Below are 51,843 nucleotides of genomic sequence, written 5' to 3' on the forward strand. Positions count from 1 at the left end.
TTTCTTAGCCTGGTTTAGCCAAGGAGCTCTCCACCTTTATTACTAATTTTAAAACTTTTTGATAAATGGAATATAATAGCATCATAGAATGTACAATAACAGCTAGCTGGCGTCAGTTACTTGTAAAATGCATAGATAATGTTTAACTGTAAAATCTCAATTTAGCTTGCACCTAAGTTAAAACATATTTGAGTGTGCTAACATTAGCAATAACGTCAGCTAGTTTGCGGTGTATGCAGGCTAACCTTTAAATTAGCAGCACATTTCCCGTATTTAACCATGATTAAACATGGACTTACCTGAAAGTGACGCACGGGCACCATCAGTTGATACCATGTGTGGAAGTAGTAGCCTAAGCTACTCTTTTTCTTGTAACAAGCTAACCACTGACATTGACAAATGCGTGCTCATGTTTTGTTAACTGTATATTTATGACTGAATAAAGGCCATTCTTTTTACAGTGTGATGAAAATGACTGAAAATGATTTTTGCCTACACATTTCTATTCATATTCTCATACGATAATACTCCAATTTAGGTTTATTTGGTGGTCGTCAGAAACCATTATAACAAAACATAGTTTTAAAACATAAAGCTCTTCCTGTCTCCATTTGGCTATCAAGATTTCAAAACAGTTACTGCTTCCTCCTTTGAATTGTGATTCAAAGGGTTTGGTCATAAATATGGAGACATTTAAGATGATTGTTTTGTAGGAGACATTCAAGATGTACATTTCCACAAAACAACTTTTTAACAAAGCTTCACTTCCTGCTACAGGAACATTCCCTAACTGGAGTGTTGCAAACGAAGATTATGCAATCCCAAACTGTCCAATCAGAACCATTTGGTCACATGACTACAGTTTTGAAATCCGTTCCTAGGGTTATTTTTCCCCGCAATGTCCTTAACATGTGGACTGTGGGAAGCGGTGTGTTTCTGCTACTCCTCTACTCCCCTCTGTGTGTGTCGGGGGGGGAAGATCTTGATCTGGCCAGGAGAGCACAGCCACTGGATCAACATGAAGAACATCGTGGAGGAGCTGTCTCGGAGAGGACACGCAATCACAGTCATCCCCAACTCAGCCTCACCGACCGTAGCGGACATCAGCACCACTGCTAGGTACTGTTTTGAAATTCTCCAGGTGCCCCACCGCAAAGAACAGTTTAATGAAATGATAGATGAGATACTAAGGTACTGGACGACATGCCAAATGATAACATCATCCAGGCAATACTGAAGATGAAGACCTTAATGGAAACTAGTATGGAATTCAACATGGCTACAGCCAGAACTTTGTTCTCTAATATAGACTTGCTGGAGAGACTAAAGAGAGAAGAGGGTGAAGAACACACTGTTCTATCTGTCTCAAGACATAATGGTCACTCTTGGAACAAAGATGACATTTGATGCCTTCTACAGTGAACTTAGTGCTAAGTAAAAGCCCTGTGAATCAAACGTCTCGAGTGTGATTTGATAGTATTTTTACATACTTTCAAACTTAACTGTAGGGGAACTTTAATGGGAAAACTGTACGTTCGTTCATAAGCAAACTTTAGTGTTCGATGGTGTAGAGGGATTATTCAACTGAAAACTTTGTACACTGCCCATAGACTTTGACTCAGAGCACACCCTCTTTGTTGTGATCTCTACTTACGGGACTTCAGACGCTCGACTGGCACACTGCAACTTCTTCGCTCCTCTCAGTCTCTACTTTTTGCACTCCTAGGATGGGACCTCTGAAGGTTCTGCTCTGTGTTCCCCTCCTCATGCTCTGTTGCGTGCTCTGTTTTGCCAAAAAGATACTCTGTCTTATGATAGTGCTTGTTGCCTGGACAGTACACCGACACAAAAAAATCCTGTTCTCTAGTCTTTAAATTAATGTGTTGTTTTACTAACATACAAACTATCTTATGACACAGTTAATATTTATCGACAAGCTCACCTCCAGTTGTACAACCGAGCTAAAATACAAGGATTATGCTTGTTATTGCTTTTGTACACACAAAAGTACTTTGTTCTTTGCAGAAACATTTATCACATGCCCTGTACTGGTCTACCTGTGTGTGGACCAATGTTACGTACAACAAGGAGTTAGTAGCTACGTTTTTAAAATTATGCTGTTCTTACATGTTTATCAGGAAAACCTACATTGTTGTGTGAGATGGTGGGGAAGGCAGACATTTGGTTGATTCGAACCTACTGGGACTTTGAGTACCCTCGACCGTTCCTCCCAAACTTTAAGTTTGTTGGAGGCCTTCACTGCAAACCTGCCAAGCCCTTCCTAATGTAAGACTTTCATTCAATTCAAATTTTAAGTATGAACATTACTTGACAGACAATAGTTGTGATACCAATTTAAATGAAATATCCTGTGTTCTATGGCCCATTTCTTTATATCAATCTTAATTATTCAAATGAAATGCTGATGGACTTTGTTTCGGGATATCGAGGAGTTTGTGCAGAGTTCTGGAGATGATGGCATTGTGGTGTTTTCTTTGGGATCCATGACCAAGAACCTTACCAAAGAAAGAGCAAACACAATTGCCACTGCTTTAGGACAAATACCATAGAAGGTTAATTGATATGTTTCCTATCAAAGCTTTCTGGCGTAGGTCATTCTACATCCCAGATCTTTACCATTCTGTTTTCTCTATTTAAGGTACTTTGGAGATACAGTGACGAGAACCCAGACACTATTGCTCCAAACACAAGACTTTATGACTGGATTCCACAAAATGACTTAGTGGGTACAAAACAGCATTTTTCTCTCCTTTTCTACAGCAAACAACTTTTCTGTCCCCCACAATTCTTAAACACTCATTCGATTCTGATTGTTGTGTCATTCAGGCCATACAAAGACCAAAGCCTTCATCACCCATGGTGGGACCAATGGCCTTTATGAAACTATTTACCACAGCATCCCAATGGTGGGGATCCCCTTGTTTGCTGACCGACCTGACAACATGATGCACATGAAAACCAAGGGAGCCGCAGTTGTTATAGACTTCAACAACATGCAATCCAAAGACTTGGTGGAACGTCTCAATTCAGTCATTAATGACTAGTTGTAAGTTTTGTTAGTTCGAGAAAATCAATGCTGTTAATCAACATTTCAAGTTTTGAAATGGATAAACTTGTTTAATTGACCATGCCACAACAAACTTCCATTTGCAATGCAGTCATATTACTATTTCATCTTCTCACCAGGTACAAAGAAAACATAATGAAACTCTCAAGAATCCATCATGACCAACCAATGACACCTCTGGACACAGCTGTGTTCTGGATTGAGTTTGTGATGCGCAACAAGGGGGCCAAGCATCTAAGGGTTCAAGCACACAACCTGACCTGGTACCAGTACTACTGTTTAGATGTAGCATCTTTCTTGCTTTCTGTAGTGGGACTCACCCTTGTACTACTGATAAAAACTTGTTGTTTCTGCATTTGCAAGTGCTGTGGGAAAAGCAAACCAAGAGTAAAGACAGATTGATGCAGTTTTTAACAGATGCTGTAGAGCTCCTTGGAAACTATAGATGCATACAAATCTCATTTCACAACCTAAAAGGGTATTGTTGCTCTTGTTGGTTAGTTATAACTGATTTAACTATTTGTAATCGCTGTGAATTATATTATTGTTGCTTGCTTTAATGGAAATCTGGAGTGTATTACTCCTTTGGTGTGGTTCATATTGATAGGTGAGTACAGAATTACATCCCACTCCCATCATGCCTGGTGGATTTTGTGGGATTTTCTTTTGCTTAAAAGTCTTGCAAATACATTATTTCTCATAGTATAAGAGATGTATTTTTTATTGCATATAACTGGGTGAATAATATAATTCATGTTCAGATAACTTTCCAATCAGATGCACTGACAGTCAGACTAACTCATTCTTTCATTCAGTTCAATAAAACAGAGAGTGCTTGAAAATCACAGTGTTAATGTCATGTATTCATGTAAGATACTGTATTTGTTGTTGGCTTTCCATATATGGAAAAGGCTCCTACCCCTGTGCTGCTCGTGAGTGGGAACCCCTTTCACCCCTTGTGAAATTTGTCTTCACATGGATGGAAAGGACATTGCGAAGGTAAAGGACATCTCAGTGGGAGTTGGTGCCCTACTGGGAATCTGTTTCATCTTTGGAGTTAAATGTGCAGAGAATGTAAAGAAGACCCATTTTTATGCAGCGCATGGTTGGTAACAAGTCAAATTAAGTACCTATAAGGGTATTAAAATGGCAAACGTCTTGCTCTAAATGTATAATGTGTGCACATATGTTGTATTCATTGAGATTTCTATGTATTTATTTTTGCAAATTAGAAATGATCAACCCAGAATCCTTACTGTTGTATACTGTAAAAGTCTGACGCTTGTAAATAAAAACATGCTTTAAAACATCTGTTTCACCATTATTATTGTTTTTATTGTTCCTACTACTACTACTACTACTACTACTACTACTACTACTACTACTACTACTACTACTACTACTACTACTACTACTACTGCTATTATTAATACTACTACTACTACTACTACTACTACTACTACTACTACTATTACTACTACTACTACTATTACTACTACTACTACTACTACTACTATTACTACTACTATTACTGTTACTACTAGTAGTACTACTGCTACTACTACTACTACTACTACTACAACACAACTTCTATAAATGTTCTTCAAGGTTCTCCACAGTTGCTTGTTGAAAGTTGATAAGTGTGCCAGTGATCCAAATGACTGAGCAAAGGTGTAGACGTTTAACTTTCTTGTTTGGAAGGGTCAGCAACACAAAAACCCTTGCTTACATGGTGATAACAGAAAAGAGGGCAGTCCTTGATGTTTGTCACGGTTGGTGTTACCGTAGATGAAAGTCTCTCTTATCAGTGGAAATGAAAGGCCCTCTTGAACTTCTCGAAGAAGCCACATTTTGGCAAAGACCTCATTTCCACTTTTCCTTTTTGTGCCTTTTTCTCTTCCTTTTCTTTCTTCTCAATGTCCTTCCTCTGCTCTTCTGCTAACCTTTGCATCTCTTTCCTTTCTAGATCTTTCATTTTGCGTCTCTCACTCTCAAGCTTTTTTTGAATCTCCATGTTTCTTTTTTCTGCCTGCTCCAGCTGCTTCCTCTGTTTCTTCTCCATCTTCTCCTGTGCCAGCTTTTCTGCTTTCTTCTGCCTTTCTATGGATTCCCTCTCTGTCTTTGCTGCTTTCCCCTCCTCAGCCTTTATCTCATTCTCAATTTTCAATATGTCACTGTTGGAACTCTCCTCAACAGATGCCTCCAGTACTTGCATCCTCGCCAGTTCACTCTCTAATTCTTCCTCCTGGTTGGCCAAGGGGTGGGTGTAGATTTGAGTGTCCTTAGGAAGAGGTGTGCAGGTGGGATGCTTGACCCTGTGGGGGTGCCTGGCCTGAGCTTCCAGGGGTTTGGTGGTGGTGAGGCCCAAGTATGCTCCATCTTTACTCAGTGGGAGGGGTGTGGGGGTTAGGGAGACTGGCTGATGGATGGGGGACATTGATGGAACTTTGATATCCGCTGTCTGTGTTGGAGACAAGAAATTGTTAACACTGTAATGCAATACCCAACACAAAGGACACTTTTCTGAAGTAAAAAAAACTAAAGACATGGCTATAGTCTTACCTCCTCAAGCAGTTCATCCAACAACTTCAACTCCTCCATGATGGTAAGAGACTTAACCACCGGTGTGTTAGGTGTCTTGGTCTCCTGCAGACCTTCAAGTTTCTTCTCGGAGGAGTTGAGCTCCTGCTCTTTCCGTCTCTGCTCTGCGTCCCACAGCTCTCGCTCCTTCTGCATCCACTCTCTCCACCTCTCCTGCCTCTGCATGTCCAGCCTGTCTTCTGCCAGCCTTTTCTCTGCCTCCCTGAGCTCTGCCAGCTTCTGTTCACGCGGCTTCTGTATGATCTTTTTTAGGTCTAGCCACCTTTGAATTTTACGCCTCGTTTCTGCATCCTTCTTTGCTTTCTGCATCTCTCGGACCCATCTTTGTTCAGCCAGTATCTGTGGCCCGCTTTTTACCACCCGTGTCCGTTCTTTCTTCTTCTTCTCCATCCGCTTCTTTTCTGGAAATCCGCTCATGTTGTCTGTTCTATTGGAAAAGAGAGTGACTGCAGTGTTGTGTTGACACAGACTTTTATAGTTATTTGTATCATTACGACCAACACACAGGCCTATGACACATTAGAAATGACACATTGCTTTGTGACATCATAGCCAAAATTCTGAGTCGCCCGCTGGACATTTCATTCTCCGATGTTTTTCTAAGATAGGCTATTTCATGGCAAAAACACAAAACATGTATCCCCGCCCCTCACCCCCCCCCCCCCCCCCCCCCCCCCCGTTTATTTAAAATAAAGAAAAATTGTTTTTTGAGCTTTGTGAAACATAAACATTTTACAAGCCGTTTATCAATTGGTAAAATCTTGTCTAGAAAAGGTCATGTCTTTTTCAGTGGCGATTTCTTTAAGACTGCAAGGGAAGCTCAGCTTCCCCTGCAATAAAAAAAAGATAAATATTTACTATTGTGTTAACATTTTAAATGCGTTAGAACACGTTCATATCGAAGACGAATCCTTTCAGAATCAGCTAACGCTACATATATTAACAGGTCGACTGACTGATTTCCTTCTCATACATTCCCATAGCGTCCCGTTTTTTTCAGTGCTTCGAAACTATACGGTCATTGGATGAATGCTGAGATTATGTTCCGCCTCGGACGCTCAGCGTCTCTGGGGGTGAATGGAGAAGTGGGCTGGCCTGGACGCTGAGCTTCCGCGTGATGATTGTAGGGTCTGTGCATCTCCTTTTGCTTGACAGTAATTTTGTACTACAAAAAGTCACCGAAGGTAACTCAGTAAGTCCCATCGCGGATTTTGCAACTGTCGTTGGAAGACAGACTGCAGTAACTTATTCCTTGGTATTTGCTTGGCGAAATTGCAATTGTCATCATACATTTCAGATAACTATACACCACGTTCCTTGTTTCAGTTTAACGTAATGTCCACATTTCCTCCTTGATTAATTTTGTTTTGATAGATCGTAGGCTAGGCTTGTCGTAGGGGTGAACTAGCCAGTGAACTAGCCAAATAAATAAAACATTTTTAGGATGTAGGCCGAAAATGAGCTTCCCCTCTTTGAAAGACCAGCAGCCCCACGTACCTTGCGTTTCTTAGCCTGGTTTAGCCAAGGAGCTCTCCACCTTTATTACTAATTTTAAAACTTTTTGATAAATGGAATATAATAGCATCATAGAATGTACAATAACAGCTAGCTGGCGTCAGTTACTTGTAAAATGCATAGATAATGTTTAACTGTAAAATCTCAATTTAGCTTGCACCTAAGTTAAAACATATTTGAGTGTGCTAACATTAGCAATAACGTCAGCTAGTTTGCGGTGTATGCAGGCTAACCTTTAAATTAGCAGCACATTTCCCGTATTTAACCATGATTAAACATGGACTTACCTGAAAGTGACGCACGGGCACCATCAGTTGATACCATGTGTGGAAGTAGTAGCCTAAGCTACTCTTTTTCTTGTAACAAGCTAACCACTGACATTGACAAATGCGTGCTCATGTTTTGTTAACTGTATATTTATGACTGAATAAAGGCCATTCTTTTTACAGTGTGATGAAAATGACTGAAAATGATTTTTGCCTACACATTTCTATTCATATTCTCATACGATAATACTCCAATTTAGGTTTATTTGGTGGTCGTCAGAAACCATTATAACAAAACATAGTTTTAAAACATAAAGCTCTTCCTGTCTCCATTTGGCTATCAAGATTTCAAAACAGTTACTGCTTCCTCCTTTGAATTGTGATTCAAAGGGTTTGGTCATAAATATGGAGACATTTAAGATGATTGTTTTGTAGGAGACATTCAAGATGTACATTTCCACAAAACAACTTTTTAACAAAGCTTCACTTCCTGCTACATGAACATTCCCCTATCTGGAGTGTTGCAAAAGAAGATTATGCAATCCCAAACTGTCCAATCAGAACCATTTGGTCACATGACTACAGTTTTGAAATCCGTTCCTAGGGTTATTTTTCCCCGCAATGTCCTTAACATGTGGACTGTGGGAAGCGGTGTGTTTCTGCTACTCCTCTACTCCCCTCTGTGTGTGTCGGGGGGGGAAGATCTTGATCTGGCCAGGAGAGCACAGCCACTGGATCAACATGAAGAACATCGTGGAGGAGCTGTCTCGGAGAGGACACGCAATCACAGTCATCCCCAACTCAGCCTCACCGACCGTAGCGGACATCAGCACCACTGCTAGGTACCGTTTTGAAATTCTCCAGGTGCCCCACAGCAAACAACAGTTTAATGAAATGATAGATGAGATACTAAGGTACTGGACGACATGCCAAATGATAACATCATCCAGGCAATACTGAAGATGAAGACCTTAATGGAAACTAGTATGGAATTCAACATGGCTACAGCCAGAACTTTGTTCTCTAATATAGACTTGCTGGAGAGACTAAAGAGAGAAGAGGGTGAAGAACACACTGTTCTATCTGTCTCAAGACATAATGGTCACTCTTGGAACAAAAATGACATTTGATGCCTTCTACAGTGAACTTAGTGGTAAGTAAAAGCCCTGTGAATCAAACGTCTCGAGTGTGATTTGATAGTATTTTTACATACTTTCAAACTTAACTGTAGGGGAACTTTAATGGGAAAACTGTACGTTCGTTCATAAGCAAACTTTAGTGTTCGATGGTGTAGAGGGATTATTCAACTGAAAACTTTGTACACTGCCCATAGACTTTGACTCAGAGCACACCCTCTTTGTTGTGATCTCTACTTACGGAACTTCAGACGCTCGACTGGCACACTGCAACTTCTTCGCTCCTCTCAGTCTATAAGCGCAGCTAGTTCTGGCAGGGCAATCGGGCAGCGCGCGTCAGCCAGTTATAGGGGACGTAAGGCGTCTTACTCCACCTTCCTTACTCCACCCACTACCACACCCATGTAGCAGCGCATATCCATTGGGCCACATCCGATAAGGCGTCTTTAAAAGACGCGCGGATATGCACACACTCACCCCGGTCGTTGTATGATCAGTGCTGCTGCCAATGTGTTTGTATTCCTGCGTTGTCGGTTGTTGCTTTCGCCTGTGTTGCTGTGTCCGGCTCTTGCAATCCGGGGGTGGCCTGTTGTTGTTGGGGGTGTTTGCGGGAGGTTTCGGGCATTCGCCTGGATTCGCAGCCTCTGAGAACCGCCCCGACGGCGGTTGCGACGATACAGGTAGCCAGGCCCGGCGTAACTCGCGTCGGCTCAAAGATCGCCTACTACCAGGATTGGCGGGTCAACGCATCCTGGACTCTACTATGTCTTGGTCGTGTCTCTTTCCTTGAGTGTATCATGATGAACTGCACGTTCGTGGAGTGCTGCAAGGCCGCTCTTTCTCCTTCCTTCTCTTCCCGACCGGTGCCCGCTGAGAATGCTCTGGTCCAGGGAGGAAGACCCGGTCCTGTTGGCCCCTCTGGACGTCGAGGTCTCTGGCGGAAACGAGTGCTCGGGTCGTCGCGCTGGAGGAGGGGTCGACGACAGCGGTGGATCCGCCGATCCCCGGTACTGCTTCGGAGGCGCTCCCGTGGCCTTCGATTTCGCATTGACTGTAGGGGAGGAATGACGTGGTACCGTGTCTTAGGACACCACCGGCTGGTAATCAGGAATGGCGTACCCGAATGAAAGGGTTTGTGTATCTGCGGTTCTTTAACTCGATTGTATTGTTTGATTGCCATGGCATTCAGTAGGCTTAGTATACCCTGTGCAAACGGAATACTCGGATTTCGGGAATGTATTAGCCGGTGCTTACGTAACAGCTTGTCAATATTGTTCATTGTAATATTCTTTATTTCAGGGGTGCGCGCTGATCAATAGAAAGTGTAAATGAGCAGTCAGCCAGAGACGCTAATTTCGTCTGCTGTCTCCGGGCAGATGTTAGGGCAGCCAAATTAATTCAGACGTCAAATACATCCTTAAGTGAAATATGGTATCCCTATATTATCGGTTAACCAGTTGAGTAGCGTCACAGTATCTGTCTGTCGTCGTGTGAGGGCCCACAGCGTAGACTACCATCTCGGATGTGTGACTTCGGACATTTCAGATGAACGTCCAATAGACATACGGTTATCTAGCTCTATGCACTACGCTGGTGTGGCAAAACATGTACTGGCAGGAGGGTGCCGTAACGGTAAACACCAGCGTCTAGCGTTGCTAGCTACGAGTGTCATGCTAGGTACTTGACGGAAGGAACAAGCTAGCAAGCTGTGGGCCCCAACCGTACTCATGCTGTGGGAGCGTGGGGATAATTGGACTCACGCATCTAAGTGTGCGGAGTGTGGCTATGCAAATCGTTGCGGGTGTAATTGACGTGTGATGGGCCGTCAGAGTGCCCCTACCCTGTGGCTAGTATAGGCTAGTGGGTCGATGGGCACTCGCATGAAGGTACGTTTATCTGCATACATGCTTCGAAACTTTCAATACAGACATTCCACGTCTCCCGGGAGTTCCGGGTGGGAGAAGCCAATATTTAAATCCACCGCGTGTACAAATGCACTACTATATTGAATTGTATTTGATTTAAAAAACTGAATGAGATTAACCCCACCTTCCTGAGGTAGTTTGGGAAGAACCCTTGGACCAAGTGTTGATTTAGTGTTACTAGTGGTAGTGCTGAAAATAATACGCAAATACCTTGTATAATTCTGGGATTTTTTGGGGGGTAAAACATACATACTGTACATTTAAATTTACAAACTAAGTCGAACCATCTTTTTAGGTGTCTGAATCCAATAGTACTCAATATATTTAGGCAATTCCGATACATAGGGCCTACATTCCACGTCTCCCGGGAGTTCCGGGTGGGAGAAGCACCACCCGGAAATGGGTCTCTGCAGGTTGGGATGACTGACACCATCAGTGTTAATGTGACTGCGTTACATTGGTCATTTAGCAGACGCTTTATTCTGAGTGCCAATATTTAGATTCACCGCAAGTACATAGGTTATCAGTTACGAGAAGCCAAACGATTGCAACGGTCCCTCTTGTCGTCTGTTCTGAGGGACTGGATTTAACTCTGGCATTCACATCTCAAGTAGACAGCTTTCTCAGGCTGCCTGCATGTCAACGACCGGTGGTCCGCGCATTTTGCTGCATGCCTCTCAGTGGCACCTAATTGGCGTCGGTGGGCAGCAGCTGTAGCCTACTCTCGGTGGTATCGGCCGCCGCAGCGGCCCGCACACATCGACACACTGTCGGTGGCTCCATGTTGGATCCTGGTAATGAGCACCAGTCGGCATCGTGCACCTGCTGGACGATTTGTCGGGATGTTCCGTGATCTCCACCCGCGCTGCCTCTAGGTGTTCGGACGCGTCTGATTGCATGCACATTTCTCTCCTTGAGTTGACCGTAGGCCCGTCACCTTGGTTCTCTGCATTTCCTGATAGTGTTTAATGCGGGCGTCGTTACCCTCGGAGTGTGTCCTCTGCGTCGTGGTGGCCGCTCGGGCACCACTTCTATGCATGCATCGTGCCCCAGAGTTCGTGTCCCGTCTGTTGGACTTCTCAATGCGTGCTAGTTTTCGTGATGGCGTACACGACTGGTGCGGTCGGATATACGTTCTGGGTGGGCTGTGCGGCCTTTGGCGCGGCGTCAGTTCTTCTATCACGGTTCCGTGGAGTCGTCCTCCGCCTCGATTTTCGTACCGACGCGGCTGCCTCTTTAGGTTGGGGGGTTATCGAGCTCTCCGGACAAGGCCCTGTGGCCACGGGGCTGCTTCCTGGCTCTTGAGACGTATCTCACGGCTTTACACGAATTGCATTCCATCGTGATGCTTGTTATTGCGTAGGGAAAAGTTTACTGTTGTAATATCGAAGCAAGGTCCACATCATAAGGAGGTCTGTGCATATTAATCTAGTCAGACTGCTCACTTGGACCAGAGTGTGGGAATCTCATTGCGCACCGCAGTCTTTCAGGCTATAGAGACGGTGTGGCGCACTGTCTTGTTCATTTCAGGAGTTCTGATAGGCAAGCATGCCGCCATTTCTCGACGGTGCTAGACCATAGGCCCGGGTGCGTGCGCGGTGCACATGTAGGCCTATGTTTGTCTGCCGGCGAATACATGAGGATGGTTTTCAATCCACATTGGTGGATGAAGGATGCAACTTTGTGGTCTTAGCAGAGGCAATGAGAGCACAGCGCAGACGTGTTAAACACGGGTTCGGGGTATTCAATTAAGGTGTTTGGAGCCCTCAGCAAGCTGCTGAACGGGCCAAGAGAGCAGAATTCAGATCAAGATTACGTCTACTATCATCTACCCATCTTGCACATAGGCCACTGAGGGTTAGGTTGGTTGAGGGCCACTTATGTGAGCCCTCTGTGACATTGCTTGTCAAAGGGCTATGCTCTTCAAATTACTGGTGTCCAACTGAACAAGGGTACTCGGGCCTATACAGCGATAATACTCGAGTCAGTGTTTTCACAACCTTTTAATGTTTCACGGTGTGGGGAATTCACCACCATTGTGCAGTGAACGTTTAGTGTCCTGAACATTCCAACCTGATACTTTGCAAGGTGCCTCTATTGTGATTTCTCGATCTAACTGCGTTTTGTCCACTCTCCTATGTCACGCCGTGTCGCCCGGGGTGACGCCTTCCGAGTCCCGCCTTCCGAGTCCCTGTTGTCACCAATGCCGGCAAGGCCATGACGAAATCCTGGTTTGCTCAACGATTCGCTGTGGGCTGTCCCAGGATTGGTATACATCGCAAAGCTTCCGGATTGGGGCTGCCACCTGGGCATCTTCAAGTGCCTAGCCACGCTGGAATGATGGGGACTGGTCGTCCTCGGCTTACGAGCACCATGTACGCCCCAATGCCCTGGACATCGTTAGAGTCCAGAGATCTATGAGCTTGACGTGAACAAGCTTGCGGCCATGTGGTCAAAGGACTAATTGCTGTGTGTCAATACACAAGCCTGCATTACAGATGGTGGCTGGGTCGGCTTGTTAACCCATAACAGTAGAATATCTCTTTAGATCTCGGTTTAGGCGTGGTGATCCGCAGACGTGCTCTGATCTGGTAGCTATCAATCAGAATCCATAGTCTGAATCGAGATATCTCTGGAGATGCCCTGGACTCCAGGGAACGGCGGGTGCTCTGCCGACACATTTGTTTCTCATTCTCACATAGGGACATTGATGGTACACCATGCGCCTCGCGTACATCTTTGGGGTTGCCGACGGGCGCTAGAGGAATGGGTCTCTAGAGACAGCTGTAACTCTGCCCTGTATGGATGAGAGGTTACCGGATCACAAGCATTGTAGAATGTCTCCGTAGATCTTGTCTCAGCACTGGTGATCCGCAGACGTGCTCTGATTCGGTAGCAATCGATCAGAATCCAGCGTCCGAGTCAAGATATCTGCGGAGACACCCTGGATACCGGCCAGGGAACGGCAGGTGCTCTGCTGACACTAGTTATTCTCACTAGATAAGCATATCTTCGTGTTCCGGCGTACATGCTGCCTTTGTGTACATCCTGATGAGTTCGCTGACGGGCGCAAAGAGGGGCAGCTCTCTGGAGGTAGCTATCTGCCCGATGTCGGATGAGAAGGGTACCGGGGAGATGGTCGGTGTATTTGGCTTGTCGCGGGTTCACCTTCCGTCCAGCACTGGGTCTGGACGGGATGTGCGCGTGGGACGGCTCGGTAAACCGCACATCAGATGGTATGTAACACGATGGATATGCACACATAGTCTTAGTCATCGTTAATGCTAGCATGACCCCCGCATCCAGAAAACGCTTGTTTTCGCCACTAGTACGTACGTAGTGGGATGTAAGGGGGTCCTCCTGTGGCTCAGGAGCAGCGGCGCTCCGCTCTACACATAGTCTGCATGGCGGAGTGGTGGCGTGTGTTGGGGGATTATATCTCTATTGCTCCCTGCCTCATATGTCATGTATGTATGTGTTGCATCGAGGAGGCAGGGAGTGCTTCCCTTAGATCATCCACTCCGCCAAAGTTAATCTACATGTCCATGTCATGTAACAATAAATGCTCAAATCTAATACGTGATTGTCTTGACTGAAATAAGCGCAGCTAGTTCTGGCAGGGCAATCGGGCAGCGCGCGTCAGCCAGTTATAGGGGACGTAAGGCGTCTTACTCCACCTTCCTTACTCCACCCACTACCACACCCATGTAGCAGCGCATATCCATTGGGCCACATCCGATAAGGCGTCTTTAAAAGACGCGCGGATATGCACACACTCACCCCGGTCGTTGTATGATCAGTGCTGCTGCCACCCTCCACCGTCCCCTTCTCCCCCATGCTGTCTGTATCTGTCCAACAGGGGGATTATATCTCTATTGCTCCCTGCCTCATATGTCATGTATGTATGTGTTGCATCGAGGAGGCAGGGAGTGCTTCCCTTAGATCATCCACTCCGCCAAAGTTAATCTACATGTCCATGTCATGTAACAATAAATGCTCAAATCTAATACGTGATTGTCTTGACTGAACTACTTTTGCACGCCTAGGATGGGACCTCTGAAGGTTCTGCTCTGTGTTCCCCTCCTCATGCTCTGTTGCGTGCTCTGTTTTGCCAAAAAGATACTCTGTCTTATGATAGCGCTTGTTGCCTGGACAGTACACAGACACAAAAAAATCCTGTTCTCTAGTCTTTAAAAAAAAAAATAATGTGTTGTTTTACTAACATACAAACTATCTTATGACACAGTTAATATTCATCGACAAGCTCACCTCCAGTTGTACAACCGAGCTATAATACAAGGATTATGCTTGTTATTGCTTTTGTACACACAAAAGTACTTTGTTCTTTGCAGAAACATTTATCACATGCCCTGTACTGGTCTACCTCTGTGTGTAGACCAGTGTTACGTACAACAAGGAGTTAGTAGCTACGTTTTTAAAATTATGCTGTTCTTACATGTTTATCAGGAAAACCTACATCGTTGTGTGAGATGGTGGGGAAGGCAGACATTTGGTTGATTCGAACCTACTGGGACTTTGAGTACCCTCGACCGTTCTTCCCAAACTTTAAGTTTGTTGGAGGCCTTCACTGCAAACCTGCCAAGCCCTTCCTAATGTAAGACTTTCATTCAATTCAAATTTTAAGTATGAACATTACTTGACAGACAATAGTTGTGATACCAATTTAAATGAAATATCCTGTGTTCAATGGCCCATTTCTTTATATCAATCTTAATTATTCAAATGAAATGCTGATGGTCTTTGTTTCGGGATATCGAGGAGTTTGTGCAGAGTTCTGGAGATGATGGCATTGTGGTGTTTTCTTTGGGATCCATGATCAAGAACCTTAACAAAGAAGGAGCAAACACAATTGCCACTGCTTTAGGACAAATACCATAGAAGGTTAATTGATATGTTTCCTATCAAAGCTTTCTGGCGTAGGTCATTCTACATCCCAGATCTTTACCATTCTGTTTTCTCTATTTAAGGTACTTTGGAGATACAGTGACGAGAACCCAGACACTATTGCTCCAAACACAAGACTTTATGACTGGATTCCACAAAATGACTTAGTGGGTACAAAACAGCAATTTTTCTCTCCTTTTCTACAGCAAACAACTTTTCTGTCCCCCACAATTCTTAAACACTCATTCGATTCTGATTGTTGTGTCATTCAGGCCATACAAAGACCAAAGCCTTCATCACCCATGGTGGGACCAATGGTCTTTATGAAGCTATTTACCACGGCATCCCAATGGTGGGGATCCCCTTGTTTGCTGACCGACCTGACAACATGATGCACATGAAAACCAAGGGAGCCGCAGTTGTTATAGACTTCAACAACATGCAATCCAAAGACTTGGTGGAAGGTCTCAATTCAGTCATTAATGACTAGTTGTAAGTCTTGTTAGTTCGAGAAAATCGAAGCTGTTAATCAACATTTCAAGTTTTGAAATGGATAAACTTGTTTAAAAGTCTTGAAAATACATTATTTCTCATAGTATAAGAGATGTATTTTTTATTGCATATAATTGGGTGAATAATATTGTAGGCTGTGAATCGAAAGGCCAGAGACGCGCTTGGTGTTTGTCCCTGGCTTGGGAACCACAAGTCACCTTTAGTTAGATTCTCAGGGAGATAATTGACTCGTTAATATCTGACTCCAATTTTTGACAATGTGCACAAGTGCGTTACCTGTAACCTTGAGCGCTAAACAGTTAATGACATGAAACTCTGACGTAGGTAAAAATCGTCTGCTTGATCAGAGCACCGACCCTAAAGTATGCGTGTTCACTAAACAGTCGTTTATCTCTACTATAATATGGATTTTAACCATAGTAGACCTAGTAGGATATGTAATCGATCACTCAGAGGCTCCGGTAAATTCCTTCGGAGCGTGGAGATCCACTGTAAGTGACTCAGAGGCCTTAAGTTAAAACCTACTCCAAAAGTCTATGTTTATAATCAGTTAGCCGCATCAACCAGACTAGATCAAAGTTTTCACCGCCGTAGCTTGATAGATACGTTTCAAGGAGAACAAGTAACTTTAAAATGCACACATTAATAGTTTATTATCTAAATAGCAAGATAATCAATACAATGATAATGAAATATCATCAAGTACAAAACATACCTTCAGAGCAATGGTTAACAAAGGTATTCACAATGAGGACTAGGCGCCTAACGCACCGGAGCTGTATCGTAAACAGAACTCGAAGTGATTGGTAAAAACTTCTTCCTATATACACCCAAACCTGACTAAAATGGGGACACCGGTCATGTGACAGAAAAGTTGTCGAACGCATACAAATTCAAATTGGATCATTAATCAAGACTGCAGTAGACCAAGTGGTGCCCTTGCAAGACAAGGGAATATGTTAAACATATGTTGGTCTGCTGCAGGCACAAACTCTGTAAACCCTGTACATGTACATGTTACAGTGTTAAAATTATTACTAGAATGTAACACACAAAATAAGAAACAAAAGCATATCAAACATGACATTTAAAGCTGTTTAGAACCTTATTTTCAAGAACACAACTTTTAATGATAATTTCAGAGTCTTCCTCTGTCCACCTTCCTCTTCAACTGTTGAGACCACCTCTCCAGAGGTGTGTCATCAAGGTGTGATTGTCATTTTAGCATTCATGCAAATCAACAACTGTCCCAGACGAGTGTCTGGGTGACCAGTGACAAAGGGGCTGCCAAAACAGCCCTACAATATAATTCATGTTCAGATAACTTTCCAATCAGATGCACTGACAGTCAGACTAACTCATTCTTTCCTTCAGTTCAATAAAACAGAGAGTGCTTGAAAATCACAGTGTAAATGTCATGTATTCATGTAAGATACTGTATTTGTTGTTGGCTTTTCATATATGGAAAAGGCTCCTACCCCTGTGCTGCTTGTGAGTGGGAGCCCCTTTCACCCCTTGTGAAATTTGTCTTCACATGGATGGAAAGGACATTGCGAAGGTAAAGGACATCTCAGTGGGAGTTGGTGCCCTACTGGATTCTGTTTCATCTTTGGAGTTAAATGTGCAGAGAATGTAAAGAAGACCAATTTTTATGCAGCGCATGGTTGGTAACAAGTCAAATTAAGTACCTATAAGGGTAATTAAAATGGCAAACGTCTTGCTCTAAATGTATAATGTAGTATGTTGTATTCATTGAGATTTCTATGTATTTATTTTTGCAAATTAGAAATGATCAACCCAGAATACATACTGTTGTATACTTTTCAAAAGTCTGACACTTGTAAATAAAAACATGCTTTAAAACATCTGTTTCACCATTATTATTGTTTTTATTGTTCCTACTACTACTACTACTACTACTACTACTACTACTACTACTACTACTACTACTACTACTACTACTATTACTACTATTACTACTACTACTACTACTACTACTACTACTACTACTACTGTTACTACTACTAGTACTACTGCAACTACTACTACTACTACAACACAACTTCTATAAATGTTCTTCAAGGTTCTCCACAGTTGCTTGTTGAAAGTTGATAAGTGTGTCAGTGATCCAAATGACTGAGCAAAGGTGTAGACGTTTAACTTTCTTGTTTGGAAGGGTCAGCAACACAAAAACCCTTGCTTACATGGTGATAACAGAAAAGAGGGCAGTCCTTGATGTTGGTCACGGTTGGTGTTACCGTAGATGAAAGTCTCTCTTATCAGTGGAAATGAAAGGCCCTCTTGAACTTCTCGAAGAAGCCACATTTTGGCAAAGACCTCATTTCCACTTTTCCTTTTTGTGCCTTTTTCTCTGCCTTTTCTTTCTTCTCAATGTCCTTCCTCTGCTCTTCTGCTAACCTTTGCATCTCTTTCCTTTCTAGATCTTTCATTTTGCGTCTCTCATTCTCAAGCTTTTTTTGAATCTCCATGTTTCTTTTTTCTGCCTGCTCCAGCTGCTTCCTCTGTTTCTTCTCCATCTTCTCCTGCGCCAGCTTTTCTGCTTTCTTCTGCCTTTCTATGGACTCCGTCTCTTTCTTTGCTGCTTTCCCCTCCTCAGCCTTTATCTCATTCTCAATTTTCAATATGTCACTGTTGGAACTCTCCTCAACAGATGCCTCCAGAACTTGCATCCTCGCCAGTTCACTCTCTAATTCTTCCTCCTGGTTGGCCAAGGGGTGGGTGTAGATTTGAGAGTCCTCAGAAAAAGGTGTGCAGGTGGGATGCTTGACCCCGTGGGGGTGCCTGGCCTGAGCTTCCAGGGGTTTGGTGGTGGTGAGGCCCAAGTGTGCTCCATCTTTACTCAGTGGGAGGGGTGTGGGGGTTAGGGAGACTGGCTGATGGATGGGGGACATTGATGGAACTTTGATATCCGCTGTCTGTGTTGGAGACAAGAAAATTGTCAGCACTGTAATGGAATACCCAACACAAAGGACACTTTTCTGAAGTAAAAAAAACAAATGACATGGCTTTAGTCTTACCTCCTCAAGCAGTTCATCCAACATCTGCAACTCCTCCATGATGGTAAGAGACTTAACCACCGGTGTGTTAGGTGTCTTGGTCTCCTGCAGACCTTCAAGTTTCTTCTTGGAGGAGTTGAGCTCCTGCTCTTTCCGTCTCTGCTCTGCGTCCCACAGCTCTCGCTCCTTCTGCATCCATTCTCTCCACCTCTCCTGCCTCTGCATGTCCAGCCTGTCTTCTGCCAGCCTTTTCTCTGCCTCCCTGAGCTCTGCCAGCTTCTGTTCACGCGGCTTCTGTATTATCTTTTTTAGGTCTAGCCACCTTTGAATTTTACGCCTCGTTTCTGCATCCTTCTTTGCTTTCTGCATCTCTCGGACCCATCTTTGTTCAGCCAGTATCTGTGGCCCGCTTTTTACCACCCGTGTCCGTTCTTTCTTCTTCTTCTCCATCCGCTTCTTTTCTGGAAATCCGCTCATGTTGTCTGTTCTATTGGAAAAGAGAGTGACTGCAGTGTTGTGTTGACACAGACTTTTATAGTTATTTGTATCATTACGACCAACACACAGGCCTATGACACATTAGAAATGACACATTGCTTTGTGACATCATAGCCAAAATTCTGAGTCGCCCGCTGGACATTTCATTCTCAAGATAGGCTATTTCATGGCAAAAACACGGCACATGTATCCCCCCCCCCCCCCCCCCTTTATTTTAAAATAAAGAAAAATAGTTTTTTGAGCTTTGTGAAACATAAACATTTTACAAGCCGTTTATCAATTGGTAAAATCTTGTCTAGAAAAGGTCATGTCTTTTTCAGTGGCGATTTCTTTAAGACTGCAAGGGAAGCTCAGCTTCCCCTGCAATAAAAAAGAGAAATATTTACTATTGTGTTAACATTTTAAATGCGTTAGAACACGTTCATATCGAAGACGAGTCCTTTCAGAATCAGCTAACGCTACATATATTAACAGGTTGACTGACTGATTTCCTTCTCATACATTCCCGTAGCGTCCCGTTTTTTTCAGTGCTTCGAAACTATACGGTCATTGGATGAATGCTGAGATTATGTTCCGCCTCGGACGCTCAGCGTCTCTGGGGGTGAATGGAGAAGTGGGCTGGCCTGGACGCTGGGCTTCCGCGTGATGATTGTAGGGTCTGTGCATCTCCTTTTGCTTGACAGTAATTTTGTACTACAAAAAGTCACCGAAGGTAACTCAGTAAGTCCCATCGCGGATTTTGCAACTGTCGTTGGAAGACAGACTGCAGTAACTTATTCCTTGGTATTTGCTTGGCGAAATTGCTAACCAATTGTCATCATACATTTCATACAATTATACACCACGTTCCTTGTTTCAGTTGAACCTAATGTCCACATTTCCTCCTTGATTAATATTGTTTTGATAGATCGTAGGCTAGGCTTGTCGTAGGGGTGAACTAGCCAGTGAACTAGCCAAATAAATAAAACATTTTTAGGATGTAGGCCGAAAATGAGCTTCCCCTCTTTGAAAGACCAGCAGCCCCACGTACCTTGCGTTTCTTAGCCTGGTTTAGCCAAGGAGCTCTCCACCTTTATTACTAATTTTAAAACTTTTTGATAAATGGAATATAAAAGCATCATAGAATGTAAAGTAACAGCTAGCTGGCGTCAGTTACTTGTAAAATGCATAGATAATGTTTAACAGTAAAATCTCAATTTAGCTTGCACCTAAGTTAAAACATATTTGAGTGTGCTAACATTAGCAATAACGTCGGCTAGTTTGCGGTGTATGCAGGCTAACCTTTAAATTAGCAGCACATTTCCCGTATTTAACCATGATTAAACATGGACTTACCTGAAAGTGACGCACGGGCACCATCAGTTGATACCATGTGTGGAAGTAGTAGCCTAAGCTACTCTTTTTCTTGTAACAAGCTAACCACTGACATTGACAAATGCGTGCTCATGTTTTGTTAACTGTATATTTATGACTGAATAAAGGCCATTCTTTTTACAGTGTGATGAAAATGACTGAAAATGATTTTTGCCTACACATTTCTATTCATATTCTCATACGATAATACTCCAATTTAGGTTTATTTGGTGGTCGTCAGAAACCATTATAACAAAACATAGTTTTAAAACATAAAGCTCTTCCTGTCTCCATTTGGCTATCAAGATTTCAAAACAGTTACTGCTTCCTCCTTTGAATTGTGATTCAAAGGGTTTGGTCATAAATATGGAGACATTTAAGATGATTGTTTTGTAGGAGACATTCAAGATGTACATTTCCACAAAACAACTTTTTAACAAAGCTTCACTTCCTGCTACAGGAACATTCCCTAACTGGAGTGTTGCAAACGAAGATTATGCAATCCCAAACTGTCCAATCAGAACCATTTGGTCACATGACTACAGTTTTTAAATCCGTTTCTAGGGTTATTTTTCCCCGCAATGTCCTTAACATGTGGACTGTGGGAAGCGGTGTGTTTCTGCTACTCCTCTACTCCCCTCTGTGTGTGTCGGGGGGGGGAAGATCTTGATCTGGCCAGGAGAGCACAGCCACTGGATCAACATGAAGAACATCGTGGAGGAGCTGTCTCGGAGAGGACACGCAATCACAGTCATCCCCAACTCAGCCTCACCGACCGTAGCGGACATAAGCACCACTGCTAGGTACTGTTTTGAAATTCTCCAGGTGCCCCACAGCAAACAACAGTTTAATGAAATGATAGATGAGATACTAAGGTACTGGACGACATGCCAAATGATAACATCATCCAGGCAATACTGAAGATGAAGACCTTAATGGAAACTAGTATGGAATTCAACATGGCTACAGCCAGAACTTTGTTCTCTAATATAGACTTGCTGGAGAGACTAAAGAGAGAAGAGGGTGAAGAACACACTGTTCTATCTGTCTCAAGACATAATGGTCACTCTTGGAACAAAGATGACATTTGATGCCTTCTACAGTGAACTTAGTGCTAAGTAAAAGCCCTGTGAATCAAACGTCTCGAGTGTGATTTGATAGTATTTTTACATACTTTCAAACTTAACTGTAGGGGAACTTTAATGGGAAAACTGTACGTTGGTTCATAAGCAAACTTTGATGTTCGATGGTGTAGAGGGATTATTCAACTGAAAACTTTGTACACTGCCCATAGACTTTGACTCAGAGCACACCCTCTTTGTTGTGATCTCTACTTACGGGACTTCAGACGCTCGACTGGCACACTGCAACTTCTTCGCTCCTCTCAGTCTCTACTTTTGCACGCCTAGGATGGGACCTCTGAAGGTTCTGCTCTGTGTTCCCCTCCTCATGCTCTGTTGCGTGCTCTGTTTTGCCAAAAAGATACTCTGTCTTATGATAGCGCTTGTTGCCTGGACAGTACACAGACACAAAAAAATCCTGTTCTCTAGTCTTAAAAAAAAAAAATAATGTGTTGTTTTACTAACATACAAACTATCTTATGACACAGTTAATATTCATCGACAAGCTCACCTCCAGTTGTACAACCGAGCTATAATACAAGGATTATGCTTGTTATTGCTTTTGTACACACAAAAGTACTTTGTTTTTTGCAGAAACATTTATCACATGCCCTGTACTGGTCTACCTCTGTGTGTAGACCAGTGTTACGTACAACAAGGAGTTAGTAGCTACGTTTTTAAAATTATGCTGTTCTTACATGTTTATCAGGAAAACCTACATCGTTGTGTGAGATGGTGGGGAAGGCAGACATTTGGTTGATTCGAACCTACTGGGACTTTGAGTACCCTCGACCGTTCCTCCCAAACTTTAAGTTTGTTGGAGGCCTTCACTGCAAACCTGCCAAGCCCTTCCTAATGTAAGACTTTCATTCAATTCAAATTTTAAGTATGAACATTACTTGACAGACAATAGTTGTGATACCAATTTAAATGAAATATCCTGTGTTCAATGGCCCATTTCTTTATATCAATCTTAATTATTCAAATGAAATGCTGATGGACTTTGTTTCGGGATATCGAGGAGTTTGTGCAGAGTTCTGGAGATGATGGCATTGTGGTGTTTTCTTTGGGATCCATGATCAAGAACCTTACCAAAGAAGGAGCAAACACAATTGCCACTGCTTTAGGACAAATACCATAGAAGGTTAATTGATATGTTTCCTATCAAAGCTTTCTGGCGTAGGTCATTCTACATCCCAGATCTTTACCATTCTGTTTTCTCTATTTAAGGTACTTTGGAGATACAGTGACGAGAACCCAGACACTATTGCTCCAAACACAAGACTTTATGACTGGATTCCACAAAATGACTTAGTGGGTACAAAACAGCAATTTTTCTCTCCTTTTCTACAGCAAACAACTTTTCTGTCCCCCACAATTCTTAAACACTCATTCGATTCTGATTGTTGTGTCATTCAGGCCATACAAAGACCAAAGCCTTCATCACCCATGGTGGGACCAATGGTCTTTATGAAGCTATTTACCACGGCATCCCAATGGTGGGGATCCCCTTGTTTGCTGACCGACCTGACAACATGATGCACATGAAAACCAAGGGAGCCGCAGTTGTTATAGACTTCAACAACATGCAATCCAAAGACTTGGTGGAAGGTCTCAATTCAGTCATTAATGACTAGTTGTAAGTCTTGTTAGTTCGAGAAAATCGATGCTGTTAATCAACATTTCAAGTTTTGAAATGGATAAACTTGTTTAAAAGTCTTGAAAATACATTATTTCTCATAGTATAAGAGATGTATTTTTTATTGCATATAATTGGGTGAATAATATTGTAGGCTGTGAATCGAAAGGCCAGAGACGCGCTTGGTGTTTGTCCCTGGCTTGGGAACCACAAGTCACCTTTAGTTAGATTCTCAGGGAGATAATTGACTCGTTAATATCTGACTCCAATTTTTGACAATGTGCACAAGTGCGTTACCTGTAACCTTGAGCGCTAAACAGTTAATGACATGAAACTCTGACGTAGGTAAAAATCGTCTGCTTGATCAGAGCACCGACCCTAAAGTATGCGTGTTCACTAAACAGTCGTTTATCTCTACTATAATATGGATTTTAACCATAGTAGACCTAGTAGGATATGTAATCGATCACTCAGAGGCTCTGGTAAATTCCTTCGGAGCGTGGAGATCCACTGTAAGTGACTCAGAGGCCTTAAGTTAAAACCTACTCCAAAAGTCTATGTTTATAATCAGTTAGCCGCATCAACCAGACTAGATCAAAGTTTTCACCGCCGTAGCTTGATAGATACGTTTCAAGGAGAACAAGTAACTTTAAAATGCACACATTAATAGTTTATTATCTAAATAGCAAGATAATCAATACAATGATAATGAAATATCATCAAGTACAAAACATACCTTCAGAGCAATGGTTAACAAAGGTATTCACAATGAGGACTAGGCGCCTAACGCACCGGAGCTGTATCGTAAACAGAACTCGAAGTGATTGGTAAAAACTTCTTCCTATATACACCCAAACCTGACTAAAATGGGGACACCGGTCATGTGACAGAAAAGTTGTCGAACGCATACAAATTCAAATTGGATCATTAATCAAGACTGCAGTAGACCAAGTGGTGCCCTTGCAAGACAAGGGAATATGTTAAACATATGTTGGTCTGCTGCAGGCACAAACTCTGTAAACCCTGTACATGTACATGTTACAGTGTTAAAATTATTACTAGAATGTAACACACAAAATAAGAAACAAAAGCATATCAAACATGACATTTAAAGCTGTTTAGAACCTTATTTTCAAGAACACAACTTTTAATGATAATTTCAGAGTCTTCCTCTGTCCACCTTCCTCTTCAACTGTTGAGACCACCTCTCCAGAGGTGTGTCATCAAGGTGTGATTGTCATTTTAGCATTCATGCAAATCAACAACTGTCCCAGACGAGTGTCTGGGTGACCAGTGACAAAGGGGCTGCCAAAACAGCCCTACAATATAATTCATGTTCAGATAACTTTCCAATCAGATGCACTGACAGTCAGACTAACTCATTCTTTCCTTCAGTTCAATAAAACAGAGAGTGCTTGAAAATCACAGTGTAAATGTCATGTATTCATGAAAGATACTGTATTTGTTGTTGGCTTTTCATATATGGAAAAGGCTCCTACCCCTGTGCTGCTTGTGAGTGGGAGCCCCTTTCACCCCTTGTGAAATTTGTCTTCACTTGGATGGAAAGGACATTGCGAAGGTAAAGGACATCTCAGTGGGAGTTGGTGCCCTACTGGATTCTGTTTCATCTTTGGAGTTAAATGTGCAGAGAATGTAAAGAAGACCAATTTTTATGCAGCGCATGGTTGGTAACAAGTCAAATTAAGTACCTATAAGGGTAATTAAAATGGCAAACGTCTTGCTCTAAATGTATAATGTAGTATGTTGTATTCATTGAGATTTCTATGTATTTATTTTTGCAAATTAGAAATGATCAACCCAGAATACATACTGTTGTATACTTTTCAAAAGTCTGACACTTGTAAATAAAAACATGCTTTAAAACATCTGTTTCACCATTATTATTGTTTTTATTGTTCCTACTACTACTACTACTACTACTACTACTACTACTACTACTACTACTACTACTACTACTACTACTACTACTACTACTACTATTACTACTACTGTTACTACTACTAGTACTACTGCTACTACTACTACTACTACTACTACAACACAACTTCTATAAATGTTCTTCAAGGTTCTCCACAGTTGCTTGTTGAAAGTTGATAAGTGTGCCAGTGATCCAAATGACTGAGCAAAGGTGTAGACATTTAACTTTCTTGTTTGGAAGGGTCAGCAACACAAAAACCCTTGCTTACATGGTGATAACAGAAAAGAGGGCAGTCCTTGATGTTTGTCACGGTTGGTGTTACCGTAGATGAAAGTCTCTCTTATCAGTGGAAATGAAAGGCCCTCTTGAACTTCTCGAAGAAGCCACATTTTGGCAAAGACCTCATTTCCACTTTTCCTTTTTGTGCCTTTTTCTCTTCCTTTTCTTTCTTCTCAATGTCCTTCCTCTGCTCTTCTGCTAACCTTTGCATCTCTTTCCTTTCTAGATCTTTCATTTTGCGTCTCTCATTCTCAAGCTTTTTTTGAATCTCCATGTTTCTTTTTTCTGCCTGCTCCAGCTGCTTCCTCTGTTTCTTCTCCATCTTCTCCTGCGCCAGCTTTTCTGCTTTCTTCTGCCTTTCTATGGACTCTGTCTCTTTCTTTGCTGCTTTCCCCTCCTCAGCCTTTATCTCATTCTCAATTTTCAATATGTCACTGTTGGAACTCTCCTCAACAGATGCCTCCAGAACTTGCATCCTCGCCAGTTCACTCTCTAATTCTTCCTCCTGGTTGGCCAAGGGGTGGGTGTAGATTTGAGAGTCCTCAGAAAAAGGTGTGCAGGTGGGATGCTTGACCCCGTGGGGGTGCCTGGCCTGAGCTTCCAGGGGTTTGGTGGTGGTGAGGCCCAAGTGTGCTCCATCTTTACTCAGTGGGAGGGGTGTGGGGGTTAGGGAGACTGGCTGATGGATGGGGGACATTGATGGAACTTTGATATCCGCTGTCTGTGTTGGAGACAAGAAAATTGTCAGCACTGTAATGGAATACCCAACACAAAGGACACTTTTCTGAAGTAAAAAAAACAAATGACATGGCTTTAGTCTTACCTCCTCAAGCAGTTCATCCAACATCTGCAACTCCTCCATGATGGTAAGAGACTTAACCACCGGTGTGTTAGGTGTCTTGGTCTCCTGCAGACCTTCAAGTTTCTTCTTGGAGGAGTTGAGCTCCTGCTCTTTCCGTCTCTGCTCTGCGTCCCACAGCTCTCGCTCCTTCTGCATCCATTCTCTCCACCTCTCCTGCCTCTGCATGTCCAGCCTGTCTTCTGCCAGCCTTTTCTCTGCCTCCCTGAGCTCTGCCAGCTTCTGTTCACGCGGCTTCTGTATGATCTTTTTTAGGTCTAGCCACCTTTGAATTTTACGCCTCGTTTCTGCATCCTTCTTTGCTTTCTGCATCTCTCGGACCCATCTTTGTTCAGCCAGTATCTGTGGCCCGCTTTTTACCACCCGTGTCCGTTCTTTCTTCTTCTTCTCCATCCGCTTCTTTTCTGGAAATCCGCTCATGTTGTCTGTTCTATTGGAAAAGAGAGTGACTGCAGTGTTGTGTTGACACAGACTTTTATAGTTATTTGTATCATTACGACCAACACACAGGCCTATGACACATTAGAAATGACACATTGCTTTGTGACATCATAGCCAAAATTCTGAGTCGCCCGCTGGACATTTCATTCTCCGATGTTTTTCTAAGATAGGCTATTTCATGGCAAAAACACAAAACATGTATCCCCCCCCCCCCCCCCCTTTATTTTAAAATAAAGAAAAATAGTTTTTTGAGCTTTGTGAAACATAAACATTTTACAAGCCGTTTATCAATTGGTAAAATCTTGTCTAGAAAAGGTAATGTCTTTTTCAGTGGCGATTTCTTTAAGACTGCAAGGTGAGCTTCCCCTGCAATAAAAAAAAAAAGATAAATATTTACTATTGTGTTAACATTTTAAATGCATTAGAACACGTTCATATTGAAGACGAGTCCTTTCAGAATCAGCTAACGCTACATATATTAACAGGTCGACTGACTGATTTCCTTCTCATACATTCCCGTAGCGTCCCGTTTATTCAGTGCTTCGAAACTATACGGTCATTTGATGAATGCTGAGATTATGTCCCGCCTCGGACGCTCAGCGTCTCTGGGGGTGAATGGAGGAGTGGGCTGGCCTGGACGCTGGGCTTCCGCGTGATGATTGAAGGGTCTGTGCGTCTCCTTTTGATAGACAGTAATTTTGTACTACAAAAAGTCACCGAAGCTATTCAAACTCAGTCCCATCGCAGATTTTGCAACTGTAGTTGAGCATTTAAATAGGCTATATACTTTTGTTCTGCCTATTTTGTAATATAGCCTACTTGCCTAATATGTCTGTACTAAAATAATATCGGCATTATAAGGATTATAACTATGATGATTTTTCAGTTGGCCAATTTTTGTTGGTCCCCTACACACAGCGCGTAGTACGGAGGCACTGGCTACACAAACACAGTTTTTGACGTGATTTAACATAATATTTTAATCGAACGATTTAGAATAAAGTACTCACATTATGGAAAGTTAGGACTGCGTTCATAACGTGATATAACATTTTAGTTGACATTGTCTAGGGCCCCTTAGATGTCATGTGCCCCTGGGCAAGTGCCCTAGTTGTCCTAATGGTTCAACAAGGTGTGAAACTTACTGTGCTTACTTATACTAGCCCCATCTTGTGCAATGCACACACTCTGTGAATAAAAGACACTATAAAATTAAAGATGTTGAATCAAATTAAATAATATAAACCTTTTATTATTTGCAATGCAGTTGCTGTCCCATATTACCTGCTGGTAGGTATTTTGATTTTGGGAAACAGTACAAATGAGCTGACAGGACAACCACTGTCCTGTTGTAGTTATATGCATAACCAATACCTGTATGATAAATACTTGACTCCTTTTTGTGTCATTTTCTTTGTTACTAATGTTTATTGAGGTACATCTTCACAAAGTACTTCTTTATGTCAAGGCAGTTCTGTATATTCAAGCATAAAATGATTCTTACTGTACACTGAGGTTACTAGTATGAGGAAGCACAGTAAGTTTCAGGCATGTAACACTTTCCTAGTCAGTGTTAGCAGGGGGTGCTTGCACTTACATCTTCTGGAAAACCTGCCATGAAATGCTCTCCCCCCGCATACGTTTCTATCCTTCTACTCCAGCATTATGTACATTTAATAGCATAAATTGAATACCAATACATGTGTATGTATAGGGTGGACAGGTCTGAAAACAGAATATATTCTGTTCTGACTATAGTCCATGGTAGGTGAGGGATTATTATGTTTTATTTTTTCATTTATTTCATTGACTTAAACAATAAGAATATTTCCTATCATAAAAAAAATGATTGTATGGTTCTTTTGATGTTGATATATGGTTGATACATTGTTTTTAGTACTTGTCTTTTGTAGGGTATAGGCATGTGAACCTTTGGTCCCTTTTCAGGACAGCTGATAGCCTATTCTGGATCAGAAGGCTGTTGTTTTCGACCTGTCTGAGTAACCCACTCTACGCAGAGGCTAATATTAAAATCGCATGCCTTTGAACCTATATATAAAGAGCCATGCCATGTGAAATACTTTGAATCAATCATCATGATCATACTGGGGTACATTTCCTCAGAATGCGATGTGTGGAGCAAGAATGTTGGTTCGCGTTCGTAACTATACCGTTTGAATGACGAATTTTAAGGATTTTGTGTTGAAAATGGCATCTGATATTTACACAGACACAGACATCCTTCTCTTGAATTCAACAACAAAGACGGTATAATATGACACTTCTGTCTACCCTTCTTTTGGATGCGAAGACGAAATCCTTCACTATTTGAATCGCGCGCGCTCCCGCGAGGGGGTGCCTATTCAGAGAGTCATGCATCGGGTGATACAACACCGGCCTTGGGTGTAACCAGAGCCATAGAAAAAAACTTTTTCTACGCTGCGATCAAGGGCTTTGCTGGGCGGAGTCTAGATGCGCTAGTGGCGTCATCAGCTATGTCAGTGAAAACACGCATGACAACACTGCTTAAAGAGAGAGTAGAGGCTCGAAGAAACACTGAAAGCCAGTTGAAGTCATCTAAGGAGCTACGAATTGGATAGACCTTTCTGCCAAGAGGAGCTACTTAAAGAGAAGAAAGGGACAGCACAACCACTCAATACCATGATGGCTGTGTTGGGCAGTGCGAGTCGGCTGGTCCAATGTGAGTTAAGAATGGCATGCCTAGTTAGCATAACCTTCACTGACAGGTTGTGAATGAGAAAGTTAGCTAGCTACGAGTCACATGCCAAGACTATGCAGTCTATGTTGGTCTGAAAATAACGTTTCCCTAAATCCTTACTTACAGTCGATCAGCTATTTAGCTCTTACGCAATTGTAATACCAAGCTTATGTCAGATTTGTAGCTAACTAGCTTCTTGCTAGTCCAGCTAGCGTTAGCCAGTTCGCTACTTACTGAGCGGTTGTCTTACCACATACTGTAGTGCTAGCAATCTAGCTAATATTTATGTCTCGAAATTGTTTTTTATTAATATCAATAAGTTCGTATTGTATGTCTTTCAAAATGCATGTTTTTGTTGGATATGTTCTCCGTGGAAAAGTTTTGTAAAGAGGATATATTTGCAGTTACACAAGGCACATTTTTTGAACTTGCATAACCCTGCGCCGCCAAGTGTACACTAAATAGAACTACAGCGTATTCAACTATCGGGCATGGTAGTGCCTACATAATATTACTTGCATAACTGCACTGCACTGTACTTATGTGAAGGTTGTTTCTTTTATTATATTTTTCCTCAGTTGCCAGAAGCAGCCATGCCATAACCCTGTGTATAAGTACATCACTCAGAACAAGAAGGCAGTCAACTGCAGCTGCTGCAGCCTTTGTGCAACCAGCTTCTGCTGTATCCACAGAAACCCTCGAGAACAGGTAAGTAATGCCTTTTCTTTCTAACTATTATTAGTTAGAACTATTATTAGAGTCTCGCAAATACTTAAGGGACATATTTGTACAAAGGAAGAATTGTGTGCGAGAGAAAGAGGGTGAGGGGTGTCCTGGACGCTCATCTTCCTGCATGGGGCAGCTCTCAGGATGCTAGATGTCTTTGATATATTTCCCCAAGAGGCACCCATGACTGCAAACGTCCATAGTAATTGCCGTGTTTTGTCTCAATGCAGAAAACCTAAAACTGGGATTCTTATGCTGAACATGGGAGGTCCTGAAAAACTCACAGATGTTCACGACTTCCTATTGCGGCTCTTCCTGGACACCGACTTGATGAAACTTCCTGTTCAGAAGTAAGAAAAGGCAGGCCTCCCACAACGACGTGGAAGATGTTGGTGCAAGATCCTTTTTGGTCACCTCTCTTGACACCTCCTAAGTCGTGCGATGTATCTCCCTTCCACAGCACACTGGGGCCATTCATTGCAAAGCGCCGCACGCCTAAGATCCAGGAGCAATACAGCAAGATTGGAGGGGGCTCGCCCATCAAGGCCTGGACCACCATGCAAGGAGAGGGCATGGTCAAACTGCTGGATGAAATGTGCCCAGAGACAGGTGAGACCCAGGGACGCCTTGTACTGCGTTAGCAATAGCGAGGGAGCTGTTTTTAGGACTAGTTGTCTGCTTATCTTGCTCCGGAGCCGAGTTGGAGTGTGGGGAGGAGATAGTAAAGTGTTGCGCCCCACACCACACCACACCTTAGTGATAAGAGGTTGGCTTTCTCCTGCTGGGTCATTTCTTACTATCTATAAGAACTCAGCACAAGGATTATGGATGATGCAGTATATCTGTCAACAACGTGTCAAAAGTATCCACCCCTGGAACCAATTCTTTTCACATAAAAGGGTTTCCTGCTGTATTTACAGACGTCCGAGCGGTGAAAGTAAACAAGGTTCCCTCGTCGTGTAACTTGATCGTTTTTCCCCAATGTTCTCCATTTTGATAGCGCCTCACAAGTTTTACATCGGCTTCCGCTACGTGCACCCGCTGACCGAGGAGGCCATCGAGGAGATGGAGAAGGACGGGGTGGAGAGAGCCGTGGCCTTCACGCAGTACCCCCAGTACAGCTGCTCCACCACAGGCAGGTGGCCTTTCTCAGCCCTCCCCTGGCCGTCGCTACTCCAGGAGGAGTCTTTGTCCCCCAAAGACGTTTGAATCTGAATGTATCTTATGGAAACAAAACTTTGAATGAGTAAAATGTTGTTGTTGTTTTTTTAGAGTAGACCTAATCTGTGGGAGAGACCAACCCTTTCTGGGGTTTGGGCTTGTGACTGACAAATATCTGGACATTTAGGTTATCTAACAGAAGGTTGCGGAAGCACCCCGTGCCTGTCACCCCACCCTGCCTCCTTTATGTATTGCCATGGCTAGATAACTATAGACGGGTTCGACCCACCAGCTGCTCCTTCGAGACACACTTCTGTCATTGCGAGAGAAGATTCAATATCATAGAGGGAGGAGGGAGGGGGGGGGGGGGGGAGTGAGACCTGAAGAGGAACTGCTTGAGAAAATGTATTTCCTTGTAGCCAACCAGCCACGTTGTGACTCATCACTGGGATATTCGGACTGCTGTTACATTCCCTCCTTTTCTTTGCGTGACATGGAGCACAGACGATGGCATTGTTGTTCTTCGCGCCGCTGATCTCCCATCTCCCCGTGTGTCCCCGCACAGGAAGTAGTTTGAACGCCATCTACCGTTACTACAGCAGCAGGGCCGACCGGCCCAAGATGAGGTGGAGCGTCATCGACCGCTGGCCCACACATCCGCTGCTGGTGGAGGTGAGAACTCCTCATGTGGTGGTGCTGTCGACGGAGCACGGCTGATCCTCACTCACTGGCACCCCATCAGCACGTTACATTTACATGTAGTCATTCAGCAGACGCTCTTATCCAGAGCGACTTACAGAAAGTACAGGGACATTCCCCCTGAGGCAAGTAGGGTGAATGAAGTGCCTTGCCCAAGGACACAACGTCATTTTGCACAGCCGGGAATTGAACCGGCAACCTTAACCCCTGATTAATAGCCCGATTCCCTAATCGTTCAGCCATCTGACCCCAAAGACATTTCAGCACGAAAGACATTTCATTGACTAGATGATTTGAAATTAGCCTGGTAGCCAGACGAATCTGCGAACCCGTTTTTTATTTGCCCTGGCAGGGGGGGCTAGCTCTGAGGGGGAGCCTCTCCGGAGGCCTTTTGGTCTGCACTCTCTTTTATTATTTCCCTTTTAGAAATCGAAAATGACCTGAGGGAACACGCCTTTGCCAATGGGTCTGGTAATGCCAGGCTAGTTCAGAGTCGCATTGAGGTTCTTCAAGTATTCAGCTAGATGCTCCTTTGGCTCGTTGTGCTCCCCCCTTGTGCTTGTTGCTATGGAGATTGGCGCCAAACTCCCAGCTGAGTCCGTCAGGGTCATTGACCTAGGATGAACCGTTCCCATTTGCAAAGAGTAGACTCAGTCCCCCTGACCCTCTCAGGCCCTCGATTTGAAGTGCTTCAGTGCTGGAAACCCGATACGTGTCGTGTCTGTTTCCAAGCACAGAGAAACCTAGAAGCTCGTACACCCGAGTACTTCTGTGTATATTCGTATTTTAGTAGGTGTGAAAATGGAGTCTGGCCTCCGACGAGACTTAACGAGACCTCTCTCCCCCGTGGCCCTTTGCAGTGCTTCGCGGAGCACGTCCTTAACGAGCTGCAGAAGTTCCCCCCGGAGAAGAGGGACGACGTGGTGATCCTGTTCTCGGCACATTCCCTCCCCATGGCCGTGAGTACTCCTCCATTCACCCAGCCCTCCACACCCTCATGCTGTGTAGGTGTCTGTGTGTGGGTTTGATTTCGATGCCTAGATATTACCCACTGGTCGGATGAGCTCTGTGTCTTTTTTTTTCCGCCAGACGCCGAGATAAATCTGGCCCAGCCTGTGGGATGTGTTACTACGTTCACTGGTTGTAGTAACTGTGTGTGTGTGTGTGTGTGTCATGTCTAGGTGGTGAACCGGGGAGACCCCTATCCTCAAGAGGTGGGAGCCACAGTGCAGAGGGTTATGGAGAGGCTGGGTCACTGCAACCCTTACCGCTTAGTCTGGCAGTCCAGGGTAAACACACACACACAGAGTCACACACAGAGTCACACACAGAGTCACACACAGAGTCACACACTCGGTGAGGGAGTCGATGGTACCTCGCTATGTGGAGACATTCCGAAGGTTCTTGTTCATGCATGGAGTAATCTTCGTCATGGCCCAAACGGAATACGCGGGCGCAGCAGTCCGACGAAAATTCCTCGCAGATTTTCAAGTAGAATGCGTTGGTCTGAGGCAAAATGTAAATACACTTTGCAACTCATATTACGTCTCTATTATTAAAATGTTAGCCAAAAATTTGAAGAATTGAAAAGGAAACATTTATTGACCAACATTACAGAATCCGATCTTTATGAGGATGGATCAATACTTTTTTGCAAAGTCTGTCGACATTCAATCAAACTGTTGTGGAACATATTTTGGTCGCTCCGACATAAGAACAGGAAAGCTAGCAGAATTCAGCAGATTTCCAGTGGACTTTCAGTCTGAATAACCACAGAAAATGTTTTTTTTTTTTTTATCTGCGTATTACGTTTGGGCCTGGTCATGAGTAATTTTCAAAAGCCCTAATGAATTTCATGAAGCAAGCTTCAGATTTATAATTGACCCAACAGCACCACCTAGTGGTTAAGAATGGACCATGCACCCCAATGGGATCATTTTAATTCCAGTTCAGCGTCACACATGTGAAGTCATTTGCGTATACATTGTTTTATTATTCATTTGATAGAACTTAAATTAGCTGCACATAACCAGTATGGACCAGTTTGAAGTGAATTCCGACACCACACCAACACACCCAGTGTCCGCCCCCCGCCCCCCCCTCTCACGCGTGTCTCCTCCCCCTCCCTCCCTCCCCTCTCACGCGTGTCTCCTCCCCCTCCCTCCCTCCCCTCTCACGCGTGTCTCCTCCCCCTCCCCCAGGTGGGGCCCATGCAGTGGCTGGGCCCCCAGACGGACGACGTCATCAAGGGCCTGTGCGAGCGCGGCAAGAAGAACCTACTCCTCGTGCCCATCGCCTTCACCAGCGACCACATCGAGACGCTGCACGAGCTGGACATCGAGTACTCCCAAGTCCTGGGGGAGGAGGTGAGGAACCCCACACACATACACACACAGACACACTGCCCACCTGGGAAGAGCAGCAGAGAGCCTTTACCCTGTTGTGTGTGTGTGTGTGTGTGTGGATACTCTACATGCATATTGGTGGGGAGGACATGTATGAGAAAACTCTGGTGACCATACAGCTAAGGCGCATGTAATAGATTAGTATGCAGTCTCCCCTCCCCCCCTCAACATTCCCATCATGGCAGGGGGAGCCAGCAGTGCCACAACACCCAGATAAGAGTGTAGGAGGGTGTAGAGCACCGTGCTAACCTGACGGTGCTGAGGTGACGTGTGGGCGTGTGTGTCTGTTCCTCAGTGCGGCGTGGAGAACATCAGACGCGCCGAGTCCTTGAACGGGAACCCGCTGTTCTTCAAGGTAGGTTTCCGGCGTCGTGTCAGAGGGGACGCCCTCCAGGTGCACTTCCTTGAGATCTCACAGAATGCGCGGTGCCCAGCTCGAACCAAGCAAATACCTTTCCTTTTTAATGTCAAAAGTGTTTTCAAAAACAAAAACTATCTTTGGCCTTCGTTCCTCGTGATTCGTGAAACAATGGATTTTCTCGAGACGGCGTCCTTGCCGAATCGCCGCTTGTAGCGGGAAGAAACGGGCAAAGTACCGGCTTGTGTGCCGCTTAAATACTGCGGCGGGGCAGACCCCCAGCTTGTTGTGGAGTGACTGGGTCTTTTGCCGGTGCCAGAATCAAAAGGTGCACAGGCAGAGCTTTTGAAGCGGCATCGGCCCCTCCCAGAGTTGACCCCTGGTCACCCCCGCTTTCTCTCAGCTGGGGTAATCTGTCGAGGGATAGGCACCATGGGTAGCACTGCTCAGCCCATGAGCTGGGAGGAAAGCTCCAGGGAGCGACTGGTCAATAAAGGGATTGACCGAGCCGACCCTCCCCCCCCCCACTCTCTCTCTCTCTCACAACCATCCCTCGCTCCTCACAGCCCCGCTCGAGCAAGGTGGCCTCCCTGGAAGTTGTGCAGGTTGTGTGGAAAAGTAACAGGCAGCTTTTTCCGGGGTTTATTACAGGGAGCAGCCAAAATCAATCGGCTAGCCTTTTGAGTTTACGTGCAGTGGCGCTAACCTGGCACTGATCAAGCCCCCCAATCGGAGCCCTAACCCAGACCCCTCACCAGCCTTCTGCGGACCCACAAGCAGCTCCACCGTCAGCAGACTAAAGGCCTAGAAATGGTTCAAATGTTTCCTTGTGATTGTTGTCCTTTTCTCTGTTTGTGTCGATCAGTGAGACCAGCCCGGTTTTGATGTGCTCGGCCCAGCTCACTGTACTCCTCCTCCCTCAGGCCCTGGCTGACCTGGTCCGGTCTCACCTCAAGTCCGACGAGCCGTGCTCCCGCCAGCTGACTCTGCGCTGCCCGCTTTGCGTCAACCCCACTTGTGGAGAAACCAAGGCCTTCTTCGCCAACCAGAAGTCCTAACTTCCCTCCCTCCCGCTCTCACACGCACACGCTTATACGCTCTTAGACCGTAGACACCCCTCCCCCCTCCCCCGCCGTCCATCCTCCTCCTTGCTGTCAATCTGGAACGAACGCGAAAAGCCAAAAACAACCCCAAAAAAACAGTCACTCTTCACAAATCGCCGCCCATCCACATCACATCGAAGACACAGATTGGAGATTTTTTGTTATTGTTGTACATTCCATCTGGTTGGTGGTGTCCTTCCGGCACATTCTCCGTGGAATTGACCTGGACGTCATTCATATTAGGATTTGGGGGGGAAATAATTGAAATAGTCGATGCTGGATAAAGTCCATTCTTGTGCTCTCCTCTTCCTCTGCTATATTCATCGCTGAGGCCCACACTGTACAAACCAACCGTGCCACAGCTCCACAGTCAAACGTAACCACTGACCTCATGCCGACCCACCTACCACAGTGGGAGACGGTGCCACTACGTCGTCTCGCTCGAATTCACCTTTCCGTACCGCTAACACACCAGTCCTTCCTAGTCTTCAGTACCCTCTGTGGCAAAGCTGTGAAATGTAGCGTGGCAGACGCTGGCTCTGTCTGGAGCCCTGCCGCTTCAGTCTGTCCTTGACCCCGAGGGCGTTGAATCGAGGGGTCGGCTTCTCCCGCGACCTCATTCTGACCGTAGGTAACCACGGGAACGGCCTCCTGTCGCCATCGCTGCTGCACCCCCGACTCGTGCCTTTTCACTCAATCACTTTTCACAAGACGGGAAGATTTGACTGTTTTTATGCACATTTTTCTCTGGTGATCTGGTAACACCTGGTTCTAATGGGTTGAATTACTCTGTACATCATGTTGAAGGTCCCTGAGAAAGTGTGTGTGTGTGTGTGTGTTTTTTGAGTCAGTGTACAATTATGTACTGTACGACAGGTATGTGTGTGTGTATATAGCTAGAGAAACCAGTTCAGTCACAGTTCAGACATTTATTTATTGAAGTTAAAACTTCATCAGCTTGTTCCATACCATGTATCTTTTTATATTCTGAACGTTATACAAAGATATATAAACATAAATTAAAGATGCTTGGTGTAAGATTCTCCACAATATCTCACCCTTCCTTGGTATATGGTTTTGCACATATTCTTCAATGAGACCCTGCAGTTGAGTGTTCATTCCGACAAGAAAAAAATGACTTTTTATTAAAATATGAATCAAACGATTAACCTCACACCAGATTCATTTCCACTGTCTCCCTGTGTAGTACACGTCTAAGCAGGGAGCCAAAAACGAAACAAGAATCCTGGAAATTAACAAATGTAATGCCAGGCCTCTTTAAAGTTTCCCTTCAAGGTAAATATCGGCAACAGAAAGGTGTATCCACATCAAGGCCAAACGATTAACCTCACACCAGATTCATTTCCACTGTCTCCCTGTGTAGTACACGTCTAAGCAGGGAGCCAAAAACAAAACAAGAATCCTGGAAATTAACAAATGTAATGCCAGGCCTCTTTAAAGTTTCCCTTCAAGGTAAATATCGGCAACAGAAAGGTGTATCCACATCAAGGCCTATCTGCACTGTTCCTGTGCTGTCTCCCAACCTCCTCCATCTTTTCTTTCTTCCCTGTTCTCCCTCCCTCCACCTTTCTTCTACTCCCCCCCCCCCCCACCACCATCCCATTCCCTCCCCCATCATCCATCTACTCTCCTCTTTCCCACCTTCCCCCAGTCTTGCGCCCCCACCCCCCTCCCCCACCGTGTCCCAATCACCTCCAGTGCTGTTGATTAAGCTGAGAGAGATTGGCTGTCCAGGACCCAATAACCCCTCAGAGTTCGGGCCCTGTGCTCCGTGCCACTCCTCTCCTCTCCTGGCTAGCCAGCATAGTGTGTGTGGTGTGTGTGTGTGTGTGTGTTGATGGGAGGAAGGGGGGGGGGGGGGGAAGTGTGAGATCCCGCTTGCCGCAACAGCGGGAGCCTCCTGGTAATTGAAAAGCCGGGGACGCCGGCCGCTCTCTGACCGTGTGACCTCTAATTGAGAGCCCTCCTATTGATTTCTTGAGCGTGAGAGAGGGGGTAAAAAAAAGAGTGGGGGGGTGGGGGGAGGGGGGGGAGGCAGGAGGTAGATGGTCCAAAAGGTTTCGGTGGCGGGGCGGCTGCGGAGGGGCAGCGTGGAATGAGGGAACGAATCAGCGGCCGACCCAGGGCGGACGGTGGCGTCGGTGTGGAACCAGCGGGTATAGGCCAAGTGCAAAGGGGAGCAGAAGAGGGTCGCTGGAGAGAGGGAGGAGGAGGAGGAGAATGGTGGGAGGAGACGGGTGTTGACTTTATTCAAACACGTTGTCCACTTCTTTTCCTTTGCGAACGTGTCCTTGGAATGCGTTCCGAGGTCCAATGGGATGGTCTCAGAAGACGTTTCCCAGTGTCTCCACGACCAATTTGATCTTTGATTGCTACTGATATGAACACGACAACATGACTGTACAGGCTTCCAATTTGATAACTGAAATCCTTTTTTTTTTTTTTTATGCTAAACATTGTCTGAAATTTCTTTTGTGGTCACGCAGCCAAATCAATCGGATGGCTTTGTAAAGAAGCAAGAAGGTTGTAGTCATTACACTGAACGACTTGAAAGATGTTACAAACTCTGAATCTGAATATTTGACATTTTGTAGTTGTATATATGCAAAAGTTCATTGAAATGTAATCTTTTTGAAAATGAATGTGTGATGCAAATGTGTTTGTTTCTGTGTCATTATTACTGCTGTGTATCAGGTAGTGGGAGAGCAGTAGGTTCATTGCAGCCCATTCTTCAGTACCGGTCATCCACACCACTTGACCGCTGACATTGTCTTGACTGTGTCAGGATTTAACTGAGTCTGGTCACTAAAGACATGATTTCAGTGACTCAGATCTGATCATCGGGTCACAGAAAGACATTGTCAACCGATTAGATGAATGATGGATTTTGCCCTAGCAACCAAAAATAAAAAGGGATAGAAGGATATATATTTTTAAATGTATGAAGTTGTTCCAGTTTTGGACTGACTGAAATATTGCTGGATTCTGTTTAGTCTGAGGGATTAAAAAGTGTGGTATGTCAGAGGCAAGACTTGCATTGTCAGATACAGAAGGTTGAACGATAAAACAAATTCTACTGACCTACCTATTGTAATACATTACATATTGTAAATAACACCTGGGCGCAAGCATGTGTCAAGGTGTCATTCAATTCAGGAGCAGAACTTCCCCACACACTCGACCGTGGTTTAAAATGTCCTCTTCTTTCCTTTGTCTACATCCTCAAAGGAAGACAGGAGGCAGAAGCTGTATGTGAATGAATCAAAGCCGTTTATTTGATATTAATAGCAGAATATACAGCACTACCATTTGATGATAGTGGGAATAAAAATAAAAACAGAGGTACCGGATCAAATGGAAGCATGATGCAGACAAAACACTAATGCGCGCAATGTAAAGCCTTTATGTTGAAACAGCAAATATAAACAGCACACACACACACAACTGAATCATCTTGAGATAGGACTGGGATGGCCTGCAAAGGTTTTAAAGTGCCCAATACATCAACAACTTGAACAATATTAAAAGCTCCAATGTATGCAGTCGTTGAAACATGAAACACTGATATAGATAGTTGTTATTTCGTTACCGTAACGTTTTTTTTTTTTTTTTTTTTTTTACCTTTTCTTCTTTTTTTACACAGCTAATAATATTGCACAGATGAGAGGAGCAAATACTATTTTGAAGTCCTACCTGTTTGTAAGGTTCAAAGACAGTGCTTTAGGAGGAATAAACCCAATATGCATCAGGGCTTTTTTTCAAATTGAAATCAAACTACTGAAAGACATGCAAACATATATGCAGTTATAATGAGCCATATCTCAGTTGTGTATTTATCAAACAAAAACGCCGTTGGGAAGGTTCGGTATCAGTGAACTTATAACCAGTCAAAGGAGCAAGAATATTCATATTTGATCTGTCACTGTATTGATTGTGATGTAAGCAACTATCAATAGAGACAACTTAGTTTGATTTTGGAGACAGGCTTCCATCGACTAATGAGTGTTAAGGACTTTTTTGTATGCTATCAGTGGCTCAATAGATGTACAATGTGCCATGTCTTTGTTTATGTCATGTTGTTGTCATTGTTGGTTTGTCACTATCTTTGACATCTGCTTCCATTTACAGAAAGAATGATTCTCACATTACTCAATGACACAAACGTACAGTGAAAACAGGACTGCCCCCCCCCCCCCTCCCCAGAATCATAACAGCACATTAGAATGACAGTTACAGTGATGTTGGTGTGAGCTGTTGTTCTGTAGTAGATGTCTTAAGACCAACCACATTCCACATTCCTGCCATGTCTTTTGGTCAAAATGCTCAACAACAAAAAAACAAGGTCAAAATAAATGACTTCCTTTCGAATGGTCTCGTCCTGTCTTCAACAAATATTAGCAGACGTCAAAATGTACATGACAAAAATGAAGCTCTGAAATACATTTTTTGGTGTTCAAGTCATGAAGACAAATCATATGAATAAAACCATGGTGATTCCTTTATTTTCCTGTACACATAGGGTGGAACAACAATAAATCAGTACCTCCTTAATTTTGTTCATTTCAATGCTTATTAACTGATTTCACAGCACAATGTATCAACAAGTTTTTCTTTGTGTTCCAACCAATGAAAATAAATGATTTGGGGAAAAACAGGTTTAAAAACAAACACAAAATAATGAGGAGTTGGAAAATGTAAAGAGCATCCTGGCTTCTTTGGTTAAACTTGATCTTTGGAGGGAAGCTTTTGCGTAGAATATGAAACTACTCCCACAGACTCGACCTTGTCTTTGGCGCAAACAGTCCTTACAGTGAGCACATTTGGTTCAGTTTGGAGGACGGGAGAGGGTGAGATCGCAATTGCTCTGAAACTTAACTGTTTCGGTGTTCTTACTTTTCGACCGTACTGAAAATGGAGCCCGTGTGATTATCTAAGTCAATGAACCGTTAACATAGCACACGACATGGGCCGGTGTGAATGCACAACTGACATGTTGAACACATCTTTCTCCTGTGACGGCGTATTTCAATTTGCAATCTGAGAGCAGAATCCCTTCACTCTAATCGTAGTGGTGTTTTCAGACACAGGTTACTGTCACGTGGTCAGTTTTATTTCCCAATCAGGTTGAGTGAAGATAAAAGAGGCATTGATTGTCAGGCACAGTACATTCTGTGACATCATCAATTTGAGGCTGTTCTGTACTCACTTGAAAGGATATTGCAGTATTTCATATGTCTGTGATAGGATTGACTTGGTCTACCATAGTAGTTTGTTCACAGCAGTTATCAAACTAGACCACTAGAAAAGACCTCAAAACAAGTTTGAATATGTTCTGACATCAATACGTTATGTCACACTTCGAAACCAAAGACAGGAGCCCAAGTCTTGTGCAGACCACAAGCATGAACCCTGAACATGAACGTCTTAGCCAGTTTGTTATCTTTGTGGATAGCCAATGACGGGGCAAATATATACAGACTCACAGAAACAAAATCAGGCTGTCATGCAGAAACTAAGTCCAAAGAGTGGAACGGATTCTGAAATTAAAGTTCATAATCACTCAGCATTACACGGCTAGCTAACTGTAAATATACTCATGCATAAAAATCTGGGCTCTATTACTGCTTGGCAGTTGTTCATTGAAATGCTACACCTTAACACAGAAATACGCAGGACAAACATGAGGGGTAATTAATAAACATGGTTGGAAACCTAACAGAAGAACAGGTCTTTTTTCCACTGTCTGTAACATGTAAACTTTGGGCTCAATTTGCCACAATTCCCAATCCCAGTACCGTGAAGAACAGGAGCCCTCCGACAAAACCAGAGAAATAAAAACCTAAAACCACAAGAGATGAAAAAAAAAATGGTTTACATTAACAAGAGAGCATAAGACAAGCATTTGTTTTTGGTAAGCGCACCTCTTCAACTATTACAAAAATCACAACTTAAAATGTATAAAGCTTTTTTTGTTTGTCTCGTAAAGTCACAGTTACCAAAAAAGAAGAGAAAGTGAATAATTTATTACATACGCTATAATAACATTACCCTAAACACTATTATCTATGAGGTATATCTGCGAAAATTTTGGTAAGGAAAGCACGGTCTGCGCTGCTGACATGCCACAATTTGTTCGTATTTTGTTTTTCTTGATTTTCTTATTTCGTTTAAAGCTTTGAAACCTTATGGTGGAGGGAGACTGTAAAGAAAGACAGCAATGGAAAAGCCTTTGGTATAACTCTTTGTTCTTTGCTTGATTGCATTGCAAAGCACCACAGAGCCAGACCCTAAACGTCCACTCGACATGGTGGCCGGCTAGACGCTGAGGTATTCACAGGAATAAAAAGTACAGAGAGGTCTAGACTTCGCTTTGGTTCAAGCAAGGCACTCGTCCCATGGTTATCTCATACTTTGCAACAAAAGCGCTCTCTACGTCTTTGTTTGAGCAGCCCTTTTTGGAAAAGCAATATAGGTCTAAGGCTGTCAAGGAATGGGGAGCTTCTGCTGTACTTTCAAAACATTCCATGAGGTCCACATCAATTGCAGCCACACTCACTTTCAAGTCTTATTTGCATATATTGATTTGTTGTAATATATGCTACATTGTACAGACTGCATGCATGAATGTGGCGACATTTAATGCCCCACGTGCCTTTCTCTAGTTGACAGTAGGTTTAGTATTCCCTCACTTCAGCACATATTACTTTTCCAAATAGGGGAGAATGATTAGTATAAGTTCCAAGGAGTATTCTAAAATCACTGTTTTAGTCAGTTTTGTCCCAATAATGCCATTTCCAGGGTATATTGTGTTTCAGCGTTGACCCTCACCAGTCACTTTGATTTCTCTTGAGGTTTCTTTGGTTTGGTCTGCACAACTTTGCACTGAAACTTTGGGCAGGAGTTGCAGGTTAAAATATACACAGTCCACATACTGTGTCGAAAGCCAATATTTGTGAATGCCCAAACTTCAGCCAGCCTGTAATCAAGCTAATAAGCGTTAATACCTGGTTAATTTTGGTTCAATCATTTATTTCACAATTTGCTTGGTTATGTGGTGTTACGTCCTGTGCTTATACAATGCTACTTGTATTGCCATCGGTCAATTGGCGAGTATTACATTAAAACAAATATGAAAATACATTTTTATATTCATATGTTTCAATCGGTTTGGATTGACGTCACCGGCCCTTGCGCTGCTTTGAGGGTTTTAGTGCAAAGCAGTGTCATATCAGGGTTAAGGGGGCGGGGGGGGGTTGTGTCTCAACACTGTGTGTCAGCACACTTCTACTGTGATCTGGTGAGGGGCTTTATGAAACACATGGCATTTAGCATCCATCCCAACACACCCCCTTCCCCCTTACATTTATTATCCTAGGGGAGGAGAGGGTCTCATTGAGAGAGGAAGAGGAAGAGAAAGAGAGAGAAAGGAGGGGGGAAAAAGAAAAGAGATATTAAAATGACAGCATGGGCAAAGCGCAGACCGTACTAGAGAAAAAAATCTTTGGTATCTTTGGTTTCATCAACACGATTAAAATTACAAATGGAAAAGTCAGTGAGGTAGCCTCTTTGGTTCTCACTATAGAAATAGAAAGATTTTTTTTACACACACACAAGTCAGTCTCGGAAGCAGCTAGTTTTAAGGGAACCCTCTGTTTTCCTTCTACCAGTGAAACAATGACCAGCCTCTCAACGTTCCAGTTATCTTTGGTGAGTCTGCAACAATCTATATCAACGTGTGGCCCTTTCCAATCAAGTGTCACAAACATTAGTCTGAAATTCATTGCTTGTCCATTATGGGAAGCAGAATGCAAAGGTCTTGCAAAGAAAAACAAAAAAACGATAAATTAATAAATCACTGAAAAACAGATGCAGTGCTCATTATTTTTTCATAAACAGATTGTTTTCATTGGGAAGAATGTATACGAAAAGAAAAGCATTGTAGGTAAGACAACTAGATTAGTTAGTATAGCGGCAACATTCAAATTACAACTTATCTGACAATTCTACATTTTGAAAACTTTGCTTTGTCAGTAAATCTAGACAATTAAATACAACATTGGTTGCTTTTTAAAGTAAAGCTAACTAATAATAAATTAAACGGGACATAAGCACTGCATCTTTGATGCGCTAACATTTTTAAATACCCATAAATATTCATAAAAACAATTACATCTAATTAAATAGCATTAAATAATTAAGTAAAAAACTATGCTGTACGTGTTCTAACACACCTCATAAATAAATACATTTGACAGTAAGGAAAACAATGTAAACTTTGGCAAGCTAATCAGGGTAAAAGGGTTTGGAGGGAGATTTGGCGATTTAAATTAATTCTCAATTAAAACAAATATAAATTACATAAATAAAAATCATATATTGCAAAAACCTAGCAAGGACAACTTAATTGTACATAGGCATTGGCAAACTTAAGTACTAAGACAAGCAATGAAAACCTCTTTGGATTTGATTTCATACCCACACATGTTCCTCAAGACCAGACTGCAGTGAGAATGGAAGTGGCCCCGACCTCCAACCCTCCTCACGTGGGGTGGCAGGAGGGCTGGCCTGGTGGAGGATCTTTGGACTAGAAGTTTCCTCAGAGAGAAAACTAAAGGATAAAGCTATTCGACCGATATTTGAGCAGTTTCTCTTAACAGATGAACTTCTGTATCTGTATTTGTTTTTGGTTTTGCTTACTGTGTATATGTGAAGTAGTGGTTTCCCCCCCTAAAGGACTTAAGTCATGTTGATGTGACTACAAACACCCAACCTCTTTATTCCTAATGTGCACTCTCTCAAACATGGCAGCCATGATGACTCAGCTATGTGTCAGAGGAGCAGAGAAAATGTGATGACAGAGAGAGAAAGAGAGACAGGGGAGGATAAAGAAAGAGGGGGAGCGAGAGAGAAATAAACAAAGAGCAGTACAAGAGAGAGAAAGGGAGGAGGCGTTAAGAGAAAGTTGTGGAGAGGGGGAAAGGTAAATGGAGGAAGAGAGAAGAGGATTAGTGTCACACGTGATTTTCTTAGACACACGTGAGGCATACGGAAAGTGGCGGAAGGGGATGTGCTATAGGACAATTATCTTTGGTATGTACTGAACTGTCACATGGTGTCAGAAAGTCATATGCCATGTGTCAGGACCACAAGTAACATCTGGCATATATTCCTAAATGGAGAGTACGGAAAACTGAGGCAATCCATGTCCAGAAAAGAATGGAGAAAGATTTTGACTGAGCCACGTGCTGCCATGATTGACACAGAGCTAACCCTTACAGTCATAGACGAGGGCACGACACATGCATATATACTGTACTGAACAGACGTTAAAACAGGGCCAGTATGGACACATGTAAATGTACTACACTGTATGGTGGTGTAATTGGACAAGAAAAAGAAACTTGAGAGGGGCAAACTGCTGTTGGAATAATTATGAATCTTTGGTTTTGTAGCTGATGAGGTTTTCGTTGTTCTTTTCCATTTTCTTGAAAAACTGCATAGGCACACGTTAAAGACACTCTTCAACTTTGAGAGACACATTATTCTGCCTTAGGAAGCAGCGGCCATTACGGCTCCGCTCCCACACGTGTTAAAACCCTTTTCAGTCCCCAACCTGCTTCCCCTTAAAATGTCCTGACGCGTCAGACGGAGCAAAGCTACTTCTCCGTTCCCCCCCGGATGTCCTTTGCTCCGCCTTCCTCTTCCTCCTCTTCTTTGCTCCACACTTTTTTATAATTATCTTCCTCTTTAGAACAGTTTCAGTTGTAGAACAGTTAGGTGCAGAAAAAGTTTCTTTGGTTTCGATTTGTCAATAAATAGAAAAAGTCTCAAGTGTCCATTTATCATTCGTAAAGCCTTTGGCTCGCTTCTATATCATGAAAACCTGTGTTTCTAGGAGAAGGAGCTGCTTACTGGCATGTTTGCTTTGGTTTGGTTTGCTTTGATCGCAGGATGCAATGATTAAATTCTGCTGACCTATGGCGTTAACGAGAGGGGGTGGGGTGTATATTGTATTTACATAATGAATAGTGGATGATTGCTGTTGTTTTCAATGGAATCAAGGACACAGTCGGGTATAAGCGGTGATGTACCATGTAAACGGGATGCTCCACAGCTGACAGACACATGCAGAGCCCTCCTGGTCGTTAGCCAGACAGGGTTGCATGAGGCCTGGGGATGCAGGGAACCCATTTCCCGTATTGGCCTTTGAACCTTTGGAAATAGATGGAACTGACCGGCATCATCTTTGAGATTGTCCTCTTTTTCTATTACAAAGGCCCTGATCGGCCATGCCAGTTCATCTCCCATGGGATTCAATACAGCCGCTGGCTAAGGATTCCTACTATAAAAGGAAGGCCAAGTTCAGTCTAGAATGGAGCTGTCAGTTCTGAAATAGAGCTAATCGCATGAATAAAGCTAGGGTAATACCTTTGGTTTTGTCCGAAACTCAGTTTTACAAAATAGGGAGGTGACTCTGAGGGTGTAGAGGACCTGTGGGGTGCGTGTGTGTGTGCTGGTTGTGTACATGTACATGTGTGTGTTTTGCTGTGATTGACTGATTATACTACTGTGTGTGTGTGTGTGTGCATGTGTGTGAGGGTGAGTATGTTAGTGGGTGTTCTTCAACCGCTTTTTAGAAATGGCATCCTGAGTTTTCTAATGTGTGAAGAACGTTCCGTGTGGTGCAGACCAAAGTTCTATTGCAAAGAAAATGTGCTTTATAAGATTGTGCTCACATACTTAGCAGACCACTCATTTGGAGAAGATTCTATTTGTAGTAGTCCATCTTGCACTGTAAAGAATCAATGTGTGTGTGTGTGCGGATGTGGGTCTGTTGAGAATGTCTGTGTCTGCAGGGTATGTATGTCTCAGTATGTGTGCTTGTGCTTGCATATTTGCCATTTCCCAGCTGTGATTCACTGTCACCTTTCCCCTCTTAAAAAACTGTTGAATTGTTGAGGTCATCCCTAAAGGGTTGATCCCTATCTACACTAAACTCTGGGAAATATATTTAGGAGCCAAATACATTTTTGAATAACTAAATCACTCTAGAAGATACTGGGGCATTCTATGCTTTCCATAATCAATTTGGTAAAATATTGCATATCTTAGGTCTTTGGGTTTATCTTTGCTTGTGGTGGCCACCTCAAAGTGGAGGGTCATTGAGACAGTGTACAGACAGGGAGACAGGGATAGCCTTAAGCTTCATCAACGCATGGTTTCTAATGGACTTGATATCATTTTGCTATACAGTATGTTTGCCAGTAAACAACCCCCTTTCCTTTTCTCATCCTCCAAAAGTAAAATGTAAAAAGTTTGCTTTTCCAGTGGTGAGCCCCACCTGGTTACACTGACCGTCGCCCCCCCCCCCCCCCACCCCCCACCCTAACCCTAGTCCCCCACCATATGTCCCCTACACCACCCCTTCCCTGCCATCCCACCCCCCCACCCCCCATCACGCTTTGGTACAAGTGCTGGAGGATGAGGAACCAGCCCCGGGACTCCCCTCATCCATCCATTTGTCCAGGCTGCGCCTGCGGGCATTCATGAAGAAGTTGCTAACAGTGGTGAGTTCCAGTCCCAGCTGCTGGGAGATGGTCAGCTGCATCTCCTTGGACGGACGCTTGTTCTCCTTGAAGATGGCCAGCAGGGTGCGACGCTGCAGGTCAGTAAAAACCAGGCGGGATTTCTTTGGTGTATTGCTCCTTTCCTTGCTTGGGTCTTGTTCTTTTCTTTTGCACGCTTCGGGGGCGGGGATGGAGAAGGAAGGGAGACATGAAAACAGGGGAATACGTTAGCAGACATCTTTTGAAGTCGTCTCAGACAGAGGATGCAAGAGGATGTGCAAAGGCAGTGTTTGGACAGTTAGCACATGTTCACTGACAGGGAATGGACTGAACTGAAGGATGGATAGTGTAAATACAAGATTGCTTTTGAAGATGGTAGTCTACTGTGCAATCAATTTGTTTGTTGTAATTTGACATACAATACATTTATCTTGGTTTTTGTATGAGTGTGTTTTATCGCTTTGCAGTGTCAAATGCATGGTTTTGTCAACATTTATCAAATGTGCCATCAAAATCAGTATAACTGACTTACCATCAGAAGGCCAAACATGAAATTAATTTCCCTGATAAAATTACGATTAGATGTAAAAAGTAATAAATATAAACAATTGCTATATTTGTCACTAGCCTATAATTAAGAAAACATATTTAACCAGTTGTTGCCACTATCTCTTCTACCTGTATCCAGATAACAGATGGGTTGTAGTTTGGAGTCTGAAGAATGCCTTGAACGATATCTTCAATATGATAGTTTCTGTGTTTAGTTTTTTTTTTTTTTTTTTTTACTAATATTAGGCCTATAGGCTACGTCAGCCATTTTGTGAGTGCACATCTGCGTAGAATTCTGGTAGGGTTGCACAAGAGAATAAGAATAAGAGAACAGATATGCTGACCACAGTGGATATTGTCGATAGTAAACATATTGAATCTTTAGCAACAACAAAAAAACGTCTGCCATGCATTTCTGACCTTTTGCAAGCAAACACATGCAAACCAAACCCCCCCTTCGAGTGAACAAGCATTGAAAAAACTGAACAAACACAGAATACGTTTAGCCTCTCACCACAATAGTGTGACTTTAATCTATATCGTTTTAATCTGTATCTCTATATGAACAAAATAATAGACGAAACCCATACAAACTGAAGAAAAAAAGCTAAATATATATATAGGGCCTATATAAAAAAGAAAAAAGCTTGGACGTGTTTGGCGCAGCACCTATTGCACTCAACATGGGCTAGGGCGGAGGTTTGATTTGATTACCTCCCTGAATTAAGTATGCACAACTGAGACCCGGCGAGATCGATATGAATCGGGTTAAGAACTCCATTGAGTACCAAACTATTATGTAAGGGGAAACTATCCAAGAGAATGAGTGTAAATAAACACAACAGTTTGTATCCCACGATCTCCTTTCTGTATAGCGATACAAAACGCGGCAATAGTACAACGAACCCAATTGAGTAAGACTGGAGAGTTGTTTTATCATGGGACCTTAAACATATCACATAGGCCACACATCATACGTCGACATGGTTTTCTCCACAGGAACAGCGGGAAATGTCCGAGATGTCATCTCTTCTAATAAATGCATATTTTCCATGTCTGAAAATATTGGACCCAATTAAGAGTTGGAAATGCCGCGAAAGACTTGAGTTAGATGTGAGAAAGGTCTGTTTATCCCTTGTAGCTACCCCTCGGGGATGCTAAAACCAGTGTTCAGACTCCCATGTGCAAGCCAATATACACGTTCGGCCATTATCTCATTTATGAGGTTGATACATGAGGATGATCCCTGCTGTTCATGCAATGCAATTTGTGGCCTTGAACTGAGAATATTGAGACCCAGTGACAATAAATGCCATAGTATACAGTACCAGTCAAAAGTTTCCCAAAATGTGTCCAAACTTTTGACTGGTACTGTATGTAGACATATATGTTCACTCTATAGGACCATAGGCTACAAAGAAAACAACAATTTCAAAACCAAAGCTTTGACAAAGAACTGATACACACACCCATCCATCACAACATGGTCTTGTCTGAAAGGATTAAATTGATCACCCGTTTTTGTACCAGAAGGTGGCAGTGTTCACTGACAAAAAAAAACCATTGTCAATCCTGTCTTGTCTTGTCTGCGTTGAACAACTGACTTCACACAAACCAATCACTCACGATTATAAATACCCCGAGTAAAAATATTTAATTGAATATTAGCCTAGTTGATTTCTCTTAACATTAATAATTTAGCAGTGATAATGTAGTCCTTTCTCAATAAACAATATATTTTTTTGTGATTGTAAAATGTAAAAACAAAATATGGTGGACGATAAACCTTCTATCTAACAGAGTCACTGAAAACACAGTATGAGATAGCCTATGACACTTTGTGAGGGTCGAGTTGGTCAAGTAAAATATAGACTTGACTTCTGTCGATTTGCTCAAAATACATTAATGGAAATTGGTCTGCTAAACTCCCTGCTGCAACATTGTTTATCCACAGCACATTCCATTTGCAAGCGTGAAAATGTTTTGCCATAAATATTTTTACTATGATATTCAACAACAAAATAAGAATAACTTAGGCAATAGTCCTAGTTATCCTGTTATAACTATGCAAAATTAATAATTTCACAATAATCCTTCCATTTTATCAACGGAATGTTGAATCGTAGCCTATACCATTTATAGGCCTGCACTAGCCAAGGCCTAAGATCTGTGATTAAAGATGTAGTTTGCAAACTAACATCTTAAATTCAAAAGACGACAGCGATTTTTTCTCCAAAAGGCCTATACAGGCCTAATGTATAATGTAATGCTTTTTCAACAGTAGCCAAAAGAAATGGGTTAGCAACTGACCCGACCAAAAAGTGCATACACGTATAGGGAGCAATCTATCCCGTCAATACAAGCCCACGCTCGAGTGATTCAATCAAAGTTTTTTACACAGTAGGATCAGAAACGCAATTACATTATTCAAAGGGGCCTACCGTTTCCAGTAGAGTGGGAAAAGGGAGTTAACTTTGGGGATTTCTTGAAGGATAAGGTTCAATCAATTGGATCGATACGGTAGGCTGCCCTAGTCTTTCATCAAGCGGATAACAACTCCTCCTCATCGTGGTTTATCGTTCCTATTTGGCACATGTAACCTATCAATGTGTTGTGCGTCTCCCATAACCGCACACAGTAAGATGAGCACATTGGGAGGTTCATCTGAACGCATCTAACTGAGTTGTCATCGTTGTCAGATTTGACTGTGCCGGTTTTTAGCTTATTAGACCAGACTTGAATTTGATCAATTTATTTTTCTCGGTGTTGCATATCAAGAAGTACCCTACCGTAGTTTATAATTATACCTCAGCCACGGAGCGCTCGTCCTCATCTCAATTCTGCAAGTCAGACTGACGTGTCAACCCAAGAGAAATAGTTTATTTCGATGTCAAAATATCTTATGCCATTTCCTGTATATTTTATTTAATAATATTCGCTTTATAATTTGTTTTCTGTAGCTTTATATGCTTGTCCGTGTGCATTATTTATTCGTGATGAGTTTCTTATGTTATGAAAAGGGTTGGTTTTCTCAATGATTTACAGAATGCCGACATAACATTGATTTTAGTTAGACAGTGTCGCAACATAGCTTAATAGAAAAACAAAAATCACACAAAATTACAATTAAAATAATGATGAATCACACGGCAAATTCGTGGAAAAACGCTAGGGAATATTTTCTGAAAACATTCATTGCAGTGGTAAATTCCACATGTAAATAGGCCTACAAGAAACGACATGCTAAATTCAAATTTTTATTCATAGTAGGCCTAACTGATTGGCCTCACGGTCTAAAGTATTAAATGTCTACAAATTAGACATGGTCTTATTTCACTGCAGAAAGACAACAATCCTCGTGATATCTATGCAACATTTGCAACATTACTTTAGGAGCTTGAACTTCGAGTGCATCACTGAAACCTATAGTAACTTACATT

At 43.0% G+C, this 51,843-nt stretch overlaps 5 protein-coding genes and 3 pseudogenes across 8 annotated transcripts in view; 4 read left to right on the top strand and 4 right to left on the bottom strand.

Annotated features, from left to right (window-relative positions):
• The first annotated feature begins 909 nt into the window (after positions 1-909).
• LOC146220668 (UDP-glucuronosyltransferase 2B4-like) lies at positions 910-4,242 on the top strand (annotated as a pseudogene). The gene is made up of 7 exons (XR_014750962.1): positions 910-1,404; positions 1,727-1,742; positions 2,139-2,276; positions 2,431-2,573; positions 2,660-2,747; positions 2,848-3,067; positions 3,208-4,242. The product of XR_014750962.1 is annotated as a UDP-glucuronosyltransferase 2B4-like (transcript).
• A 168-nt stretch (positions 4,243-4,410) lies between these two features.
• LOC146220669 (uncharacterized) lies at positions 4,411-6,174 on the bottom strand. The gene is made up of 2 exons (XM_084693995.1): positions 5,651-6,174; positions 4,411-5,549 (listed from the first exon to the last, which is right to left on the bottom strand). Exons 1-2 carry the CDS (start codon positions 6,104-6,106, stop codon positions 4,893-4,895), a joined length of 1,113 nt encoding a protein of 370 aa, XP_084550121.1. The 5' UTR covers positions 6,107-6,174; the 3' UTR covers positions 4,411-4,892.
• Positions 6,175-13,639: 7,465 nt separating this feature from the next.
• LOC146220670 (UDP-glucuronosyltransferase 2A3-like) lies at positions 13,640-16,061 on the top strand (annotated as a pseudogene).
• Positions 16,062-17,629: 1,568 nt separating this feature from the next.
• LOC146220671 (uncharacterized) lies at positions 17,630-20,915 on the bottom strand. Of its 2 annotated transcripts, XM_084693651.1 has the most exons (3): positions 20,800-20,915; positions 18,988-19,453; positions 17,630-18,885 (listed from the first exon to the last, which is right to left on the bottom strand). In XM_084693651.1, the coding sequence occupies exons 2-3, from the start codon at positions 19,441-19,443 to the stop codon at positions 18,229-18,231; spliced, it is 1,113 nt and encodes a 370-aa protein (XP_084549777.1). In that variant the 5' UTR covers positions 19,444-19,453; positions 20,800-20,915; the 3' UTR covers positions 17,630-18,228. The 2 variants fall into 2 exon arrangements, with proteins under 2 accessions (XP_084549777.1, XP_084549776.1); XM_084693650.1 differs by lacking the exon at positions 20,800-20,915 and having other exon boundaries at positions 18,988-19,503.
• Positions 20,110-23,575, top strand: LOC146220672 (UDP-glucuronosyltransferase 2A3-like; annotated as a pseudogene).
• Positions 23,576-24,225: 650 nt separating this feature from the next.
• LOC146220673 (uncharacterized) lies at positions 24,226-27,286 on the bottom strand. The gene is made up of 2 exons (XM_084693652.1): positions 26,619-27,286; positions 24,226-26,516 (listed from the first exon to the last, which is right to left on the bottom strand). Exons 1-2 carry the CDS (start codon positions 27,072-27,074, stop codon positions 25,860-25,862), a joined length of 1,113 nt encoding a protein of 370 aa, XP_084549778.1. The 5' UTR covers positions 27,075-27,286; the 3' UTR covers positions 24,226-25,859.
• Positions 27,287-29,569: 2,283 nt separating this feature from the next.
• On the top strand, positions 29,570-37,435 carry fech (ferrochelatase). The gene is made up of 11 exons (XM_084693715.1): positions 29,570-29,796; positions 30,393-30,522; positions 30,771-30,890; positions 31,001-31,149; positions 31,541-31,679; positions 32,271-32,373; positions 33,261-33,359; positions 33,582-33,689; positions 34,602-34,766; positions 35,101-35,160; positions 36,087-37,435. Exons 1-11 carry the CDS (start codon positions 29,757-29,759, stop codon positions 36,219-36,221), a joined length of 1,248 nt encoding a protein of 415 aa, XP_084549841.1. The 5' UTR covers positions 29,570-29,756; the 3' UTR covers positions 36,222-37,435.
• Positions 37,436-47,742: 10,307 nt separating this feature from the next.
• onecut2 (one cut homeobox 2) overlaps positions 47,743-51,843 on the bottom strand; it is an 11,022-nt gene continuing 6,921 nt past the window's right edge. The window contains exon 2 of one of the 2 annotated variants that reach the window (XM_084693325.1): positions 47,743-48,029. In XM_084693325.1, coding sequence (XP_084549451.1) covers positions 47,743-48,029 — 287 coding nt within the window. The remainder of the gene's footprint in view (positions 48,030-51,843) is intronic. The other variant, XM_084693326.1, reaches the window with a different exon arrangement.

Source organism: Hypomesus nipponensis, chromosome 27, assembly GCF_054491055.1.
Source record: "Hypomesus nipponensis isolate SF chromosome 27, ASM5449105v1, whole genome shotgun sequence".
Taxonomy (NCBI): Eukaryota; Metazoa; Chordata; class Actinopteri; order Osmeriformes; family Osmeridae; genus Hypomesus; species Hypomesus nipponensis.

Bases quoted from the DNA above. Each gene is read 5' to 3' on its own strand.
- LOC146220673 (XM_084693652.1), bottom strand. From the start codon at position 27,074: ATGAGCGGATTTCCAGAAAAGAAGCGGATGGAGAAGAAGAAGAAAGAA. The intron at 26,517-26,618 runs GTAAGACTAAAG...TCTCCAACACAG, and splicing joins TGGATGAACTGCTTGAGGAG to ACAGCGGATATCAAAGTTCC.
- LOC146220669 (XM_084693995.1), bottom strand. From the start codon at position 6,106: ATGAGCGGATTTCCAGAAAAGAAGCGGATGGAGAAGAAGAAGAAAGAA. The intron at 5,550-5,650 runs GTAAGACTATAG...TCTCCAACACAG, and splicing joins TGGATGAACTGCTTGAGGAG to ACAGCGGATATCAAAGTTCC.
- fech (XM_084693715.1), top strand. From the start codon at position 29,757: ATGATGGCTGTGTTGGGCAGTGCGAGTCGGCTGGTCCAAT. The intron at 31,680-32,270 runs GTGGCCTTTCTC...CCGCACAGGAAG, and splicing joins AGCTGCTCCACCACAGGCAG to TAGTTTGAACGCCATCTACC. The intron at 32,374-33,260 runs GTGAGAACTCCT...GGCCCTTTGCAG, and splicing joins CACATCCGCTGCTGGTGGAG to TGCTTCGCGGAGCACGTCCT.
- LOC146220671 (XM_084693651.1), bottom strand. From the start codon at position 19,443: ATGAGCGGATTTCCAGAAAAGAAGCGGATGGAGAAGAAGAAGAAAGAA. The intron at 18,886-18,987 runs GTAAGACTAAAG...TCTCCAACACAG, and splicing joins TGGATGAACTGCTTGAGGAG to ACAGCGGATATCAAAGTTCC.